Source organism: Natrix helvetica (assembly GCF_964273705.1).
Source record: "Natrix helvetica genome assembly, chromosome: 1".
Lineage (NCBI taxonomy): Eukaryota > Metazoa > Chordata > Lepidosauria > Squamata > Natricidae > Natrix > Natrix helvetica.
In genome coordinates, this window is record NC_138548.1 from 363,874,995 (window position 1) to 363,933,569 (window position 58,575).

A 58,575-nucleotide genomic window follows, 5' to 3' on the forward strand; every position below is an offset into this window, starting at 1 on the left:
GATTTCTGCAAGGATTGATAAAATTTACAGAGTTAATTCACGTCATTGCATCACAAACAACTCCAAGGGATGTTGTGATATACTTTACTCTGCAAATTCTTATCCATCCTCTGCATATTCCCCTCCATTTCAACAAATTTCAAATCTGTTTCCTTCGTTTTAGTTTCCAAATCCAAAGCCAGATGATCAACTTTCCTGTCCACCTTAAGAACAACTTCTGACAGACCTGTGGCTAAAGTGTGTAATTTTTTGTCAAGCTGATCATGTTTTTTAATGGTATCCTGAACCATTTCTTTAACCTCCTTAATTTCTTTGCGTAAAAAAGCATTTTCTTCCCTTATAAAGTCCTTGAAATCCTGATAATTTATTGTAGGACCTGGTGAAGCTTTTTGTTCCGTTGCCATAATTAATAATTCTTACAGCCGCCTCTAGCTGTCACCATTCAATTAACTTTCGTTTTCCTTAGGTATTCAGCTGTAAATTAATACTTGCAAATGTTTCTTTCTAAGTTGCTCGAAATTAAAACTTTGACATTTAAGTAGTTCAGGTTATGTAAACTGGCTTAAAGATTGTTAATAGTTAGGGTTGTTTCAGCCGTTCCGCCTTTACTGCCCCGGCTATCAGCAGGTAATTAGCTTTTGTTTTCTGTAGGTTTTCAGCTATAAATCAACGCCATTTTGAATCCTTTGTTCTAAGCCCACGCCTCTCGAACTCAGCAGTAGCGTTCTTTTTAAAGAGATTTCCCCCCCCCCAATTAAGACTTAAAATACTTGCAAAAGTCTTGCTTCCTTCTTGGGATGTTGAGATGTTAAGGCTGTTCCCGGCGACTGGCTCTGCTAATTAGCAGAGGTTATCAAAAAGGCAGGAGAATACAACAACTGCGAAGGGGGGCAAACCTCGTCGGACTCCAGAGGCTATAAATCCTCCTGGAGGGTACACGAGGGCTCAACCCAGCAGCTGAATCTCTCCCTCATAAATTCCAAGAATTTAAGAGTGTCCGAGGTGTTAAAGATCGTAAAAAAACACCTCTAACTGTCTCTTGATCTGACAGGCTCAAAAAAAGCCTGCCATCGGCACCAGGAACAACCGGAAGTCCCAAATTTGCCTTTTGAAGCACAGATATTTTAGTAACCCTTTTTCCTTCCAAAAAATCATCTACTGACTTGTTCTGTATATTATCCTGTACATATAGCTTAGCATAATAGTCCACAAATGGACCTGCAACAAGGTTAAGGCTTTTTGGATAAAAATATGGTGGGTCATGCAAAATGTACTGAAAAAAAGAATACAATTTACTCCGCAAATGTTTTTATTGGGTATAGCTAAGGATCTTACTAAAGGGGAATTAAAATTGGTTCTGTATATGGTCACAGCAGCTAGGCTGCTGATTGCGCAACATTGGAAGAAAGATTTTTTACCGACAATTGGTCAATGGACTCAGAAAGTGGCGGGGTTCGCCGAAATGGCAAAAATTTCAGCTTTTTTAAAAGATCAGAAGCAGGAGAATTATACACAGGAATGGGCAAAATGGATTGATTATATACAGAATAAATCCCAGACTAGGAGGTATTATGTAGCCTTTAGGTAAGACTGTTTAGACTGATAGTTGATCAGAGTAAATAATACATGGGATGCTTGGAATCATTAGAGTGGTGTATAGTGGAAGTCAGGGGGTGGGTGGGTTAGGGTGGAGGGTGGGGCAATATATATGTATAAATATACTAGAAGATGGGATTAATGAAATATTGTTATTTTAAGAGAAATTTATATTATGATTTATATATGTTAAATTAGCTTAGAAGAAGGGATTGATGGGCTATTATTATTCTAAGAGAAATTTATATTGTGATTGCTGGGAAGAGAGGGGGTACAATATGTGAATGAGTAATTTACTTTTAGACGGGGGGAGGGGAGGGGGTAAAATAATTGGTATAATATTTGAATTCTTTTTTTTTAGGGGGGGCTGGGGGGAGGGGAGGGGGTATAGTATCTGTATGGGATTTATACTGTATGGTGGGGGGGTTAAAAGGGGAAAATTTGTTTGTATAAAACGTTTTCAATTAAAAAAAAAAGTCCACAAATGATTTTTTAATCAAATCTTGTTGATATACCGTCTTCCCTCCATACTCAATTCTGTCAATAATTCTGTCATTCGTATTCTTTCTCAAAGTATAAGCCAACCACCTACCAGGTTTATTAGCGTTAGCAAAAGTGTTATGTTTAGCAAATTGTAAGTTAGTTGCTGTTTGTTCTGCTATAAGCATTTGAAATTGATCTTTCAACAACTTTATCGCCATCTGGAGCGCCTCATTTTTCGGGGTTGCTATAAGTGACTGTTCCTTACTTTTTATTTCATCTTCCAGTTCCATTCTCCTTTTCTGTCTAATTTGTTTATGTTTGAAATTCATATGTATCAGGACCCCACGCATGTAAGCTTTACTTGCATCCCAAACTGTTTCAATAGGAGTAAAACTTAAAATACTTGCAAGAGTCTTCCTTCTTGGGATGTTGTTTGGAGTTAAGGCTGTTCCCGGCATCTAGCTCCACTAAAACATTAGCGGAGGATATCAAAAGACCAGAGAATGCAACTGCAAAGGGGGGCTCTCCTTGCCGCACTCCAGAGGCTATAAATCCTTCTGGAGGGCTACACAAGTGGCTCAACCCGACAGCTGAATCTCTCCCTCATAAATTCCAAGAATTTAAGAGTGTCCAAAGGGTTAAAGATCTTTAAAAAACACCTCTACAGCCTATTGATTCAACAAGCTCAGAAAAAGCCTGCCGACGACGTTCGTGGAACAACCGGAAGTCAAAGTGGTGTAGGGTTTTCCTGCCTGCGCAGCGGGTTGGACTAGAAGACCTTCAAGGTCCCTTCCAACTCTGTTATTCTATTCTATTCTAAAATCCCAACCTCACCAGTGGTTCCACTCTGGCACAAACGGGCCTCCAGGATTACGCAAGGCGGCATCCTGCCAGGCTGCTACAACCTCCACCCAAAATTTAGCATCAATCTCCAAAATTCAGTTTCCCCACTTCGGTGCCTTTCATGCACAGACTTCCCCCACCCCCCACCTCCACTGAAAGGGATGTGGGGGCAGCATTCCAGGACTTAGAGCCCCATGTAAAATTCAAATTATTGACAGCAAAAGGAAAGTTATATCCAGGCAAGCTTTAGAAGAAGTGGGATTTACGGCTTCTGATCAACCCATCAAGGGTGATATCTCTCTCTCTCTCTCTCTCTCTCTCTCTCTCTCTCTCTCTCTCTCTCCCCACTCTCCTCTCTCCTCTCTCCTCTCTCTGTCTCTCTCCTCTCTCTCTCTGTCTCCCTGTCAGCATTCTAAATATCATGCATGAAATCAGTGACGTGCAGTGACGTTTATGACTGGTGAGGCTGGTGACGTCATCAAACCACGTGGTTGCTCCGATCGCAGGGGCGCAGCCCAAACGGAGAAGTTTCTTCAGCTCCAGCCTCAATCAGCGCAGCCGCGGTCCCCTTCATCTTGCCTCAGGAAGGAGGGGAATGGGACCATGTGTGCAGGGGAAGGGGATCGCGGCTCTGCTAATCTGAGGCTGTGCGCTGAGGAGCCGCCTGCACACGTAGTCCCATTCCCCTTGCAAGGATCCCGGGCTCGCCCGATGTAAAAAATGCCTAGGTACCGTGTTTCCCCGAAAATACAACCTGTCCCGCGCTCACTGACCTAGTGTTATCCTGAAAGCGCCAAGTTACAGGAGCCGGGGGTGGGGGGAGCGCTCACGTTGCTTGCCGCCTTCGGTATACCGCTAGGTTGGGGAGTGCCTGCTGCCGCCGCCCGCTGCCACCCCGCGCCGCCGCCGCCCGCTGCCGCCCCGCGCCGCCGCCGCCCGCTGCCGCCCCGCGCCGCCGCCGCCCGCCGCCACCCCGCGCCACCACCCCACCCCGCCCCGCCGCCGCTGCCCCGCTCCGCTCCGCGCATAACATCCAAACTCCAAAACTTCCAGCATCGGCCGCTCTAGGAGTGCTCTCTATGGTGGGCCGGCTGCCGGACAGAGAGTTTTCCGGACAGAGTCTTCCAGCAACCGGCCCACCATAGAGAGCACTCCTAGAGCGGCCGATGCTGAAAGTTTTGGAAGTTATGCGCGGAGCGGTGCGGAGCGGTGCGGGGCGGCAGTGGGCGGCGGCGGCAGCGGGCGGCGGCGGCGCGGGGCCGCAGCGGGCGGCGGTGCGGGGCGGCAGCGGGCGGCGGCGGGGTGGCAGCGGGCGGCGGCGGGGCGGCAGCGGGCGGCGGCGGCGTGGGGCGGCAGCGGGCGGCGGCAGCAGGCACTCCCCAACCTAGCGGTATACCGAAGGCGGCAAGCAACGTGAGCGCTCCCCCCACCCCCGGCTCCTGTAACTTGGCGCTTTCAGGATAACGCTAGGTCAGTGAGTGCGGGACAGGTTGTATTTTCGGGGAAACACGGTACCTAGGCATTTTTTGCATCGGGCGAGCCCGGGATCCTTGCAAGGGGAATGGGACCACGTGTGCAGGAGGCTCCTCAGCGCACAGCCTCAGATTAGCAGAGCCGCGATCCCCTTCCCCTGCACATGTGGTCCCATTCCCCTCCTTCCTGAGGCAAGATGAAGGGGACCGCGGCTGCGCTGATTGAGGCTGGAGCTGAGGAGCCTCCTGCACACGTCCCATTCCCCTTGCAAGGATCCTGGGCTCGCCCGATGTAAAAAATGGCGAAATCGGCACACTTCGGGCTGCTGCTGAGATGTCCAGGGAGGCTAAACCAAGCCGCGCGCCTCTCCCAGCCACTTTCACGGCTTCCTGGAGTAATTCTTTTTTATTTTCATGATGAGAGTGGTGAGGCTCCGCTTCCCCTGCCTCCACTGACTGCACGTCACTGCATGAAATCAATCAGAGACCAAGGCAGAATCATCCTTAAAGTTCCAATTTAATCATACAGGCATGTTGGCACGTCTATGGAATTCCAACTCTGATTCTCTTCCTGGAATTCCACCCAGTTGAAAGTTCATGATCTTATCCCCACACCACATAATCCCATCACATGTTCCAATCATCATCTTCCACGTTGGCATCTACACCCCTCTGCTTCCGGTCAGATGTCGAGGTGCAGAGACAAAAGATGACCTTGAGCTTCTAGAAAAGAATGACAACAATACATTCCACAATCCTACTCCTTTCTATTCCTCCCTCCCAACTACTACACTAATGAAACACATAGGAAATTATAAGAAAGTGTGGCAGGCCAAAGATCCTAAAAGGAACATAACTACAGGCCTGACAGGCGGCCTCTCCTCAGAAGAAAAATGTTTCCTGAAAAGAAAATAACATAACTTAATAAAATTTACCACCTCTTCCCCCCCCCCTCCAGGGGGACCCTTTGACCTATCGGGAAACTTCTCATTTAATTGCTTTACTAACTTCTCCACTTTTAGGTTCCCACTGTTCACCCAAGTAGCTTCAGACCAAGGGTAACCCTTCCAGTGCACTAAGTACTGTAAGCGACCCCTATTCAGCCTGGAGCCTACAATTTTTTCCACCTCAGATTGTGTTTCCCCTTCTATCACTACAGGAGGAGAGAGAGCTTGGTTGGATGCTCTTCTGTTAGACCCAATTGCTGGTTTCAACAAGCTACAATGAAATTCTGGGTCAATTTTCCCTAGACTTCTGGGTAGACTGAGTCGACTGTAACTGGGTTAACTATCTTCACTATTGGGAATGGACCTACAAATTTTGTATTTGGTAGATACAAAAACTTTGTCCCCCACACGGAAGGGGTTTTGGAGCGAACGATGTTGATCAGCTTGCTTCTTTTAGGCTTCTGCCGCCTCTGCTAGAGCCTTCTTCGTATTCTCCCATCCTTTCTTTAGCGTGTCCATCCATTCATTCAAAGACATGAAGGAAGGAGGTTCTCTAGGCAACTCAGGCATGGCAACAAATTCCATGCTGCTGTTAATCCGGAAAGGAGTAAATCCAGTGCTGCTGTGGACCGCATCGTTGTACGCCACTTCGGCGAAGGGTAGCAAGTCCGACTAGTTGTCTTGCTGATAGTCCACAAAACACCGGATGTATTGCTCCACCACCGCATTGGCTCCCCCTGCTGTGCCGTTCATGCTGGGATGAATCTCTGAGCTCAGTTCTTGTGTGGACCCAATGGATCTCAGGACCTCTCTCCAGAACTTGGCTGTGAACTGGACTCCGCGGTCTGAAATGATCCACTTGGGTACTCCGTGCAGGCGATAAATGTGCTTCACAAACATTTTCACTAATTCGTTTGCGGACGGCAACCCTGAGCAAGCAATGAAGTGTGCCTGCTTAGAAACCAAATCAATAACTGTCCAGATTACTCTGTTCCCACTGCTGTCTGGGAGTTCCACGATGAAGTCCATTGCGACCTCTTCCCATGGTCGGTTAGGGCTCTGCTGCAGGTTCTGGGCTCTTGGATTCAATCATTCCTGGTTGGCCCTTTTCCTCCTCTGAGGCCTCCCCTTTGGTAGGACTCTTTGTCACCTTAAGTTGGGGATCCTCTTCCAGAGGTTGTTTGCCCTTTTCCTCCTCCGAGGCCTCCCCCTTGGTAGGACACTTCGGCACCTTAAGTTGGGGATCCTCTTCCAGAGGTTGTTTGCCCTTTTCCTCCTCCGAGGCCTCCCCCTTGGTAGGACACTTCGGCACCTTAAGTTGGGGATCCTCTTCCAGAGGTTGTTGGCCCAGATAACTCTTTTCTGGTGGCATCTGGGGTCCTCTCTTTACCACCGTGGCGATTGATACACACATCTGTTCTTCGGCAACTCCCTCCTCCGAGGCCTCCCCCTTGGTAGGACTTTTTGTCACTTTAAGATGGGGATCCTCTTCCAGAGGTCATTTGGGCTTTTCCCCCTCCGAGGCCTCCCCCTTAGTTGGACTCTTTGTCACCTTAAGTTGGGGATCCTCCTCTGGAGATTGTTTGCCCTTTTCCTCCTCCGAGGCCTCCCGCTTGGTAGGACACTTCGTCACCTTAAGTTGGGGATCCTCTTCCAGAGGTTGTTTATTTATTTTTATTTCTTAGATTTTTAGACCGCCCCTCTCCCAGAAAGAGACTCGGGGCGGTGTACAGTCAATACAAATAAAATCAGTCATAATAATAAAATGCATTTAAGATACATTTGGAGGGGGAGATAGGCTGTACTAAGAAATAAATATATTCTAATCCTAAAAACATCACAATTAAAACCCCAAACCCAATTAAAATAAAGTAAATCCCCGGGAGGTAAAACTAAGAAAGTGCCAGGCCAGCTGATTGAAATAGGTGAGTCTTTAACTTTTGCCGGAAGGAACGGAGGTCGGTGGTAGTTCGAATGTCTGGGGGGAGGTCATTCCAGAGGGTTGGGCCCATCACAGAGAAGGATCTACTCCTAGGTGTCGCCCAGATGACTCTTCTGTGGTGGCATCTGGGACCGTCTCTTTACCGCCGTGGTGGTTGGTGCACACGTTTGTGGCATTGGGGCTGGAGCCAAGCACTCCGACGCTCTGTGGCCAAGTTGACAACAATGGTGGCATTTAATTGGCCCCCACGAGGAATGGAACCTAGTTACATCTCTAAACTTAGGAACTGTTTCATCACATTGCCTTGCTCTCCAACTTGCAGCTTCCCCCTTGGTAAACCCTTCTTCCCTTGTGGAGATTGCTTCTCTGTAGGAAGGTGGGGTAAGAACCTTTTGGGGCATTGCAGATGCACCTTGTCCCACTTCCCATCCTGCAGGCCTCTCTTTGGTAATCCCTTTCCATGGTGGAGATTGCTTCTCTGTAGGAAGGTGGGGTAAGAACCAGTTGGGGCATTGCAGATGCACCTTGTCCCGCTTCCCATCCTGCAGGCCTCCCTTTGGTAATCCCTTCTTCCATGGTGGAGATTGCTTCTCTGTAGGAAGGTGGGGTAAGAACCAGTTGGGGCATTGCAGATGCACCTTGTCCCACTTCCCATCCTGCAAGCCTCCCTTACTTTACTTTACTTTTATTTAGATTTTTATACCGCCCCCTCTCCCCAAAGGGACTCGGGGCGGTGTACAGTCAAATAAAAACACATCAATAAATAGAAAATACAAACACAAAGAGGAGGCAATAAGAAAACTGTACATATCTAAAGTAAAGTAATTAAAAGCAATATTTAAATACCCTAAAAATACCCAATTAAAAATATCTGCCAGGAGGTAGAATAAGACTATGAATGGGCCAAGCCGGCTAAACGGAACAGGTGAGTCTTCAGTTTTTGTCGAAAGGAGCGGAAGTCGGTGGTGGTTCTGATATCGGGGGGGAGGTCATTCCAGAGGGTTGGGCCCATCACAGAGAAGGCTCTACTCCCTTTGGTAATCCCTTCTTCCCTTTTGGAGATTGCTTCTCTGTAGGAAGGTGGGGTAAGAACCTGTTGGGGCATTGCAGGGGAGACTGGAACCGGTGGGGAGGTCAATCCCTTGGTTGGCCACTGCCCAGTTTTCTGCCATGGTGCCATCTGCTGAGGGAGGGCAGGTGCCCACTGGCATCCCTCCCATCCATGACCTGGGGTTAAGACCCATCCCGGGGTTGCCTGCTTCACAGGTTTCAGTTCAACCAATGATGGCTGGCTAGGGGGGTTTATGTGCCAAGGACCCTCCTGCTGGCTTGGAGGAGTTATGGGCCAAGTAGGTGCCCTCTGCTGGCTTGGAGCATTTTCCCATGTTGATGGCAAAGGAGGTGCCCAGTGGCATCTTATCCATCCATACTCTGGGAAGAAAACCCAATCTGGTGGTGCTTCCTTCACAAGCTGCAGCCCAATTTCCGGTGGCTGGCAAGTGAAAGATGCTGGCCAAATCCCTTCTTGCTGTCTGGGTTGAAATTCCCATTTTGATAGGAAATCTGTCTTCAGCTCAGTTGCAGTAAGATGGAATATGGAATAATATGGGATAATAGGAATCTTAATATACGTGACTTACTTTATAATGGTGCATGTTAAGGTGGGGGTGGGTTAGGGTGGAGGGTGAGGTAATATATACGTATAATTAAACTAGAAGATGGGATTAATGAAATATTGTTATTTTAAGAGAAATTTATATATGTTTAATTAACTTAGAAGATGGGATTAATGGGCTATTGTTACTTTAAGAGAAACTTATATTATGATTGTTGGGAGGTGAGGGGAGGGGGTGCAATATGTGAATGAGTAATCTACTTTAAGACGGGGGGAGGGGAGGGGGTAAAATATTTGGTATAATATTTGAATGAGAAATTCTTTTTGGGTTGGGGGGAGGGGAGGGGGCATAATATCTGTATGTGATTTACATTGTATGGTGGGGGGGTTAAAAGGGGGGAAATTTGTTTGTATAAAACGTTTTCAATAAAAAAAAAGTTTAAGCATAATTAGTAAAACAGGAAGTCACTTATTTAGGTTATAATTTGAGAAAGGGAGTGCGACAATTAGGAACAGCTAGAAAACAAGCAATTGCCCAGATCCCCACACCAACAACAAAACAGGAGGTGCGGGGATTCCTCGGAGCAGCAGGGTTCTGCAGAATTTGGATTCCAAATTTTGCATTAATAGCAAAGCCCTTGTACCAAAGTATAAAAGGACCAGAAAATGAACCTCCCCTTTGGGAAGGAGAGCAAAGAAAGGCATTCCAAACACTGAAAGATGAACTCATGAAGGCTCCAGCACTAGGCTGTGGGTTAAACATTGGAAAGAGGACCCACTACAACCCAGGTGGAAAGGGCCCTATACTGTTGTCATGTGTTCTCCACTAGCAGTTAAAACCTTAGAAGGGAAGAGTTGGATCCATTGGACCAGATTCAAGGCAGCAAGAGACTCTGACCCAGTACAATATCAAGGGCTATAGACAGATAAACCCCTAGTACTGAAATTCACTAAAAGGCATCCTACTGGACCTGGCCGGGAAAAAGGTTCTCAACGTAGACTCTGCTGAATCCTCTACGGATTCTCTACGCATGGTTTAAGACGTCAAGCCTTGCTGAACCACTCCTTGGAAGCTGGTTCCCTGTGCACGGCGGAAGAAGGGAGTGGAGGAGAAACAGTATTCCATTTGTTAAGATGTAAAATGAATTAGAGACCTAGCCATTTGTCAGGGAATGGAAAGCCGCTCATAAGTGGAGTAGGTCTGGCTTTAGTAAGTTTGATTGCCTTGATTGTGATTTGTTGTGTAGGACACTAATTCTTTTGGAATCGGCCCCAATCCGAAGGGACTGGGGTTGAGTCAAAAGCCATTGACTGTGCTAGAGACCAGTACGAAACTCCTGCAGATACTTATGTTTGAGGAAACCTGGGAGTGGGGACTCTGTGCTGCTGTCCTACTCCTAGGACTGTGGACATTATATTTAACAAATAAGGACTGGTTATGTGGGACACCTAAGACTGATATTCCCCAACAAGTCATATATACTCCCAAACCCCTTCCTGACGTGGTGAGTCTGTAGACTAAGGGCACTGGGATTGAATAAGGGCCTGTGTGTGTAGGGAGGAGGCTATGATGACCTTCCTGTTGCTTTGGGTGATGTTGGCAAAGGGTCTATTAAGCGATAATATCCTGAGTGGTAGTTCCCAGTGTTGTAAGGATGCCCGAGAAATCCCCCTTGTCATTGAGGGAGGATCTGGGGAGGTTGGGAACCCCACGGAACTGGACAAGAACAAGTCACAGAGTGGGGCTACCCTGGGTCAGGTCCGTTCTCGCCAATGACGTGTCATCGATAGGTGGAGTCGATACCCTGGACCTAGGCCACCCCCAAGGCCTAAGGACAAGCGTCCGACAATCCCGGTATTAGGAGGAGTAGGAAAAAGGGATAACGGGCCTTTAAATCAATTGAAAAAAGGGAACTACATGTTGAGGATACTGGAATTAGGATGAAGCCTTGTTAATCAGTCTGACCCTGCCCTAGGTCAAAAATGCTGGTTATGTTTGTCTGCTGGTCCTTCATCTTATAATGCTATTCTGGTTGAGTCAGATCTCTGGGAGAGAACCAAAGCTTGAGAAAAATATTAGATGAAGAACCAAAACAGCAGCAGCCAAATTGCAGAAAGACTTTTATAATGCATTTTGCGCACTCTGTAAAGCCTCAATATGTTCTCTAGCATGTTACTTGGGGGTGATGGGGGGTGGGGAAAAGACAAAAGAAAGACCTGTTGCTATACCTGGGTAGCATCTAGCTGGAGTTTTCATGATTTATGAGAGCCAGTTGGTAAAGTATGCCCCTCCACGCCATGCTCACCCTCATAACCTTTTCTGCACTGACTCTGCCAAGGTGACTAAGCACCAATATGCTATCTGATTTTTTTTTAAAAAAAAAGTCCCATTGCCCCATCCTATTCTGTACCCATGCACTGTCAAATATTATATGCTTATTATATGCTTGCTTGCTTATTAAGAAGTATTGAATGTTACCTATTTACTGAACAGAAAGAGACAGATAAGAAGCAGTGGAAGTTTCTGCATGGAAAAACTTCCAAAGGGGGGAATAAGATGGAATATGGAATAATATGGGATAATAGGAATCTTAATATACGTGACTTACTTTATAATGGTGCATGTTAAGAGTTTTGTAAGAGGAAACTTCATTGAGCATGTTAAGAGTTTTTGTAAGAGGAAGCATCATAAGCAGGAAGTCACACATAGCCAAGCAAATGTAACCGCAGACTTGAAGACAGGAAACTTAGGCAGGAAACGTAGATAGATGCAAGAATCCTGTGACCTACTTAGAAAGTTTATCTTCTATAGCATAGCAGCAGAAGGGGGGGGGGGGTTGAGATAAGTGGGCTGTCAGAAATGTAACCAATCATCAGATGTCAAAAGTATGTACAAAAGTACCTGGATTAGAATCCTTCGGGGTTCAGTCTTTGCTACTGGTGTTGCACTGAACCTTGCGCAATAAACCTTTTCTGTTTGATCCCGGAATTCCGTGTCAGTTCCTAGAATTCCATAATAGCAGGGTAATAAGTCATTTCATTTATCACTGTCTGGAAGGAGTCAAAATCTCCACTCCAGGTTTTTTTCCAAGCCTTGCTTCCAAGCTGGGGGGAAGGAGGGGGAGCATGCACTCACATTTAGTTGTCCGAAATGGTCCAGGAAGCCCATCAGAGATGACTGCGTGGGGATGGCTGGGATCTCCTTTCATCAGAACTTCTGGCCATCCTCTAACCGGGTGTAGAAAAAGTCTTTTCCAGCCCCCTCTGTCCTCTTGCCAGATGCAATAAATCTTGAAGCAGATTCCTTTGCCTTTGAAGATAGCAGAGAAGCGTCGGCTCTCAGCTTCTTATCACCAAAAGCTTACTCATAATTGTTCGCTGATATTTTACGCTGTCCCGGTCAGTGTTGGGAATTCAGCACCACTCACCAGCCCCCTCCGCCCCTGCGAGGGGGGATGCTGGTGCTTTATTTGAAAGGGAGAGTTGGAATAATGTCAGCGTTCTAAATACCATGCATGAAATCAATCAGGGACCAAGGCAGAATCATCCTTAAAGTTCCAATTTAATCATACAGGCATGTTAGCACTTCTGTGGAATTCCAACTCTGATTCTCTTCCTGGAATTCCACCCAGTTGAAAGTTCATGATCTTATCCCCACACCCCATAATCTCATCACATGTTCCAATCATCATCTTCCACGCTGGCATCTACACCCCTCTGCTTCCGGTCAGATGTCGAGGTGCAGAGACAAAAGATGACCTTGAGCTTCTAGAAAAGAATGACAACAATACATTCCACAATCCCACTCCTTTCTATTCCCCCCTCCCAACTACTACACCAATGAAATAGCATAAGAAATTATAAGAAAGTGTGGCAGGCCAAAGATCCTAAAAGGAACATAACTACAGGCCTGACACTCCTTCTGTTTCTGTCTCTCCTCTCTCTGTGTCTGTCTCTCTCCTCTCTCTGTCTCTCCTCTCTCTGTCTGTCTCTTTCTCTGTCTCTCTCCCCCCTCTCCCTCTCATCTGTCTCTGTCTCTCCTCGCCTCTCTCTCTCCCGTTCTCTCTCCCTCTCTCCCTCTCATCTGTCTGTGTGTGTGTGTCTCCCCCTCTCCTCTCTGTCTCTCTCCTCTCTGTTCTCTCTCTCCTCTCTGTGTCTCTCCCCCGTCTCTCTCCCCCTCTCTGTCTCTGTATCTCTCTCCCCCTCTCCCGCTCTCTGTCTCTCCTCTCTCTCTCCTCTCTCTGTATGTGTGTGTGTGTGCCTCCCCCCTCTCCCTATCTCTCTATCTCTCTCTGTCTCCCTGTCTCTCTCCTCTGTCTGTCTCTGTCTCTCTCCCACTCTCCATCTCTATCTCTGTATCTCTCTCTCCCTCTGTCTCTCTCCCTCTCATCTCTGTCTGTGTGTGTCTCCCCCCTCTCTCCCTATCTCTCCCTCTCTCCTCTCTGCCTGTCTCTCTCTCCCCTCTCCCCCTCTCCCTCTCTGTCTCTCTCTCCCACTCTCTGTCTGTCTCTCCTCTCACCTCTCTCTCTCCTCTCTCTCTCCCTATGTGTGTGTGTCCCCCTCTCCCTATCTCTCTATCCCCCCCCCCTCTCTCTCTGCCTCTGCTTTCAGCTTGAACCCACTCTGTCTGTGTGTGATGGGTGCAGACCGTAAGCGTGGCACCTCTAGTTTCCCCTTGTCCTCCTTCTAGGTCAGGGGTCTCCAAACGTGGCTCCTTTAAGACTGGTGGGCTTCCACTGGCTGGGGAATTTGGGGAGTTGAAGTCCATCAGTCTTCAAGTTGCCCAGTCGGGAGACCCCTGCTCTAGAGATAGGGATGGTTGGGGCTATTTGCAAGATGGCCTCCCAGAATTTTGCGTCCTTTCTGACAATTCAGCCGCTGCATCTGCCATTTGCAATGGGTCAAGCAGGGCTGTGTCTTCTCTCTGTTCTTCGCTGGCACCATCCCATGTGTGGCCAGGGCTCTGAAGGATGTCTGTACACTGGACAATGAGTGGACAGTTCTCTCTTTGAGCTTCGCTGGTGGAAGGCATCGGGAGGGATTTCCTCCACGGACCGTCAGGCCACGGACCCTCTTTGCTGACGACTGGATGCTCCTGGCCCACAGGGACAATGGCCCACCGATGACATTCAACAGATGTCACCACGCCAAAGACTGAAATACATGACCCTCCCGTGCCAAACTCCCACCCCGTAGAATAGGGGTCTTTCTTTTTTTTTATTATTAAAAGTTTTAATAAATTTTAGAAATATTGCCCCCTCAACTTCCCTCCCTCCCCCCTCCCTCCCCCCAACCTCCCAGAGCAAAATGCAGGGTATAAACATTTAACAATCATATGCTAACATAAGCTAACTGAATTTGACATCCTACCTCCTCTTGTGCCTTAATTCCCCTTTTGTTATGCTAACTTTAGGTAAATTGTAACATTCCATGTGCCTTCACTCATAAGCTAATTGAAATTTCCTAGTCCAATATTTATTTTGAATATAGTCAATCCATCTTTTCCATTCGAACTTGTATTTCTCATCTGAGTGGTCCTTCAAATATGCTGTAATTTTGGCCATCTCTGCTAGATTTACCACTTTTAGCGTCCATTCTTGAATAGTAGGCAATTCTTCCCTCTTCCAGTACTGTGCCACCAACAATCTTGCTGCCGTCGTTAAGTTCAAAATCAAATTAGTCTCTATAACTGTACAGTCTGTAATTATACCTAACAAAAATAACTGGGGCGTGAACTTTATCCTTTTTTTAAGTATATTTTGAATAACCCACCATATTTCTATCCAAAATGCTTTGACTTTTTTGCAAGTCCACCATATATGGTAATACGTAGCATCAGCACAATCACATCTCCAACATTTAGGTTGTAAATTCGGATACATACAAGTTAATTTTTTGGGATCTAAATGCCATCTATACATCATCTTATAAAAATTCTCTCTCAAGTTCTGAGCTTGCGTAAATTTTACATTTGTTACCCAAATCTTTTCCCATGTTTCCATCATTATTGGCTCTTCGAAATTTTGTGCCCATTTTATCATACAGTCTTTAACTAACTCTGTTTCAGAATTTATTTCTATCAGTATATTGTACAACCTTTTTATGTGCATTTGACTCTGGTCCCTAATTTGTTTTACCAGACTATCCTCATTTTGCGTGATACCAATTGTCTGATCTTTTTTGCATCTAGCTTGTAACTGTCCATACTGGAACCAGGTTTGAATTACCCTTTCCTCTCTTAATACGTTCAAAGGCTTTAACTGTAGTACACCTCTCTCTATATTAAGAAATTCTCTGTATGTAATTACATCCTGTTTTTGTTCTATACTTATATTCTCTATCGCGTGTCTGGGTACTACGCATGTAGGTATCTTATCATTTAACCTATATTGGTATTTTTTCCAGACACGCAATAGAGCATTCCTTAATATATGGCTTTTAAAAGTCTTATCCACCTTCTTATCATATATTAAATAAGCATGCCAACCATATACCAAATCATATCCCTCAATATTCAATATTCTATCCACTGTTAGATTAATCCAATCACTAATTGTTGATAAAACTACTGCTTCATAGTATAATTTTAAATTGGGCATTTTCAAACCTCCTCTTTCCCGTATGTCTTGCATTATTTTAAGTTTTACTCTTGGTTTCTTCCCTGCCCAGACAAAGTTATCAATACCTTTCTGCCATTCTTCCAAATTTGCATCTTTTTAAAGAATTGGTATCATTTTAAAGAGAAAGAGAAACTTAGGCAAAACATTCATTTTTACTGCTGCTATCCTTCCCAACAATGACAATTGTAATTTTTTCCATTTATTCATCTCTAACTGTATTTTATGCCATAATGGTTCATAATTATATAATTTCCCATTTGAGGTTGTAATGTAGACTCCTAAATATTTAACCTTTTCTACTATCTCACATCCTGTTACTCTTTGTAGTTCTTCTTTTTGATTTGTGGTCATATTTTTAACTATCATCTTTGTTTTTCCTAGATTTATTTTGAACCCAGATACTTGACCATATTGATTAATTATGTTCATTAGACCTATAGCTGATTTACCTGGTTGGGTTAAAGTTACAACCAAGTCATCTGCAAATGCTCGTACTCTATATTCATAATGCCTAATCTTAATTCCCTGTAGGTCATCTGACCTATGTATTCTATTCAACAATATCTCCAAGGTTAAGATAAACAATAATGGAGACAGGGGACACCCGTCTTGTTCCTTTTTCAATTTTGAAAGGTTCTGTTAAATTGCCATTAACTATAATTCGTGCTGTCTGTTTCTGGTATATTGCCTTGAGAGATTGTGTGAAGTACTCTCCAAAATGCATCTTTTGTATTATTTTTATTAGAAATTGCCAATTCACTCGATCAAATGCTTTCTCTGCATCTAAAAATAAAAGCACTGAGGGGACTTGGTTGTTCTTCCCCAGATATTCCAATATATAAACAATTTGTCTTACATTACTTTTCATTTGTCTCCCCTGTATAAAACCGGATTGATCATTATGAATCGTTTGTTGTACAATTGACATCAACCTATTTGCTAATATTTTAGCAAAGATTTTATAATCGGTATTAAGTAATGAAATAGGTCTATAGTTTTTTGGCTGAGTGTGGTCCTGATCTTCTTTTGGAATCAGGGAAATAAAGGCTGTTCTCCAAGATGGCGGTACCCTTCCTTCCATTTGAATTTTATTAAATAATTCCTTAAGAGGATCTAGCATTTCTAATTGTAATTTTTTATAATAAACCGCTGTCAATCCATCTGTACCTGGGGTCTTCCCAATTTTTAATTGCTTAATTACTTGGAGAATTTCCTCTGTAGTTACAAGTTGTCTGTAACTATAGGTATTTTCTCTTTCTCCAGATATCTATCTATATCTAAACCTTGTATTTTATCACCAGCGTACAATCTAGTATAATATTCTGAGAAGGCCTTTTTAATCATATCCTGTTGATAAACTTCTTTACCTTTGTATTCTACTTTCTCTATAGTACGAGATTTTTGTTTTTTCCTTAATATGTATGCTAGCCATCTACCTGGTTTATTTGCATTGCAAAAAGTATTATGTTTAGCGTATATCAGATTTGTGGCTACTTGGTCTGACATCAACATATTGAACTGTCCTCGCAGTAAAGTAATTGCTTCTCTTATCTTCTTATCGTCTGGATTAGATATTAACGCCTGCTCCTTCTTTTTTATTTCTTCTTCTAATTCCCTTTGTTTTTCCCCCTGTCTACACCTATATAAATTATTCAGATTTATTAAGACACCTCTCATGTAAGTTTTGCTTGCATCCCAAACCATTTCCATCGATGTCCCCTTATGCATGTTAAAAGCAAAATATTCTTTCAATAGTTTTTTACATTCTATAACGTTTCTCTCATATCTAAATAAATTTTCATTTAACCTCCAAGATCTCCTAGATCCCTCTCTATATTCCAATTCCATCCAAACCGGATTATGATCTGTTAGAGTTCTCGAGCATATCTTCGTCTTCTTCACCCTAGAAAGTAAATCATTTGTAATTAGTATAAAGTCAATTCTGGAAAAGGATTGATGCCTATCGGAGAAGAATATAAAGTCCTATTCTTTAACATTCCGTTCTCTCCAAATGTCTCTCAGTTCCATATCATCCATCAACTCAAAAAAAAGATTTAGGTAGTCTTGTTCATGTTTGAGTATTTTGCTATAGTCTCTTCTTATCTTTGGTAGTGTCCATTACTCCGTTCCAATCACCCAATAGTATGCACGATCTATAATCCCATTGTGTTAATTTAGTATGAAGCAACTTATAAAAATTTTCTTGTTGTTGGTTGGGAGCATATACTCCTGTTAAGAGTATTTTCTTTCCTTCTATTAATAATTCAATTGCAATATATCTTCCTTGAGGGTCTGCTTCGATTAATTCAGCCTTTAAATATTTTCTTAAATATATAACTATACCATTTTTCTTCTCGGGAGCAGATGCCACAAAGTATGATCCCAATCTTTCATTCATCAAGTATTTCTGATCCTGTATTCTAATATGAGTTTCTTGCAAGCAAATTATATCATTTTTAAATTGTTTCAAGTAGTGAAATATTTTTCCCTTTTTTGTGGTGAATTTAAACCATTAATATTCCAGGTTAGAAATTTAATTGTCATCTGCAGCTCCCTGAAGCTTTCTAAGAGCTGCCTGGAAATCTTGCTGGGATTTCACCTTCGGTCTTGCTCCCCCACAGCTTCTGTGTTTGTGTTTGTAATTTCTTGGATTATTGTCTGGGTTTGCTGCATTTTTAATTCTTGCGCTTTGCGTTTAGTGCCTGCTTGAGTTTGTCTTTGTTCCATAATTTCTTCTGTCTCCTCAGGTAAATCCAGAGCTTGAGCAGCTCCCCCTTGTACCTGAATATCTTGTTGTCTGTTCTCGCCTGCTTCTTTTCTTCCTTTAGGTCCTGGGGATGGGAGGCATCCAGCCTTTAATACATTGCTATAAAAATCTCTTGCTTTCCAAACTGTGTTAAGACGATATCTTTGTCCTTGATAATTCACCACCAATCCGACTGGGGCCTCCCATCTAAATTGAATCTGGCGACTTTTAAGTTCATCCACTAAAAATGCATAATCCTTTCTGGATCTCAACATTTTTGGGGGGATTTCCTTCAATACTACCACATCTTGTCCTGCCACTTGTAACTTATTTTTGTAAGTTGCTTGCAGTATTTCATTCCTGGTTTTCCTGGTGACAAAATAAATTACAATATCTCTTGGTAGTTGTCTCTGTCTGGCAATCCATGAATTAACACGGTAAATTTTATCGATCTGCCAGGCACACTCCACCTTTGGTTCACCAGTTAATTGAGCGAAAGCTTCAGCAAAAATATCGCTCAAATCTTCCTGGCTCTGTTCTTTCAAACCCCTTATTCTTAAAGCAAATTCCATTGTTCTATATTGTATCATTGTAACTTCTGCCTCTGATTTATCAATGTTACTTTGTGCCTCCTCAACTTTATTCCCCAACTTGGTGTTAGACTGGTTAATTTCTTCCACCTTCTCATCCAGAGATGTTACATAACCAAGTAAACCCTTAAATGCATCAACAATGTCCCCCCTAATCTGTTGATTACGGGTTTGGATTAAATCTTTAATTCCAGACATTTCTTCAGAGACGTCTCTAAAAGCATTTGAAATCCTTTCCTGCAAGACAACGGCTTGATCCTTTAATGCCTTTTGGAGATCTTCAAGTGTCAGAGTTTTTGTTTCTACTGGGGGTAATAAAGATTGTAATGTTTGTTTCTGGGCTGGGGAACTGCCAGCACTCTTGGAAATGTTTAATTTTGCTTGTTTTGACACCATTTTGAAATATTCAAACAAACTTTTCAGCGGCCAGTTTATTAAGTCCAAAAAGTCCACCTATTCCCTCACGTTTGATAGCCAATACTCTTTTCTTTGATCTTAAACTCTTGAGTCTTTTAACATCGTTAACAGGCAGTTAACAAATGCTGCCCCTTTTAAGTTTCACTTTCGACACACCCTTTATTATTCAATCACCATCTTTAAATCCTTTTTGTCTTCACAGAGGGAAGTATATTACTCTGGAATTAAGGTTTGTACTTACAATTATCTTCACTCCTGTTTTGCTCTGCCTGCGTATCTTTCAAATATAAATCTAAACATTGGCAGCAAGGGTGGTTGTGACGTTTCATTTCTGCAAAAGCAGAAGCGTCCCGGATGAGGAGCTATGTTGGGCTTCTGGGGAGCTCTGACCCTTTGTACCCCAGGTTCACTCCTGGGGGTCCCGGGGAGCTCTGCCCTCGCCTGTCTGCTCACCCACCTCTTTTCCCGAGGGGGGAGTTTTCAAACCACTAGACAGCTGATTTACGCTGTTCTAGCAGTTTATTACTCAATCACGGGGCTGGCGTTCCCTAGGGAGCATCTTCCAACGCCGATGGTGCCACCGGCAGAATAGGGGTCTTTCAACGGCCCACTACCAGGCCTTCAGGGGCAAATATTTTATCATCTGAATTTAGCAGGGAAATTGGTCTATAATTCTTAATTTGCTGTGGGTCAGTGTCCCATCCCTGGAGATTTTCAAGAAGATATTGAATGGTCTCTGTCTGAAACGATATAGGGGGCCATGATGGCGAATGTATGGCACCTGTGCCACAGGTGGTACATAGAGCCCTCTCTGCGGCCATGCCAGCCATCGCCCCAGCTCAGCTCCACTGCCCATGCACACGCCTCCCACCGGCCAGCTGATTTGGGGGTCTCTGTCGCACATGCGTGTGGTCACATACAGGAGAGGCACGTCCATGTGTGGGGGTAGGGGGAACATGGTGTGTGTGCCCCCCCCCTGGCCCATGTTTTGTCCCAGGAGGCTGCAGGGAGGCCTGCTAGGCCCAAAACGGGGGCATGGGGTCGTACATGCATGCACAGGAGCGGGGGGAACACGGTGGGGGGGGTCACGAGCACATGTGCAGGGGGCAGGGCATGCAGGGGGGTTGAGCACACATTGTATTATGGGTGCAGGCGCAGGCACTAGCGTGCATACACACACACTTTTGCCACACAACTACAAAAAGGTTAGCCATCCCTGGTAAAGGGTCTCCTGCTTAAGCAAGGGGTTGGGCTAGAAGACCTCCAAGGTCTCTTTCGACTCTGTGTTTCTGTCATTTAATTCAGACTTGGTCCCACCCATCTATCTCCAGGGATCACCCACTGTTGTTGGATCTGACTGGGGTGGCCCTTCCTTGTGCAGACTGATTAATGATCGATGCCTCCTTTGCCACCCACAATTCCCCTCCTCCCCAAAAGAGTAGCTGGCTTCTGCAAGGTTCCTCTGGATGAAGAGATCCTCTCATGCCTTTGTCACTTCCCACTTGGGTTGTTGCAGTGGGCCGTGTCAGGGGCCGCCCCTGAAGACTATTTGGAAGTTTCAGTCTCTATAGGTCACCCAGCCAGCCAGATGTTCAGGCTGGATTTAGCATTTTTGTCTTCCTATTCACTCCTCCCCAAGGACCTGGGATAGGCAGATGTGGGTGTTTGATGCTGCTCTTCTCTGCACTCGTTCTAGAGTCTCCACATCTTTTCTACATCGTGGCGACCAAAACTGAATGCAGCATATTCCAAGTGTGGCCTTCCCTATTATAAAGTGGTATCGACCCTTCACGTGATCTCGATTCTTCTGTCCCTCTGTTGATGCAGCCCTAGGACTGACATTTACAATACAATAGTAGAGTTGGAAGGGACCTTGGAGGTCTTCTAGTCCAACCCCCTGCCTAGGCAGGAAACCCTATACCGTTTCAGACAAATAGCTATCCAACATCTTCTTAAAGACTTCCAGTGTTGGGGCATTCACAACTTCTGGAGGCAAGCTGTTCCACTGATTAATTGTTCTCACTGTTCTCATTTCTTGCAGGTCTTCCAACGTACCATTGTTGCCTGTCATGCTGTTGCTTGCAGTCGCTCTGGGTGATCTTCTTGCAGCAGCTTACCAGTCAATCCCGTTTCTGTAGCTGCCTTGCAGAGACGGCACTGTCTGTCTGTTGCTGGCTCTGGCTTTGTATGCATTTTTCTCTCTCTCGAGGCTTGGTCTTGGGTAGCCAGAATTGGCCACTCCGCCTCCAACTTTCCTGCACTTGGTCATCGGCCGGCCTTGCTATTATCTGTTTTGCCTGCTATTTTTTTTAAATGTGCTGGCCATGCAGTGCTTTCTATTCCCCTGCCTTTTCTTTTTGTTCTTCACTTTCTCGTAGGCCAGTTTGGTCTCTCCAGTACTCAACAGGCCTTCCTACCATACTAGCTTGATTGCTTCTTCTTCGCCTTTCCTTCAGATATTCTTCCAAAGAACTTTCTTCTTCTTCAACCATCTGATGCACTTGCAACAGAGAGTCCGTTAGTGTCTCTGCGAGGATGAAGGACGTGATTTGTTGTCATCATTTTTCAGGTCTTCCTATCTGTGGCTCTTTAGTTCTGCTCAAGTCCAGTCTACTATTCCAGCTGTGTATCTAATGACTGGAATTGCCCAGGTGTTGTTTGCCTTGATGGCACTTCCTCCATCGCGTTTGGACAGTAGGCATCCTTCAAGCTCACAACATCAAGCACATTGAAGTCAGGAAAAAGGTTGGAGGTGAATACATCAAAAGACCGAAGAAGATCCTTGAATCTTTTGATGTATTCGCCTCCAATCTCTTTCCTGACTTCAATGTGCTTGATGTTGTGAGCTTGAAGGGTGCCTGTTTGTAGTAATCATCTTCATCCAGACTCTTGATGTTATTGTCGTGGGGCATCTTGATTGCTTCCGTTTTTAGAACCTTTCCCTGTGTGACCCATTTGCCCCGTCCAAACTCCATTGCAATATCTTGCCTGTATGTGTGTATATATATATATATATACGGACAGCGTTGAGCTGTGATTCTATTTCAGATGGTGTTTTTCTATACATCTTCAGATCATCATCCGTATAAAGGAGGTTGGATAGCCTGGCGGATTTTTTTGAGAGCCATGCCCTGATTATCCAGTCATGTGGCAGGGAGTCGAATGCCCTCCTGTATTCAATCCAAATTGGCCTTCCTTCCCTTGCAGTTTTCCAGAATCATCTTAACAGAATAGCAGCACAACAGACTTGGAAAGGAACTTGTAGGTTATCAAGACATTCAATTTAGTAGCCGGAAGACAAAAGTGTACAACGAGCCAGAGCACACAGCTGTGGCCGAGTGGTTGGAGGGAGCTGCTGGCTCTTGCATGAGGCGATCTGCGCTCTGATAGTGTTGTAAAAGGGGAGTTTCCCTCCCCCCCCCACCTTTTTTCTTCTGTATGCTGTCTGATTTAGCTCATGATATACCGTATTTTTCGGACTATAAGACGCACTGGTGTATAAGACGCACTAAGATTTCAAAGAGGTAAGTAAGGAAAAAAAAAATTTTTTGTCCTCCTCAGCCCCCAGGAGCACTCTGCAGGCTTCAACAGGGCTGAGGGAAGGCAAAAACGCCCCCATTTTTGCAAAAAGTGGATGAAAAATTTCACAAACATGGCATTTTCTCCTTCCCCCAGCCCTGGTGAAGCCTGCAACAACAGGACAAGACCAGCATAGATAGATAGATAGATGGATGGATGGATGGATGGATAGATAGATAGATAGATAGATAGATAGATAGATAGATAGATAGATAGATAGATAGATAGATAGATTGATGATAGTCTTGTTGTATTCAGGTCTTTTCCCGTGTAAGATTGAGATTGTCTTGGCAATGTTTCGGCGAGGTTTCACTCCCCATCCTCAGGCTGGTGTTTTCGGCTTAAAGTGTGATCGGAGCTGCCGTCTTTCTATAAATCTTGGTGGGGGTGTGTGGAGTGCCGGCTTTGTTTCAGTAAGTGGATTGATTGGATGTGTAGCTGTATCATGATTGGTAGATTGGTGCTGATTGCTGCTGGCTGTGTGTCAGTGTTGTTTCGTGTTGTAATGGTCTGGGTGGTGGGTGGGGCTCGTTTGTTGACTAGGGCTGGTTTCCAGATGTCTGGTAGGCGGAAGGTATCATCACATTTATTCATGTTGTGGGGGTGTTACTCTATTTTGATAGCTTTGATAGAGAAACACCTCCACAACATGAATAAATATGGCTGGGGAATTCTGGGAGTTGAAGTCCAAAAGTCTTAACGTTCCCAGGTTTGGACACTCTTGCCCTAGACCATTTCAGCCAAGTGGCTGTCTAGTCTCTTCTTAAAAAACTCCAGTGATGGAGTACCTGCAACCTCTGGAAGGAAGCCATTCCACTGCTTACTTGTCCTTCCTGTCAGGAGGTTACTCCTTGGTTCCAAGTTGCTTCTCTCCTTGATTCGTTTCCATCCGTTTGCTTCTCATCTTGCCTTCTGGTGCCTTGGTGAATCGGTTGACACCCCCCCCTTCTTCTTTGGGGCTGCCCCTCAAATACCCTGGAATACTGCTATAGTGTCCCCTCTACTCCTTCTTTTCTCTAGCCATACCCAATTTCTGCAACCGTTCTATGTTTCTGTCTCCAGGCATTTAATCCTCTTAGTTGTTCTTCTCGGTAGTTTTTCCAAACTCTCAACCTCTTTTTAACATTGGATGCCGCGCTCCAGGTGTGGCCTTACCAAAGTGGTATTAACTCTTCGCGGGATCTTGATTCTGTCCCTCGGTTAACACAACAACCAAGGATTGCCAACTAGGAACTGGCTTTTTGTTTGGGTGACTTCTTTGCTGCTCAGGTAGAAGGTTGTCCCTGAGCAGGGCCGGATTTAGATAAAGAGAGGCCCTTAGGCTATTCCACTTACGGGGGGCCCTTTCACCTCCCATTTTTAAGTTTGCAAATTACATGAGAGATAATAAAATACATCATTACTGTGATATATATATCAATATATTAAATGAAACATGTTGTAATTGGTACTAACCTTTATAAAAAATGTGGCACGGATAATAAATAAAAATAAAAGGCCCCTCTTGATCTTGAGGCCTAGTTAGCCTATAGGAAAATCTGTCCCTGAGTTACGGCTGTAATGGAGCTTGCCCATCATTTCATAACTCATGACAGTCATGAAGTGGGTCAGACGCACAACATCAGCACCCCGATTTCATGACCATGGTGGTGAATCCCCACTGCTGTGGTGGTTACGTGAACTTGGGGTTCTTTGCGCTCTCTGTGTTATGTCATTGCATATATTTTTTTTGTGATCTTGCGCAAGAGGAACGTATGAGCTACTTGTTTCTTCTGCTTTTCTGATGATATTTTCCTTTTTTCTTTTCCTCGTAAGATGCCTTGGCTCACCATGTGCAAGTAGGTGGCAACATAAATTTTATAAATAAATAAACATGCACTTTGAATCATCTGATAATTTTTTTCAATTCAGGCCTTGATTGTATTCAAACAGCTTCCTCTTGAGCAGTAAGTGAGATAATAATAATAACAACAACAACATGGGCAAGGCTTAAGATGGGAACTATCAAGAAAGAAACGGAAGGCTTAATACTGGCTGCTCAAGAACAAGCACACTACAAACTAAGGCCATGAAAGCGAAGACACAAAAATCCACTGACAACCCAAACTGCCGACTTTGCAATAAACACAGTCGAAACTCTTTCACATTTAATATCTGAATGCAGCAAAATCGCACAAACTGATTACAAAGCTAGACATGACCAAGTTGCTAAATTAATCCACTGGTCATTATGTAAAAAATGTGATTTACCTGTATCCAGAAAGTCATGGGAACATAAAGTGGAAAAAGTTATCGAAAATGAGAAGGTGAAGATCTTGTGCGACTTTCGAATACAAACAGATCATCATTTGGAGCACAACACACCAGATATCACGGTTGTAGAGGGCCAAAGTGTACAGTTTATTGATATCGCTGTTCCTGGAGATGCCAGAGTCGAAGAAAAAGAATTAGAAAAAATCATGAAATATCGTGACCTGGCCATCGAAACTACATGGCTATGGATGAAGCATGTAACAGAGGAGTGCCGTTGATATAGTTTACTTGGACTTCAGTAAGGCTTTTGATAAGGTAGACCATAACCTACTACTAGATAAAGTAGAAAAAAGTGGGTTAGACAGCATCACCACCAGATGGATTCGTAACTGGCTGACCAACCGCACTCAACATGTAGTCCTCAATGGAACTGCATCTACATGGAGGGAAGTATGCAGTGGAGTACCCCAAGGCACTGTTTTAGGCCCAGTACTCTTCAACATCTTCATCAATGATTTGGATGAGGGAATAAATGGGGAACTCATCAAATTTGCAGATGACACCAAGCTGGCAGGAATAGCCAACACTCCAGAAGATAGGCTTAAGATACAGAAGGATCTTGACAAACTTGAACATTGGGCACTATCTAATAAAATGAAATTCAATGGTGAAAAGAGTAAGGTTCTACATTTAGGCAACAAAAACGGAATGCACAGGTACAGTATAGGTGATACCTTCCTCAACAGTAGTAACTGTGAAAGGGATCTTGGAGTCCTAGTGGACAACCATTTAAATATGAGCCAGCAGTGTGCAGCAGCTGCCAAAAAAGCAAACACAGTCCTAGGCTGCATCAACATTTTTCCGCTCTTATCGCGTCCGCAGATAACCGTCCAGCCGCCCTGTTTAGGGTGACCCGCTCTTTACTTAACCAAGGAACTGGGGAAGACCCCTTGCAGGGTAGGGCTGAAGAATTTGTTCAGTATCTGCAGGATAAAATCGCTCAGATCCGGACAGGCTTGGACTCTGACTGGGTAGATTCGGGCGAGCCGACGGGGATGAATCTTGAGGAGACTATCTGGATGGGTTTGACCCTGTGACCCCCGAAGGCATGGACAGGATTATGGGGAGACTCAGTGCTGCCACTTGTGTGCTGGACCCGTGTCCCTCTTGGTTAGTTTCGGCTTCCCGGGAGGTGACACGAGGCTGGCTCCAGGCGATTACCAACGCTTCATTGAGAGAGGGGTTCTTTCCCACCGCCTTGAAGGAGGCGGTGGTGAGGTCCCTCCTTAAGAAGCCTTCCCTGGACCCAGCTTCTTTAGCCAACTATCGTCCGGTCTCCAACCTTCGCTTTGTAGCGAAAATTGTCGCGAGTGTGGTAGCACGTCAGCTTCCCCAGTACCTGGATGAAGCTGTCTACCTGGATCCGTTTCAGTCGGGTTTCAGGCCCGGGTACAGCATGGAGACGGCAGTGATTGCGTTGGTCGATGATCTCTGGCGGCCCCGGGACAGGGGCTGTTCCTCTGTCCTGGTCCTATTAGACCTCTCGGCAGCTTTCGATACCATCGACCATGGTATCCTACTGCGATGACTCGGGGGGTTGGGAGTGGGGGGCACCGTTTTACGGTGGTTCTCCTCCTACCTGTCGGATCGGTCGCAGTTTGTGTTGACTGGAGGGCAGAGATCAACCCCCAGGTGTGTCACTTGTGGGGTGCCCCAGGGGTCGGTTCTCTCACCCCTCCTGTTCAACATATACATGAAACCGCTGGGCGAGATCATCCGTGGTTTTGGGGTACGGTATCATCAATATGCTGATGATACCCAACTTTTCATCTCTACCCCAAACCACCCAAACGATGCCCTCGACGTAATGTCCCGATGCTTGGAGGCTGTGCGGATCTGGATGGGGAGGAACAGGCTCAAGCTCAATCCCTCCAAGACTGAGTGGCTGTGGTTTCCGTCATCCCGATTTGTACATCTTGTTCCATCTTTGACGATAGGGGGAGAAATTTTAGCCCCCTCAGAGAAGGCTCGCAATCTGGGAGTCCTCCTGGATACGCGGCTTAGTTTAGAAGAACACCTGACGGCTGTGACCAGGGGGGCCTTTTACCAGGTTCGCCTGGTACGCCAGTTGCGCCCCTTCCTGGATCGGGATGCTCTGTGCACAGTCACTCATGCCCTCGTCCTTTCTCGCCTGGACTACTGCAACGCTCTCTACATGGGGCTGCCCTTGAAGAGCACCCGGAGGCTTCAGCTGGTCCAGAATGCGGCCGCGCGGGTTGTCATGGGGGTACCTAGGTGCTCCCATGTCACACCCCTTTTAGACGGCCTGCACTGGTTGCCAGTTGTTTTCCGGGTGCGATTCAAGGTATTAATTATGACCTTTAAAGCGCTCCATGGCTTAGGCCCAGGGTACCTGCGAGACCACTTACTGCCACCAGTAGCCTCCCACCGTCCAGTACGATCCCACAGAGTTGGCCTCCTCAGGGTGCCGTCGGCCAAGCAGTGTTGGCTGGTGACCCCCAGGGGGAGAGCCTTCTCTGTGGGAGCGCCTTCCCTCTGGAATGAGCTGCCCCCAGAGCTCCGCATAATCCCTGACCTCCGGTCCTTCCGACGCGCCCTAAAAAGTTGGCTTTTCCAGCAAGCCGGCCTGGCCTGTTAATTTTAATTTTAATTTATTTTAAATGTATTGTTTCTTTTTAAAAAAATCGGTTTGGTCTTTTTGGAAATGGGTTTAATCTTTTTTTTTAACTTTTGTGATGTGTGTTTTTAATGTTGTACGCCGCCCTGAGTCCTTTTGGAGAAGGGCGGCATATAAATCCAAATAAACCTAAACCTAAACCTAAACCCCACCGACACAGCCCAACTAGGACAATCTATGGCAGGGGTGTCCAAACTAGGGAACTTTAAGACTCGTGGACTTCAACTCCCAGAATTCCCCAGCTGGTCCACAAGTCTTAAAGTTCCAAAGTTTGGACACCCCTAATCTAAGATAGCACGAAAAAGACAAAGCAGAGCCAACAAACGGTAATATGTTAAGACTGGACCTGAGACCCAGTTGCACAACCTCTCTAGGAATGAAGGGGGGGGTTATCCAGGCCCTCCCAGGAGACCCCCCCCCCCCAACCTCTGCAGAGGGAGAGCTGTCTTACTGTTTCCAATGCCCAGGATCACCTTCCTGAGGTTGGTGGCCGTATATCAATTTCCTAGATAGAGAGAAAAAAAGGTACATTTTGCTCCCCAAGGGAGGGAGTGGGGGGGTCTCTTCAGGGAGGGAAAAGCCCCCCCCCTCAAGGCAATCTCCAGCAGCCACTCCTGAGGAGCACGGGGGGGGGGGGAACACAAGGTCTGGCCCAGAGGTTTGGGGAGGGGTGGGGTGTGTGTAGCCAAGGAGATGGGGGCACCCCCAAGGCCAGAGGCCGAAAGGTCTGGGGAGACCCCCACCCAACCATGCCTTTGGAGGGACAACCCCCCTCCCTCCAAACCCACGACCCAGAGGAGAGCCGGGAAAGAGGGAAACGGGGGGGGGGCTTTCCCCATTCCCAAACGGGGAGGGGTCCCTCTGAGCCCCCGTTAACAGCCCCATCCACACTAGCGGGAGCCGCCCCCAACAGCCCCTGCGGGCGGCATTGACCGGGAGGAGCCAAGGGGGCTGCGTCGGTAGGGCGAGTCTGGTGGGGCAGGGTCTCATTCAGGACCCCCCCAAACGGAGGGCCCGCTTCAGCCTCCAGGGCAGCCGGGGGAGCAAAGGGGTGGGCGGAAAGAGGAGGAGGAGGAGGGGGGCGCCGGAGCCACCCGGGGTCCATGGGAGAGGATAGGAGGGGGGGTCCTGCTTCGCCCCCTCCCCATCCATAGGGGGAGGGGGCAGGGCGGCCGTAGGGCTTATGTTTGGGGTGGGGGGCTTCATCCCACAAAGGTTACGATGGCTTTATTTCAACGCTGCACCGGACGACCAAAGCAGGCAGCTCTCCAACCGAGGCAGCTTCCGCGGGAGGGGAGGGGGAGGGGCCTAAAGAAGGGGAGGGGCTTCCTCCTGGCCGGGTAACCTCGTGGCGGGGGAGGGGCCCCGTCGGGTCGAGCGGCGGACGCGACAGGAAGCAGGTAGCGGAGCCTCCGAGGCGGCCCCGGCCGGTGCAGCGAGGTGGGGTCTTCTGCGGGGCGGGGGTCTCCATGCTCGGGCAGAGGGGCGCATGCGGGGTAAGGGCCGCGCCAGGGGGGGGGGAGAGTCTGGATGAGTGTGGGGAGGTGCGGGGGGGGGGTGCTGCTCCTCCGCGACCCCCACAAGCCTCCCTCCCTCCCGCGCAGGTGGCGGCGCTGCTGCTGGCGCTGCTGATGGTTCCGGCGCTGCAGCGGCTCTCCGGACGCTTCTTCTCCGCTTCTCCTTCCTCCGCCTCCTCCATGGCGGCCGAGCCTCCTTCTCCGGCGGCCCCGGGGCTCCTCTCGGCCGCCTTCGTCACCTGCCCCAACGAGACGGTGGCCAAGGACATCGCCAGGTGGGCGGGGGGAGCGCCGGGGGGGGGGCGCTCGGTCTGCTGGCTGGGAGGCCGAGGGAGGGTTTGAGGGAGGGGGCGGAGTCTGCTGGGGGTCCCCGGGGGTCGAGGGGGGGGGCTGGATTTGCTTAACTGGGGGGGGCTGCCAGGGGTCGAGGGGGGTCCCTGAGGGTCAAGGGGGGCTGGGTCTGCTGGCTGGAGGGGCTGCCAGGGGTCGAGGGGGTCCCTGAGGGTCAAGGCGGGCTGGGTCTGCTGGCTGGGGGGGCTACCAGGGGTCGAGGGGGTCCCTGAGGGTCAAGGGGGGCTGGGTCTGCTGGCTGGGGGGGCTGCCAGGGGTCGAGGGGGTCCCTGAGGGTCAAAGGGGGCTGGGTCTGCTGGCTGGGGGGGGCTACCAGGGGTCGAGGGGGTCCCTGAGGGTCAAGGGGGGCTGGGTCTGCTGGCTGGGGGGGCTGCCAGGGGTCGAGGGGGTCCCTGAGGGTCAAAGGGGGCTGGGTCTGCTGGCTGGGGGGGCTGCCAGGGGTCGAGGGGGTCCCTGAGGGTCAAGGGGGGCTGGGTCTGCTGGCTGGGGGGGCTGCCAGGGGTCGAGGGGGTCCCTGAGGGTCAAGGGGGGCTGGGTCTGTTAGCTGGGGGGGCTGCCAGGGGTCGAGGGGGTCCCTGAGGGTCAAGGGGGGCTGGGTCTGCTGGCCGGGGGGGCTGCCAGGGGTCGAGGGGGTCCCTGAGGGTCAAGGGGGGCTGGGTCTGCTAGCTGGGGGGGCTGCCAGGGGTCGAGGGGGTCCCTGAGGGTCAAGGGGGGGCTGGGTCTGCTGGCTGGGGGGGCTACCAGGGGTCGAGGGGGTCCCTGAGGGTCAAGGGGGGCTGGGTCTGCTGGCCGGGGGGGCTGCCAGGGGTCGAGGGGGTCCCTGAGGGTCAAGGGGGGCTGGATCTGCTGGCTGGGGGGGCTGCCAGGGGTCGAGGGGGTCCCTGAGGGTCAAGGGGGGCTGGGTCTGCTGGCTGGGGGGGGCTGCCAGGGGTCGAGGGGGGGTCTGCTGGGGGGCGCTGGTCCTGATGGTTGGTGTCTGCAGGGCCCTGGTGGAGCGGCGGCTGGCGGCCTGCGTGAACGTCCTGCCCCAGGTCACCTCCATGTGAGTCTCCCGGGGGGCCTGCTGGGAGGGGAGAGGGCAGGGGGGGTGTATCCCGGGCTCAGCTCCCCCCTTCGCGTCTCTTGCAGCTACCGGTGGAAAGGCGCCATTGAGGAGGACGCCGAGGTGTTGCTGGTGAGTGAGGGGCTGGGGTGGGGGGGCAAAGAAGGCAATTCCTTTCCTGGCTCCCCCAAGGGAGAAAAGCCCGCCTTCACCCCAGTCTCTTGCTGGTGGGGTGGTGGTGGAAGCCCTGCATCCCCATTCCTGTGGGGGTTGCAACCCTCGACCTCCTGCGTGGAGAGTGGAAGGTGCCCGAGTGGATCTGTGTCCTGGATCCCCTCCCCCAACCCATTGGCCCACCCTTCACCCACCCAAGGGGGCTTGAAACCCCAACTGGGTGAACCCAAGCTGTGCTAGGCTTTGTGTGTGGCACCCGTAGGGGCAGGGGTAGCTTGGCTGAGGAATTGGGGAGGGGGCTCCGGGTTTTCCCCTCCTGCCAGCTTCACAGAGCCCTGGCTACGGATTCCATCATGGCTGCTCTCTACCCCCCTCCTCCCCCCCACAGATGATCAAAACCCGCAGCTCCCGGGTCTCGGCTCTGGCGGAGTTCGTTCGGTAAGGCAGAGGAACCTCCCCTCGGGCAGATACGGGGGGGGGGGGGGCGGGTGATGGGGGGCAACACTCGGTGACTACCTCTCCCCTCCGTCCCTTGGTTTGCAGGTCGGTGCACCCCTACGAAGTGGCCGAGGTGATCGCTGTCCCCATCCAGCAGGGAAACCCCCCCTACCTGCGATGGGTGGAAGAGGCCGTGGCCCCCGAGTGAGGGGCCCTTGACCAGCCTGTGCCCACAATAAAGCCCCAGGGGGGATTTCAGGCTCTGGCTTCTTTCTGCAATTGTTCTGGGGGCCTCCGGGGGGGCCTCCTCGCATCTTGGGGGTTGTGTGGGATGGGGGGGGGCTGGCCGTACCCCCCTTGGCAGCTGCTGTCCCTCGGCTGGGGCCCCACCCTGGAAGAAACTGCCGCAGCCGAGTCTCACTGAAGCTCTTTATTCAGCCTCTGGCTGTGAACGGGAGGGGGGGGCGTGGGGAGGGGCAGCGGCATCTTGAAAGAAGTCAACAGTGGGGGAGGGGAGGCAGGCAGACCCCTCCGCCCAGGGAAGCCATGCCCCGCCCCTCTCAGCGGTCTCCCTAAAAACTTTACTCATAAACAGTACAAAAATAAACAAACTCGGGCTTCGCTCCGCAGGGCGGTGAGGAGGGGATGGGGGAGCGCAGGTGGCAGGGTCCTCCAGCCAGGCTTCCTTTCCCGGGGTCCCCAGGTACCCTTCCTTCTGTGGAAATCAGGGGTGGGGGGTCCTTGTGGCTGCAGGTAGGGCCTCGCACTCCGCCAGCAGGCAGCCTAGAACATGCCTCGCCCGTCCCACTCCACCAGGTACTGGACGGTGCCATCCGTGGCGATGCGCCGGGCCAGGATGCGGACGGCCTCACCCCGCGCCAGCTGGCCCATCGCCCCAAAGTAGCTGCTGCTGGCTGGGGCACAGAGGGCGGAGGGCATGGCGGGGGGAAGGGGCACGGCTCGGTGTTTGAGGGGAGGCATCGGACAGGGCAGGAAGGCGGGGGCAGGGCACTCCGGACTCTGCTGCTCTGCGGCGGGGGTAGCTGCCACGCAAGGGTCAAGGGGGGGCTCACCGCCTCTGCTGCAAGAGAAGGGGGAGTGGTTACTACGGCCCTTCCCGCCACAGAGGGCCAGTGGCTTCACCCACTGACAGACAGGCCCCCTCTGCGGAGGCTTCCCAGCCCCGGCGAGAAGGGGAAGGGGGAGAGGGGTCTGGCCAATCCCTATCCTGGGTGTACCTCGGAGCCCCGTCAGCCGTTGGGTGCGTCCCATCCAGAACACGGGCAGCCCAGCTCCACAGACATCCTGTGGCAGTTTCAGTACCCTGCGTGGTGGCATGGCCAGGACCGGAGCAAGTGGCGGTGGGCACCCCGGTTGTTTTGGGGACCTTCCTGCCCACGTGGGGTTCGGGTCCTGTGCCCGGACTCGGGGAAGAAGCCGGTGGAAAGGGACCGCCAGCGTGCCGGGACTTCTCTTTCGGGACGGACCCCAACTCCCGGTGACCTTTCTGCAGAAGCACTGATCCCGGGTAGGGTCTCCTGGCCGCTCAGCCGAGGGACCCTTCGAGGGCCTCTCCAGAGAGGGAGCTGGTGTGGGGATTGGCTCCTCGCAAAGGGGGCCTGCAAGGGGACCTCGGGCCCTGTGCTCACTGGTGCCAAGGAAGGGCTTGCACCCTGGGGGGAAAGCCACTCCTTCTGCACACCCCCTTTCTGCATAGAGGGGGGACCCCTGCTTTGAGGGCAAAGGTGGCTCCACGTCAGGCCCAGAGGCTTCCAAGGGTTCCCCCACACAACCCTGGCCCGTTAAGGTTCCTGCCCAGCCTCTCGAGTTTCTGTCAATGGGCAGGTCTCTGCCCCCATGATGCCCCTTGACCGCAGCCCTTGGGGAAGGAGGCCAGCTGCCGGCCATCAGTAGGACCAGCCTGTGAGGAATCATTGGGGGGGGGGCGTTGCTTGAATGGGGAGGGGGCCTGGCCAGACCACGTCCTGCCACTGCAGCAGAGGCCCAACGCAGAACCTCAGTCGTGGCTTGACCATGGGAAGGAGGCACACCGGATGCCCCCTGTAGGCCAGAGGCCCCCCTCCCCATTGGGATCCACCATCTTGGCCCCAGGGGGTTGCTGTGGGGACCCACACGCCCCTCTGTGTGGCCCTGCTCACCTCAAGGTCCCTGCGGTGTTGGCCGAGGGATGGAAGGAGGCGAACATCCGAATCGGAGTGCTGGGTGGGGGGAGGAGAGCAGAGCATCAAGAGGGAGCCACCCTGGTGAACCGTCCCTGCCCTCTGTGCCCCCTGGCCACAGCCTCACCTGTCCTGGCAGCGGGCATCGGTGCGGCGGAAGTTGTATGTGCTGCAGCTGCCGCCGTAGCCGCTGTAGTTCTGGTTAGGGCTGACCGGGCTCTGCACCAGCTCCTGTGCAAAAGCAGCATTGAAGGGCCGCTCGGGGGTGGGGGGCAGCATGAACCCCACCTCCCTGGCAGCCCTACCGCCACCCCACCCTCCACTTACCTGAGTGAGGGCCCTGGTCAGCCGCTCCCTCTCCCTGGTGCTGCGCTGCTCCATGCTCAAGGCTGCCCCCGGGGCCTTTGGGTGATGGCGCCTGTCCCTCCTGGGCTGCGGCCCCGACCCACGCCTGCCCTGCCCTGAAAGCAAGCTGTAAGGGGCCCTCCTTATCTGTGCAGCACGGAGGGGGGGGGCGGGGGGGAAGGAGCTGGGAGGGGGGCAGCTTCCTTCTCTCCCCAGGCCCACAGCTGGGGAGGCCAGTGGGGCAGAGAGGGCTCCTTCTCACCTGCTCTCGGAGAGGAGGGGTGGCCCCGGGGGCTCGGGGGCGGGGGGTGGGACTCGCAGATGCAGGCCAAAGAGCCCCTTCCGCTTCTTGATTTCCTTCCCGGAGATGAATCTGTGGGGCAGAGGAGAGAAGGGATTTGGGGGGGGGGTGCACCAGCACAGCTCCCTCCTGTGACCCAGGCTGCCCTCGGGGCTGCAGCCCCCTCCCCCATTTCAGTCAGTGGCAAAAGACTGTTGATGCACTTTGATTGACAGGACAGAGCATACTGTAGCAACGACAGGGGCTCTGAAGCTAGACCCAGGAGCTCCTGCGGGGAGGGGCCTTTTGCACCTGAGGGGTTGGAAACACTCCCCCCCAGCTGCCCTCACCCTCCGCCCTCCTGGACCACCTTCAGTGGAACAGCCTCACTGTCTGACTTCCCCGCCCCCACTCGGTTACGGAATGGGCTAGAACTAGAACTGAGGCTCCCGCAAGACCCCCCCAAAGTCCATAAACTCCCCCAACTTCAGTAAGCAGCTGTTTCTCTTAAGCCCCCTAAATTTAGACCAAATATGACCGGACGCAGAAATGGATTCGCACAGATGAGCTGTCCACTTTGGGGCCCAAATGAATCCAAACGGGCTGAGCGTGTGACATCAGGCTGAACCCCCAAAGAGGAGCTGTCTTAGGACGCTGTGCAAATGCGGGACCTTCGCCTGACCCAGGAGAGTCATCCCAGTCAGGAGGAGGGGGGGGGTGTCAAACAGGGAACTAGCCTATGCAAACCCAAGATCCGATTCCCTTCAAAGGCCTTGGAGCCTCCTCTGGGCTCTCCCAGGCGATTGTACTCGTCTGGAAGATTCCTGTGGGCAGGCAGCGAGCGACAAAGTGCAGCAGCTCAACCCTTGTGGGACTGGTTGTTTGCGCCGACCACCCCGAGTGAGGCCTACCTGTCCTTGTGGCTGGTCAGGGCGCTCAGCAGCTGGTTGTACCGTTCCCCTTTGGGTGTCTCGGAGAGCTGAAGGTGGCCGAGGAGAACAAGGACAATGAGCAGCAGCGCTGCACAGCCGCTGGCGTAAAACACAGCCTCTCCCTCCCCAAAGGGGCCCATTGCCTCCCCAAAGAACAGGGCCCAGTTTAGCCAAAGGGCCCAGACGGCGATGGCCTCCCCAGGGTGGACGCCTTGTGGAAGCAGCTGGAAGAGCACGGCCAGTCAAGGGCAGCAACCTTGGCTTTTAGGCTACGCTCTTCCCACACCCGCCTGTGGTCCCTCGGGTGGATCTATAGGAAATCCCTCCTTCCAAGGCAGTGGCCGCTGGGGTCAAAGATCATTGGGGTTTGAAGGGGGCCCCTCGAAGCAGCTGTGCTTATGCCCCGATCGCCCACTCCCCAGCCTGTTGTTGGCCGCCTCCAGCCCTGCACGCAGATTCCCACAGGGTTTTGGAGGCAAAGGGCCAGAGCCTGGGACCTCATTTGTGGCAGGGGTACAATCGGCTTCTCAGGGGCCCCAAGCGCCCCCCCCCCATCCAGCCCCTCATAGAAGGCCCACCAGCAGACGGGAAGGGGCCACCCCGGGTTCTTCAAAAGAGGCACCGGCTATGTGTCCACCCCACCACGACACAAAGTAGGCAGGAAGCGGAGGGAATCCCCCCTTGTGCCCCCTCCGCCCATCACTCTCCCCCCCAATGGCCAGGCCCTGCTCTGACCTCTCCCAGCAGGAGGCTGTCCCAGTTCTCGCTGGCGAACGGCAGGATTTCTCGGTCAAAGTCGAAATATTTCTTCTTGCAGCAAATGCTCAGGTGATACAGGATGAGGTGGGCCACGTCCACCCTTGGAGGCATCAACACCGGAGTAAGAAGACGCCCACCAGCCCATGGCCGGGCCCAGGCCATGCCCACACCACCCAGGCCACGCCCACACCACCCAGGCCACGCCCACACCAGGAACCCTGGCAAGGGCTTCTTGTGGGAGTGACCTTTGCCCTGTGACACCCCCATCTTGGCCGAAGAATTCCCCCCCCCCCCCGATTTAAAACCTGGGTCAGTGCCCAGCCTCAATTTCTCTCCCAAGACCCCAGGATTTCCCACTGAGGTTGCTCGGGCTCCCTTCAAACACGGCACCTGCAAACTGGCAGCCTCCATCAGACCCCAAAACCAGACAAGCAGCCCCCACCCCAGCCATTGTGAGCCTGACAGAGGGAGGCGCCCTCTGTTGGCCAGGGAGGACGACAGCTGCCATCAGAGCCTGGGGCTCCGGACCCTGAAAAACCAGGCCCTGCACAGGTGGTGTTTGACAGCGAAGGAGGCAACCGAGGGCAACAAAAGGCTCAGCTGGGCAGCGGCATCTCGGCAGCGTCTACATGAACGCAAACCCTGAAGCCCCAGAGCCCCCCAAACACCCCTGGGACAGGCCCAGAAACGGCTCGCCCCTCCCCGCCAGCCGCCCCACCCAGACTCACCAGCGCAGGGCCAGGCGCCGGACGCTCTCGGGGCCCAGAGTGCAGACGCAGCATTCAAAGACATAGAACCTGCCAAGGGTTAAAGAGGTTAGCGGTGCCTGGTCAGCCCCCCCCCCCGTTCCCCTCCCTCACATCTCCTGGGTGGGGGGCTCACCTGTCCCCGTAGAGGAGGGGCTTGCTGAGACACTGGGTGCAGGCCTCGTGGAACCACTGCCCACAGCGGCAACACTGCAGCATTTTCAGGTTCCACCTGGGAGGGAAAGGGAGGATCAGACTACGGCATGGGGGCCTTAGCCCACCCCCCAAGGCTTTGAGACTAGACCCCCCTCCCAAACTCCAGCTCAGGGCACTCCCCCACCTGAGCTCCCCCCCCTCTCCAGTCCCACTCCCGCTGAGCCTTCTTGGATGGACCAGGCTGTTTGCTCCCCCCTTTCAGGTAGGGCAGCCATCCTGCCCCCGTTGCTCTCCCCCACCCCCAGGCCGGGCACGCACTCACTCGCCGGGGCCTCCGCAGTAGCAGTAGCACTGCTGCCGGTTGGTCAGGTGCTCGGCGTCCCAGTCGAGAGACTTCAGCTGGTAGGGCAGCACCAGCTTCATGCCCAGCATGGCCTTGGCGTAGGGCCCCTTCTTCAGGGCCCCCCCACGCTGCAGGGCAAGAGGGAGAAGCGGGAGGTGCCTGGGGGGAGGCCGGGCTCTGGTGGGGGGGGGCAGAGAGGACTGATGTTGAGCCCCCCCCCCGCCCCGCCCCCCCCCAAGAGCGGGCAGGAGTCTGTGGGGCCAGGGAGGACGGAGACCCCGAGGCCAGCCAGTCAGCAGGGCCAAGGAAGGCCGTTGCTTGGGAGGGGCACGAGGGGACCCAGCAGACCCCCCCCTCACCTTGGTGGCCACGGCGAAGACACATTGCCGGCAGGTCCAGGCAGCGTCGCTGAGCATGCGGGGCAGGTGGCATTCCTGGTGGTAGGCTGCAGGAGGGTGAGGGGGTTAAAGGGGGGTCTGCAGGACGGGCACCCCACCCACCCACCCCACTGCTCCCCCGACCCGCCTGGGGCTCACCGTGGCTGCACTTGTCGCACCGGACCAGGCGGTTCTCAGGGCTGGAGGCCTCGGAGCGGCAGACGCTGCAGGAGGGCTGCTCGCCCGGGAGGGCCGCTGCGGGGGGGAGGGGGGGGAAAGGGGGTCATGGTGGGCACCCTTCTCCCCCCCCTTTTCCCCAGCCGGGGGAGGGAGACCCTTGGAGGGGGGGAGCAGCACCCACCGGGGTTAATGTCCTTCCACAGGACCAGGAACTGCGAGTCGTCCTCGAACTGCACCAGGCAAACCTGCCGGGCGGCGTCCACCTGCGGGAAGACGGCGGGGGGGGGGGAGGTCAGGGGGCCCGGGCAGGTCCGGAGGGCGGAGGGGCGGGGCGGGGGCGGGGCTGACCTTCTTGATGGTGCCCAGGTAGAGCAGCCCGTCGGTCCAGCGGGCCAGCACGTCCTGCCCTTCCCAGAAGCGGGGCCAGGGGGCGGCGGGGCCGGGCGGGGGGGAGGCGGCGGCGGGCCGGGCCGGGCGCTTCCAGGGTCCGGAGGTCAGACGGGTGCTGCTGCGGGTGCCGCGCGGGGCGGCGGAGGCGGCGGCGGAGGGGGGCTCGCTCGCCATCTCATCGCCTCCTGCCGCTGCCGGGAGGCCCCCGCGCCAGTGACGCAGCCGACGGAGCCCCGATGGAGCGACCTCCGGGCGGGGCGGGCGCGGCCTCGGGCTTCCCCGGAGGGGCAGAGGAGGGAGACCAGTGGCGGGGGGGGGAGGTCGAGGGGGCTGCACCGGTGGGGCTGCTGCCTGCGGGGAGATCAAACGGAACCGGCCCCGCCCCTTTCGGTCGGGGGAGGGGCGGAGCCCTGGGTGAGCCCTCCGCCCCCGCCCCCGGGGGTGGCCCCGCCCCTCCGTCCCGGCCTGCCTGGCGTCCGTGCGGAGAGGGCGGGGCTTCCTTCCAGGCGGGGCGGGAGGCGCGCGCGCGCACAGGAGCCCTCAGGCCCCACCTTCCAAAGGGCGGGGGGGTAGAGGACGGGAACACGAAGCGGCCGACGACGTCCTCACGCGATTGGTCGCCTGCCTGGGCGGGACGAGCGCGCCGGCGGCCGCCCATTGGCTCGGGCGCGCTTGTCCCGACGGGAGCTGGTTCGAATCCTTCAGACGTTGCCGGGGCGGGGTGAGCGGCGAGCGGCGTCCTGGGTACCTCTGAGCGTATGCAGAGTGCGGCGTCGATCGCGCCCGCGCGGGATGCGCCAGTGAAGCCGGAGCCTCGGGCGATGGACCGGACAGCTTCCCGAAAGCAACTGGCCGTAAATGCGGCCCCCCCAGACTCCCGGCTGCCCCGGCCGGGCTTGCGGGGGAAGCGCTCCGCCGCGGCGGCGGACGAGAACGCGCCCCCGGATCCCCCGGTGAGGCTCGGTCCGTGCGGGGGGTGGGGTCTCCCAGAGAGGGGTCTCACAGGGGGCGCGCGGGCGAGGGGAGGGGTCTCCATCGGGAGGGGCTGGGTTTCTGTGGGGGCACAAAAGGGAGAGGAGGGATCTCACGGGGAGGGGTCTCAGGGGGACCCACGGGAGATGAGAGATCTCAGGGGGAAGGGGAGGGGTCTCGGGGGGGCACACAGTTGAGAGGAGGGGTCTCACAGGGGTGCATAGGGGAGGTGTACCCTGGGGAGAGGTCTCAGAGAGGAGGGGTCTCACATGGGGGGCACATAGGGGAGGGGAAGGGTCTTCCCAGGGCCCACCTGATACCCCTCTTCTCCCCCGCAGAAACGGGCGCGCACCGGGCCAGCCCTAGGAGCAGCAGGTGCGGCCCCTGGAGGGTCCCGGCCCCGGGTGGCTCCCACAGCGCCCCGTGGCCTCCTGCGTGTCTCCGGTAAGCGGCCGAGTGCCTGGGTCCCTCTGCTCTGTTGAGGGGGAAGGGGGTGGCTGCGTCTCCTTCTGAGCGCCACTCCTCTCTCCCCGTCTCTCTCTCCCCGTCTCTCTCTCTCTCTCTCTCCCCCCCCCCTGTGCAGGACGACGCCGGTCCTCGGCCAGGGCGACCATCGCGGCCCTCCCAGCCGCCTCTTCTGCAGGTGGGCATTGGGGGGAGCTAGGGGGAAGGAAGAATTGAGCCCCTTGGGAGAGTTGGGGGGCTTCAGACTTGCGGCTCCTCTCAATCTCTCCCTCTGCTTGCAGGGCTGAACTGCCGGGTGGCTCTTGGGGCGCCTCCCAAGCCAGGTAAGGCAGCTCTGAGCGAGACCACCCCCAACCTCTCCCACCCCTTAAGCTCCCCCTCTTCCTCACCTGGGCTTCTCTTCCACCTCCCCCCAGGACCCCCGGCGGCCCCTGCGGGGGGAATGGGGCGAAGGCGAGCCCCCTGGGACCTGAAGGGGCAGATCAGCGACCTCCAGGCCAAGGTGGGGGCCTACAAGGAGAGGGTCCAGGGCCTGGCAGGGGAGAACGAGGCCCTGAAGAGCCAGCTGGGGGGGCTGCAACAGGAGCTGACAGAGGCCACCAGCCAGAAGGGAGAGCTGAGCGGCCGGGCCAGGTGAGGAGGGGGGGGGAGGCGCCTGCGTCCGAGGGCTGTGGGCGGAGGGCCAGGCGCTGGTCTTGACCCCTTCCTCCGATGGCCGCCTGCAGCCGGCTGGCTTCGGAACTGGAGCTCTTGCGAGAGGAGGCCAGGGAGAGCGGCCAGAAAGTGTCGGAGCTGCTGGAGAAGGAAGAGTGGCTGGAAGGAAGGTGCCAGAGCCAAGCCGAGAGGATCGGGCAGCTGGAGGCCCTCAATCGGGAGCTCACGGAGGGCAGCCGGGAACAGTCCACCCGGCTGAAGGCCAGAGAGGTGAGAGGGAGGGCCCTGGCTCACTTCCTGTCCACAGCTTCCCCTTTGGCCCCCACCCAGGCGCCAGAACAGCCGCTTGGGGTGTGTGTGTGTGTGTGTGTGTGTGTGTGGCAAAGTCTGGGCACCTGGGGATTGTGGAGGGGAGCCTTGGCCCTTTCGGTGACATAATAAAGAATTCTGTTGGTTTGCCATCCTACCTTTATTGAGCACAACATGGGCAAATGTTGCACAAGCCCTTTCTCTCTCCCCTCTCCCCCCCCCCTCTCTCTCTCACTCACACACACATACACACACACACACAGAGAGAGCTCTCTGAATCCTTTGCCAGTCAGCAGCCATGACTGGAGAGGTGGGGGGGGGGGGAATTGGACGTGGGAGCAGAGGCTGCGTGTGGGGCTGCCCTTCCCCAAACTGGCTCCCTGTCCAGCCTCCCGTCCTCCTTTGGCCCCCCTCAGCTGCCTCTTCAGCCTTTCCTGGGCCAAGGAAACCTTGGGGGGAAATGGGGGGTTTGACCCATTCACACCCGGAAGGTGGTGACTCCCGGACTGGCCAGGGCTACTGTGACTGTGGCCACCTTAAGGGGCTGCTTTCAGGCATTTGTAACACTGTAAACTAGCCCAGGTTGGCTCGGGTGTGCCTGTGTGTGTGTGTGTGTGTGTGCGCGTGTGTGTGAAACCTCTGGGGAAGAGGGGCACCGAAGGAGGCTCAAGGCCCCTCCACTCCTTGCCGCACAGGAGAAGCTCCTGCTGTCCGAAGAGAGCCTGGTGGGGCAACGGCAGCTGAATGAGGGGCTGAGGGCCCGGCTGGAGGTGCTGGAGGAGCAGCTGCACCAGGGGGAGATGGAGCGACGCTGCCTGCACAACGCACTGCAGGAGCTGAAGGTGGGGACGCGGCCGTCTGTTTGGGTGGGTGGGTGGGGGGGAGACGCCCCTGTCCTGAGGGGCTGCCTGACACCCCCCCCCCTCTCCTTTGCTCTGGCCTTCTAGGGGAACATCCGTGTCTTCTGCCGAGTGCGGCCCTTGCTGGCCAGCGAGAGGCAGGCCCAGAAAGCCGCCAGCCACCTACGCTTCCCGGCTGACAACAACAAGGGCCTTGTGCTCTCCAGGGCAGAGGAGGTACACTCGCCTCCCCTTACACGGACGGACACGGACACAGAGGGAGGACGGGGAGAGACCGGTGGCCCACCTGTGGAGAGGAAGGGGGTTGAGATGAGCCCAGGCGGAGGAATAAGTAGCTTTGCCGGAAGGTGTGTGTGTGTAAATCTCACAAAGCGACCTCTTTCTCCACCCCCCAACAGTCCCACGTGGGCCGTGAGCGCAAGGACGACATCAACTACGACTTCAGCTTTGACCGGGTGTTTCCTCCCTCCAGTTCCCAGGAGAGCGTCTTTGAGGAGATCTCCTTGCTTGTTCAGGTGGGGGCCGGAGTGTTAGGGAGTACAGCCCCCCCCCCGCCCCGCCCCCCCGCTTGCCAGGCATTCACCCTCCTGGGCATTTTTTTTTTTTTTTAAATTAAAAGAGTTTTGTACAAACAGATTTTCCCCCTTTTCACACACCCCCGCCATACAATGTAAATCTCATACAAATGTTGTGCCCCCCCAACCCCCCGCAAAAATTCACATTCAAATATTATACCAAATACTTTGCCCCCTCCCCTCCCCCCGTCTTAAAGTATTATAGCCCCTCTCCTCCCAACAAACACAATATAAATTTCTCTTAGATTAATAATAACACATTGATCCCATTTTCTAAGCTAATTTAACATCTATAACTTAATATAAATTTCTCCTAAAATAACAATGTTTCGTTAATCCCATCTTCTAATTTATTCATACATATATATTGCCCCGCCCTCCACCCTAACCCTCCCCCACCTCCCACTCAAACCCACCCCCCTGACTTCCGCTGTATACCACTCTAATAATTCCAAGCATCCCATATATTATTTACTCTGATCATCTATCAGTCTAAACATTCTTACCTAAAGGCTACATAGTACTTCCTAGTCTGGTATTTATTCTGTATGTAATCAATCCATTTTATTATTATTATTATTATTATTATTATTATTATTATTATTTATTCACATTTCTAAACCGCCCCCTCTCCCAAAAAGGGACTCGGGGCGGTGTACAGTCCACAATAAATCACAGATAAAATACAAATATAAATAGGGCTATAAATATATGTATGTATGTGGAGGAGGTTAAAATTAAGAGTTCTGTACAGAAGAATAAATAAATATGAGGCTAAAAGCCCTAAAAACAATTAAAACTAAAACATTACCCTTAAAATAACCAGATGAGAATATACTACCAGGAGTTCATAGATGTAACATTTATAATCATGCCAGGCCAGCTAGTCGGAACAGGTGAGTCTTCAATTTTTGACGGAAGGAGCGGAAGTCCGAGGTGGTTCTAATGTTGGGGGGGGGAGGTCATTCCAGAGGGTTGGGCCCATCACAGAGAAGGCTCTACTCCTCGGTGCCGCCCGCTGGCATTGCCTAGTGGACGGCACTTGGAGAAGGCCCTCTCTGTGAGAGCGGATTGGCCGCAGGGATGTATGTGGGAGGATGCGATCCCGCATTTTACCCATTCCTGTGTATAATCCTCCTGTTTCTGAGCTTTTAAGAAAGCTGAAATTCTTTCTTAAAATTCTTCTTTTCCTTCTTCCCTGCCAGTCAGCCTTGGACGGGTATCATGTCTGCATTTTTGCCTACGGGCAAACGGGCAGCGGCAAGACGTACACCATGGAGGGCCCCGAGGACCAGGACCCCGAAACGGCAGGCATGATCCCTCGGGCCGTGCAGCAGATCTTTGAAGCCTCCCACGCGATGGAGGCCAAGGGGTGGAAGGTGAGGCAGGGGCCCTGGGGGAGGGGGTCCGCTCTGAGCTATGCGGGTCCCTTGTGAATGGCATCCTCCCGCCAGCAAAGTCAGAAAGGGACGCAGGGTTTTATGGGCCTGGCTCAACCCGCATTGCCAGGAACCGACCTGCCTCCCCTGGGAGGGCTAACTCCTCCACCCCACCCCACCCCCCAGTACCAATTCACAGCCAGCTTCCTGGAGATCTACAATGAGTCACTGCGGGATCTTCTGGTGCTGCGGCCAGAGCAGAACGGGGAGCTGGAGATCCGCCGTGTCAGCCAGCTGACGGAGGAGCTGCACGTCCCCAACCTCTCCTGCGTCTCCGTCTCTTCCCAGGAGGAGGTAGGGCCCTCCTCCCTCCCTCCCTCCCTCCGAAGGAGGCTCCCTGGGGCTCTTCCCCCTCCCCCCCCCCGCAAGGCTTCTGGGACCGGTCCAGCAGCCCCCTCACCGCCCCCCCTGTTCCCTTGCCAGGTCCAGAGGCTGCTGCACACGGCCAGGGCCCATCGCTCCGTGGCCAGGACCAGCCTGAACGAGCGTTCCTCCCGCAGCCACAGCCTCTTCCAGCTCCGCCTGGAGGGCACCAACGCCAAGCGGGGGCTCCACACCTCCTGTGAGTGGGGGTGGAGGTCATAGGGGGGCGGGCCTGCCCATTCCTCTGGGGCCCTTGTGGAGCCCCCCCAAGGCTGCCCCACTTATTTATTTTATTTTTTATTTTATTTATTATTCGTATTTATAGACCGCCCCTTCTCCCGAAAGGGACTCGGGGCGGTGTACAGTCACTAAAATGCGTTATAAAATACATACATAAAACAGTTAAATAATTAAATACGTAGGTGGAGGAGGTTGCAAGACTGTATATAGAATAATAAATATAGTACATTAAAAGCTTATTAAAACCCCAAACCCAATTAAAATGAATAAATCCCCGGGAGGTAAAACTAAGAAAGTGCCAGGCCAGCTGATTGAAATAGGTGAGTCTTTAACTTTTGCCGGAAGGAACGGAGGTCGGTGGTAGTTCGAATGTCTGGGGGGAGGTCATTCCAGAGGGTTGGGCCCATCACAGAGAAGGATCTACTCCTAGGTGTCGCCCGCTGGCATTGCCTAGCAGACGGCACCAGGAGGAGCCCCTCTCTGTGTGAGCGGATAGGTCGCAGGGACGTATGTGGAAGGATGCGATCCTGCAGATAACTAGGTCCTCTGCCATGGAGCGCTTTAAAGATGGTGATCAATACCTTGAAACGCACCCGAAAGGCCACAGGTAGCCAGTGCAGCTCGCGCAGGAGAGGTGTTACGTGGGAGTAACGAGTACTTCCCATAATAACCCGCGCGGCTGCGTTCTGAACTAGCTGCAGTCTCCGGATGCGCCCCAAGGGAAGCCCCATGTAGAGAGCATTGCAGTAGTCCAGGCGAGACGTCACCAGCGCATGAGTGACCGTGCGCAGGGCACTCCGGTCCAGTAGGGGGCGCAATTGGCGCACCAGGCGAACCTGGTGGAACGCCCCCCTTGCCACGGCTGCCACATGGTCCTCCATTGACAGCCGGGCATCGAGGAGGACGCCCAAATTGCACGCCCGCTCCACAGGGGACAGCTGTTCGCCCCCTATGGCCAGCGATGGGGTCAGCTGGCTGAACCGAGGTGCCGGTACCCACAGCCACTCAGTCTTGGAGGGGTTGAGTTTGAGTCTGTTGGGAGGGAGAGGCCCTTACCTGCCCTCCTTGGCCTGCAGCCGTGCTGAGCTTGGTGGACCTGGCGGGCAGCGAGCGGCTGGACAAGTCCCTGTCCACAGGGGATCGGCTGAAGGAGACGCAGGCCATCAACACCAGCCTCTCCACCCTGGGCCTGGTCATCACCGCCCTCAGCAACAAGGTAGGTGGGGGCCCTCCCTGACACAGGGGGGGAGGAAGAGGTGGGGGGGATCCTCTCTGCCTTGCCCTCCTCCAACACCTGGAAACCCCCCCCCCGTTCTGCAGGAGGCCCACGTCCCCTACCGCAACAGCAAGCTGACCTACCTGCTCCAGAACTCCCTGGGGGGCAGCTCCAAAATGTGAGTGGCTTTTGGGGTGGGGGCTGGAGAGAAGGGAGGGGGCTCTGCCTGGGACCCGCCCCCCAACTCACAGGGACCCCCTTTGCCCTCTTTCCCCCCTCCCCCCCAGGCTGATGTTTGTGAACATCTCCCCCCTGGAGGAGAACTTGGCGGAGTCCCTCAACTCCCTCCGCTTCGCTAGGAAAGTAAGTCTGTTTGGAGGGGGGGCGATGTGGGAGGGGGTGGAGGGGGCGTGGGGGGAGGGGCAGATGGGTTTACATCACCCCCTCCTCCTTTTCCCTTGCAGGTGAACGAGTGCGTCATCGGCACAGCCTCCAGCAACCGGAAGTGAGGGGGGTCTCCCCCCGCCGCCAACCCCCCCCCCCGCCAGTTGTCTTCGTGGTTTTTTTAATTGTTTTACTGCTTGTGTGTGTTTGTCTGTCTCTTTGAAAGTTTTTTTCTGAATAAAAAGAGGCCGATCCTCAAGCCACGCCAGCCGCTTCCTCTCTTCCCGGGCCCAGCGAGAAGCCGGGGAAGGTCTTAAGGGGGGGTGGATCAGCTGGCGGGGGGGGCGATGGAGGGAAGCCCGGAGTGACAGGCGTGGAGGAAAGCGCATGCGCAGTAGTTGCATGCGCGTTTGACAGGCGGCTGCGTTGTTTCCCGCCTCCTGAATCCACACTCCCCCCTCCCTCACCCGTGCTTGAAGGGAACCGAGAGCGCAGCCGCAAGGGGAAAAAAAACAGCTCGCCTCACTGGGGGCGTGGCCTCCAAGCTTCAGTCTGATATCCGGTCACGTGCCGGGAAACGTCGGCAGGGCTTCCCCCGTACGGAAAGATGGCGACGCCCCCATCGCGGCGGGGACTGAGAGGGAGGAGGGGCCCACCCGCCTACCTGCGCGCCCGGTCCTCGGCGGGGAGACAGCCGCGCCGCCGCCGGACGAGAGGCAAAGCGACAAGGTCGCCACCGCCTCCTCTCCCCCCTCCCCGGTCCGTACAAGAACATGGCGGCGGGGAGCCTCCGCTTCCGGTCCTGCGCAGTGGGCGCGGAGGCAGGCGGGTAGTCGGAGGCGAGGCGAGCGGAATTGAAACTTGAAAGCCGTCGTCGCTGGGAGGAGCGGCCGCCTCGCCAGCCTGGACGCCGCCGCTGCCGCCGCCGCGCTCGCCCCCCGGAGGAGGTGGCTGATCGGCGATCCCCCCCCCGGAGTCCGGTTCCCGCGTGGCCGCCCCTCCCCGGCAATGCCCGACGGCCCCCCTACGGCCATGAGTTCCCCGCCCGCCGCCGCCGCTTCCTCCTCCGACTGCATCATCGTCCTGGACGACGACGAGGACAGCCGCCCGTCCCCGCCGCCGCCCCTGGACGCCCCCGGCTCCCTCCGCCCGCGCTGCCCCCCCGCGCCCCGCGCCCCGCCGACGACGACCACCCCCCCACTGAACGGCAGCAGCAGCAGCAGCCCCGAGGAGAAGGGGCTCCGCGCAGGGAACGAGCGGCTCTTCCAGGAGGTGAGCGGGGAAAGGCGCGGGTCCGTCTTCCTTCCCCGGGGAAGTCCCGTCGGGGGGGGGGGTAAGCGAGCGGAAGGGAGGGCGGCTCCCGTGGCCGGTGTAAATCTCGAAGGGGTCCTCAAAGACCATCCATTCCACTCTCGGCTGCCCCCTCCGCTCGCAGACGCCCCCCCCCCTGGACCCCGCTCAGGAATTTCCCCTTTTTCCCCGTGGGGGGTGTAGGAGGGGGCTTCCCTGAGTTCCCCCAGCCCCCTCCCGGCTTCTCCCCATTTCCCAGAATCCTCTAGGACGGCTCAGCTCTTTTCCTGGGAAATATTAACAGTAACAGAGTGGGAAGGGACCTTGGGGGTCATCTAGTCCAACCCCCTGCTCAGGCAGGATACCTATACTAGGGATTCGAACCACCTACCTTTCTGATTGCCAAGCTCAGCATTTTAGCCATCTAGTTAGATGGAATTGGGCGGCAGGCAGCTGTGGTCCAGGTGGAAGTCAGAGACGCCAAACCTGGAGTTTTATATAAATACATTTCACATTAATGGTTACAGCAGGCCAGCTACAGGTAGTCCTCGACTTACAACAGGTTGCTTGGTGACTGTTCAAAGTTACAACGGCCCTGAAAAAAAGAGGCTTATGGCCGTTTTTCACGCTTGCCAACCGTTCCGTTGCTCCCATGGTCGCATGGGATTAAGATGCTCAGTAACTGGTTCACATTTATGACTGTTGCTGCGTCCCGACGTCGCACGGTTCCCTTTTGGCCACCTGACCGCAAAGTGGATGGGGGAGCCGGATTCATTTAACAACCGGGTTACTCATTTAACAAATGCAAGGATCTGATTAACAACCGTGGGAAGAATAATTGTAAAGTGGGGCAAAACTCACTTAACAAAATGTTTCGCTTAATCACAGAAATTTTGGGCTCGGTTGTGGTCGTAACTTGAGGACTACCTGTAGGTTCAGGAACATCACGAGGAGGCAAATCTCTGGCAGCGTATACAGAAGCCGCAGGGGAGGAAGGGAACCTCCCCCTTTAACACCCGCAGCAGCCAATTGTAGCGTAGATCAGGCTCCCCAACACCTCCCCCCCCACCACCACCCCCGTGTCCACAGGAAAGCTCTCCGTGGAATCGGTCCCTGGTGCCCAAAGGGCGGGGGGAGGGGGGCTGACCAAGGAAGCGCAATGGCGCACTCGGGTCTGTTGTGTCTCTTATGCCCCTCCAGCTACTAAATTGGGCGTCCTCGGGGGTCTTCTCTCTGGCCAGAATTACGCTCCCCTGCCCCCCCATCTCCCCCTCTTGGCCCGACTGGTCCGCCTCCACCTTCCCGCCTCCTTTCTCTCTTGGCGCCTCTTCCAAATTTCTCCCCATGGATTTTGACCCCTGCCACCCCACCCAGCCACTGTCCTTTTCTAGAAGGGGCCGGAAGGCTTCTTGGCCCATTAACTCCGGTCAGGGAATTGCGCAGCGATTGTCCAAATGAAGTCGGAGACGCTGAAGGGGAAGTTGTCTTGCATAAATTCATCTATTCTGACATTTCCATCGTGAGGTAAATCTGGCCGCATTCAGAGCGCACAGAACAAAAAGGCGGGAAAATTAGAAATGCCCCCTTTGCACCCATAGCAACCAATCATAGTGCAGATTGCCTCATGCAGGAGCCAGCACTCCCCAACCAATCAACTATAACTCTGCGTTCGGGCGCGTTGTACCCTCTACACTGTACCCAGCTACTCAATGTAGTATCCTGGCAAACTGAGGCCCCGTGAAGGCTTCTCCTCCCGGGCCTTATGGACTACGGGGCCCATCCCGTAGCCTTCCGGGAGGGGGAAGGGGGAAGAATGTCACCTCCCAGCCCAGCTGCTGTTTTGTTCCTGGCAGGAAGCCGCGGAGTAGGCGACGCCGGCCTGGGTCTCCCCTTGAGCAATGCCTGTCCTGCCCCTTTTCCCCTGCAGTTTGTGGCCTTCTGCTCCAAGCACACCGAGGACCACCCCGAGGTCATCTCCTACCTGTCCAGCCGCCACCAGAAGACCAGTCCGGAGTACCTGGCCTCCGTGGAGTTCCACAACGTCCTGAGCCGCTGCCTGACGCGGGTGCAAGCCAGGAGAAACAAAGTCTACGTTTACATTAATGAACTCTGCACCACTTTCCGTGCCCATTCACAGAGGAAAAGGGCTGCGGCCCCCGGCCCCGCAGACGCCCAGGATGCCCCGGCTGCCCTCGCCCCCTTGACGCCCTCCGAGCCCGCCAAGCCCTGCGTGGGCTCCAAGCGGCAGATCCGCTACCTGGAGAACCTGCTGCGGGTTTACGCCACCGAGATCCAACGGCTGCAGGAGCAGGAGCTGGACTTGGAGGAGCTGGATAATCAGGATTCGGCCTACCTGCAGGAAAGCCGCCTGAAGCGCCGGCTGATGCACGTCTTCAAGCGCCTCTGCCAGCTGAAGGACTGCAACAGCCTGACCGGCCGCGTCATAGAGCAGCGCATCCCCTACCGCGGGACCCGCTACCCAGAGGTCAACCGGCGCATCGAGCGGCTGATCAACCAGCCGGAGGCCTTCCCAGACTTTGCCGACATCCTCAAGGTGGTGCAAAAGGCCAACGCCCGTCACAGCCTGGGGCTGCCCAAGCGCCAGATGGAGGTCATGGCAGCCGACGCCTTCCGTGATGTGGGCGCCCGGCTGCAAGAGCGGCGTCGCCTCGACCTGGTGTACAACTTTGGCAGCCATCTCACCGATCAGTATCGGCCTAGTGAGTGCTGTCCGGGGCCCCAGGGGACTCTGTGGCCCTTGCTTCCACCTGGGGGCGGTGCTGGCTTGGAATAACCCCACTGTCACCCCCAAGTACAACCCAAGAAGTCCTGTTTTGGTGCCAGTTCCAATCTTCCTTAGGGCAGTCCTGGGGGCCACCAGTTGGGGGCGCAAAGGAGGCACCCGACCCTTCCTATTTGCTTCTAGTTTCTTTGGCTGTTGGGCAGGGGGGAAAAGGCGGGTCCTGCCTAAACCTGTTTTCCGGGCTTGCCTGCCCAGCCAAAACAAGGCCTGCATCCAAGGGCTGGATGAGCAGCACAGATTCATTCGGGGGAAGGCAAGCCAGGTAGGGCTGCCTGCCCTCGGCTGACAGTCCCAGGCAGGGGGCCCCACCACGCCTGCTCCACAGAGCGTGGGGCCAGGGAATCCACACCCCCTCCTCTCTCTCTCTCAGAACTGCCCCATCTTGTCCTGGGGGCGGTGGGGGGGGCATGTCTTTCAGTGCCCGTGTTTTTTCCACTGCTGCCTTCCCTGCTCACGGCTGCCTTGCTGGACGGATTCTTGCACCGAGGAGCCGGCCAGAGAAAGGAGGCTCCGGGCAAATGTTGTCCCCCAGCAGGAAAGGGAGGGCCGGGGTGGGTGGGAGTACGGTGCTCTGTCGTCTGGGGGAAAGAATCCCAGGTAGAAAGTTTGAGGGTATCTAAACTTTGGGGGTGGGGGGGGTGGGGGAAGGTAGCCAGCTGTGCTTTACCAGAGTACCCAGGCTATGGGGCGGCTGGGCTGAAGCTGGGATGAAAATCCGTGGCTGAGGGTTGGGCAGGTGAGGGGAGCCACTCTTCCGGCCTTGCACTCCGGTGAGGGCAGCTGCAAGGCCCTTGCTCTGTGCTGCTTGGGCAAAGCCCCTCGGAGGGAAACGCCTCCAGCGCCCAGTCTTCCTGGGGGGGCTTTGACCCTCCCCCCACTTTTCCAAGGGCATCACCCCTGTCCACAGAGGGGGAAGCACGTTGTCCCAGGCAGTGGGGGCAGGCGGACTCCCCTCAGCTCCTGCCCTTCTCCTGCCCGGCAGATACGGACCCAGCCCTGGCGGATGTGGAGTTAGCCCGGCACCTGCAACGCAACCAGGCGCTGGGTGTGCAGCGCCTGGAGGAGGTGATCACTCAGTTCGCTCAGCTGCAGGACAAGAGCGAGGAGCAGCAGCAGCAGCAGGGGGGGGGCAGAGGGACCCAGTCCAGCAGAGCCGCGGAGGGGGAGCCGGCCTCCCCGAAGGAGTCCGTCTCGGGCACAGCCGCCAGAGAGGTAAGAGGCGTGGGCACCTGGAGTTGGGGGCATCCAGAGGGTCAGGCAGCTCAGTGTGGGGGTTGTGGGGTGGGTGGGTGGGGGGTCCCAGCCCCCTGCCTTTGAGCGGCCAGCAGAGCTTGCCCGAGGGCTGACCGCCAGCCGGGCTTTCCATCTCTGAAGTTCTGCCGGGGTCGAATCAGGGGAGCCACTGAGCTGAGGGAGGACAGTTGGGTCCGGCCCAGTATCCCTTGAGCTACGGGCACAATCACAAAATGGCTGCAAAGGCCAGACCCACTCCAAAGAGAGCAGAGAAATGGTACTGTGTCAGGCCTGCTCCTGGCAGGTTCCTTTGGAAAGAGAGACCCTCGACTCCCTTGGATGATGGGCCAAAGGGATGATGGGCTTTTCCCATCTGGTGCAGCAGAACCAGACGGGAACTTCCCTCCCCATGCCACCACCCCCCCACGACCAGTCCGGCTTCAGCCCATGAAGATCCTCCCGGGGGGGGGAGGTGTCTTGAGAACACTGAGATGTTTGGGGCAATCCACCTTCTTTCTTGGGCACAAGCGGTCTCTGAGCTTCTCCCTCAGGCTCATTTCCCATCACATCCCCTGGCAGGCTTCTTGCCCCCCGACCCCCCCCCCCCCCGGCAGCCTCTGCTCTTCCCAGGGCCCCTGGCTTCCCTGTCCAACTCTTGTGGGGGGGGAAGGGGGGGTTTCCTCTGGCCATGGTGGGGGGGTGGATGTCCAGGGTCAGTGGGACCCCACCCACACCCCCGGCCTCTGCACTAGGACAGCGGCGCAGGCCCCAAGGAGAGCAGTAAAAAGAGGGGAGCGTGGGAAGAAGAGGAGGAGGAGGAGGAAGAGGAAGAGGAAGAAGAGGAGGAGGAAGAAGAGGAAGACTCAGACTCGGAGTCCGACCTTGACGCAGAGCTGGCCCACTGCCTGGATGGTGGAGAGGAGGAAGAGGAAGAGGAGGCAGCGGCAGGTACCCTGGGTGAGTGGCACCATTAGGCCTCTCTTCTCTGGCAGGCACCAGACTTTTCCCCAGAACATGCTCATTCTTGTGGTAATGAGTTCCGCAGGTTAAATCTGCCTTAATAGCCAGGAGGGGTCTCCTGGGGTGGGTGGACTTCTGATGGCCTGTGAGCCTCCTCTGCCCACACTAGGAATCCCCTGCTCCCCCCAAAGTCTCCTCTTTGTCTTGTTGGTGGGGGAAGGGGGCCGATGTCAGGGACTTGAACTCTGCTGACTTCCCCCCCCCCCCCAGGTAAGGATCCCCCTGCTCTGGACGCAGACGCTGACCAGCAGATGCAGCTGGAGGTGCCCGAGGTGGTCCTGTTCTCAGAGGAGGAGGAGGAGGAGGAGGAGGGGGGTCTCCTGGCCACCAGGGACTCTCCTGCCCAGCAGCTGCTCTTGCAGATGAAACAGGAGGAGGAGGAGGAGGAAGGGGGGGAGGCCAGCCCAGCCCCCTCCCCCTCGCCCCAGGAGGAGCTGGAGCCGGCCCTCAGGGCCCCCAAGCGCAGCCAGTCCCTGGAGAACGGGGAGCTCAACGGGCAGCCGCCCAGCAAGAGGAGCCGTGCTTGGGGGCAGCCCCCCATTTGCAGCAGGTAGGGGGTGGAGGAGGTGGGGAGGGGCTGAGGGGGGGATGCCATCCCCCCCCCTCATCTGACCCTGCCCCCCCTCTCTCCCTGCAGCATCAGCAGCACCACCACCTCCTCAGCCGCCGCCAGGGAGGGAGGCTGCATCAAGGTGCCCAGCTCTGGCTCGGAGGAGGAGGAGTGGCCGGCCCCTCAGAGCCCGGCCCCCGTGGCCGACTCCACCCGCCCGGACTCCCCCGGATTCGGCCTGGTCTCCAGCAGCCAGGGCAGCCCCAGGGCCCCGGCCCCACAGCAGCAGCGGCCCAAGCAGCCGCCGGAGGACCTCCTGGCCAGGGTGGGTGCTGGGGACAGGTGGCCCCCCTCCCCGGGCCCTGAGAGGGGCGGGCTGAAGCGCCCGGGAGGCTCCCCTGACGTCTCTCTCTCCTTCCAGACCAGCGTGGCCACCCAGTGCGACCCGGAGGAGATCATCGTCCTCTCCGACTCGGAGTAGCCGCCGCCGCGGACTTCTCTTCGCGGGGGGAGGGAGGGGAGGGGCGGGAAAGGGATTCGGAATAAAAAGGACTATTTTTCTGCACGGAGCCCGCCTGGCCTCTTCTTCCCCGAGGGGAGGGGGGAAAGGGGGCGGGGGGAGGAGCGAGGGCTCGGGCCCCTCCTGTGCGGGCGGGGCGGCGCGTGCGCAGAGGGCGCGTGGGGGGAGGCGGGCAGGCGGCGCGGACCCCCGTGGGCGGCATGGCGGAGGCGGCGGTGCAGGTGTCCTTCCCGGAGGCGACGCGGGCGCTGCTGGAGGCGCTGAACCGGCAGCGGGTGGAGGGGCAGCTGTGCGACCTGGCCATCCACGTGCAGGGCCGGGTCTTCCGGGCGCACCGGGCGGTGCTGGCCGCCTGCTCGCCCTACTTCCACGACCAGGTGCTGCTGAAGGACCTGAGCGCCGTGGAGCTGCCCAGCGTCATGGACCCGGCCGCCTTCGAGCTGGTGCTGGGCTCGGCCTACACGGGGCGGCTCCGCATGGCCCGCGACGACCTGGTCAACTTCCTGACGGTGGGCAGCGTCCTCCAGATGTGGCACATCGTCGACAAGTGCACGGAGCTGCTCAAGGAGCGCCAGCGCCGCCCCGACCGAGCCCAGGACGCCGACGACGCCTCCTCCTCCTCCGCGGGGCCCGGCGGCGGCGGCGGCGGCGGCGAGAGCCAGTCGCCCAGCAGCAGCAGCTACTTCAGCCCCCGCCGCGACGGCCCCGAGCAGCCCCGCGTGGGAGGCGGCGGCGATCGGGACGGCGAGGGGCCCCGCCGGGCCGGCCCCCGGCGCCTCCGCCCGCCCGCCCCCTTCGCCCGCAAGAGCGCGCCCGACCCGGACGACGAGGCGGCCGGCGAGGGCGGCGGGGAGCCCGGCAGCAGCGAGGCCCTCCGGCCAGCCTACGTGCGGCCCAGCATCGTCCCGCAGCAGCAGTGGGCGCCGGTGAAGGAGGAGCGGGGCGGGCGGGGCGGCCCGGAGGAGGAGGAGGAAGGGCTGGTGCTCACTTGCGAGGAAGACGAGGAGCCGGCCGAGCCTGCCGCCCTGAGCATCAGCGACGTTCGGACGCTAAGCGAGGCGCCCCTGCCGGAGGAGCAGGTCAACTTCTGCGAGTCCTCCCAGGACGTGGGCTTCCCACCTGCGCCTCCCCCTGCGCCTCCCACGCGGGCCCTCCTGCCCCTGGACCTGCAGGGGAGCCCGCTGCTGCTCTTCCCGGCGGGGGCTGCGGGGACATCCGGGCCGCCATCGGTGGAGCACGGGGCGGTGCAGCTGTCGGGGGCCTCCGGGGAGGGCAACAAGATCTTCCTGTGCCACTGCGGGAAGGCCTTCTCCCACAAGAGCATGCGCGACAGGCACGTCAACATGCACCTCAACCTGCGGCCCTTCGACTGCCCCGTCTGCAACAAGAAGTTCAAGATGAAGCACCACCTGACGGAGCACATGAAGACCCACACGGGTCTCAAGCCCTACCAGTGCCACGTCTGCGCCAAGAAGTTCATGTGGAGGGACAGCTTCATGCGCCACAAGGGCCACTGCGAGAGGCGCCACCGCCTCGGAGGAGGAGGAGGAGGAGGAGGGACCCTTTCTGGGGGGCCTGCCCCACCCACCAAGAAGGAGGCCTCGCCCTCCCGCCTCCCTGGGGAGGCCGAGTGGGCCGTGGGAAGGTCCCCCCGCAGCGAACTGGGCTTTGCCGGCAGCAGCAAGATGTGAGCGAGCTCCCTGTGAGGAAGGCCCTTCTGGTCCTCCTTCCTTCCCCCTCGCTGACACTGCCGTGGGCTGCCCTTCCCTGGATGGGCCCTGCGGCTTCCCCTCCGGGTCTGGTTTCTGTGAGGGGGGGACTCCCATCTCCCCTGTGAGGGGGGACTCCCCCTTTGGCCTGCCTTCCCATCGTGCAAAGGAGGGGGGTCTCGTTAGAGCCAGGTGGGGGCTGCCCCAGACCCTCTTTTGCAGCCTTTGCCTAAAATCATCTTTGGGGGGGGAAGGAGGGGGATGCTCAATGCCCCTCTGGCCCATTTGCAGGGGGGGGGGAGTGTCTTCTTCTTGTAAAAGCCTCCTCTACCCCCCCCCCCCGTGTGTCTGTCTCGGGGTGCAGACTTCTAGGGAACAGCCCCTCCTTTCCCCAGGAAGGGGTCTTGCAGGGGACAGTTCTGAGGTGGCCGGATGCCCAACTGTGTGTCCAGAGAAGTGGCCGGTCACTCTAGAAACATCCCCCCCCCCAAAAAAAAGCTGGACTTTGCTCTGGTCCCAGCCTGGAAGACAAGGAGAAGCCCCCCCCCCTTCCCACACAGGATTCAGAGGTCCCCCCCCCCCTTCTCCACCCCCCCCTCACCCGGTTCCTTCTATCGCGATGATAAACGTCCTTCAATTTGGTTTTGGCCTTTTCTAGATGAAAACCACAAATTCTCTATAAATATTTATTGCTGTTTAAGTCCCCGCCTGGCTTGGTTCTTTGTGGGGGCTGAGGAGAGGTGGGGTGGGGGGACTGCTGCCAGGTGAGCTTGTAGGGAGGAAACCGGGGTGGGGGACTCTCCTTGGCCCACTGTTGCTGCCACCCCCACTCCAATCTGTCTTAAATTGAAGCTGGGTCCAAGGAATTGGCTGGTTGCGTCTTCCCTTTAGGGGCCTGAGCCTGCCCCCCCCCCAAGCCCCCCTCCCCCTCTCTTCTTGGCTCTGGGCAACGCAGATCAGGAGGGGGAAAGGTCCCAGGTCCTGGGGGAGTCCTTGTATTGCGGGGTCCAGCTAGCCCTCCACAAGCAGCAGTTCAATTAACAAGCCCTTCGAAGTCACTAGGGCACTGAAAAAAGTGACAACCATTTTTCACACTTACGACCATTGCCGCATCCCCATGGTTACATGGTCAAAACTCAGGCGCTTGGCAACTGACCCATATTTGTGACGGTTGCCGCAACCTGTGGTCACGGGATCCCCTTTTCCTACCTTCTGATCCATGGGGAAGGTTCTTTTAACGGTTGTTGTGGCAAGGAAGGGACAAAATTCACGTGACTCACTCGGCCACAGGCATTTTGGGCTCTGTTGTGGTCGTCAGTCAGGCTCCCCGTATAGTATCCCCTGCCTTGAGCAGGGGGTTGGACTAGAAGACCTCCAAGGTCCCTTCCGGCCCTGGGACCCTGTGTGGCTCTTCTCCTCTGTAGGCCTTGCTCCCTCCAATCCCTGCAGTGCCCTGGGGATCTCCAGGCGACCCCAGTTCTAATCCTGCCTCTTGAGCCTCTGGCCAGAGGGAAAGGCAGGCGGGGGCGGGGGAGGCCGATCAAGAAGGGGAGAGCAAGGGACGGGGAGGATGGACGTGGAAGGGGTACCCCCCCACCCCAAGTGACAAATGGAGTTTGGCGTCTGGTTTGGGACGTGGCTGTTCCTGGCGCCTTTTGCCAGCTTTGCCCTGCTGGGACCCAGCCTTCGGAAGATCCCTTTGGCTGACATTATATTTGGGGCTCTGCTGGACACCAAACGGGCTTGCTGTGTGGGGAGAGGGCCCCCCCCCCCAGAGGGCCATTCCGGCAGATGCTCCCTTCGCTCTCTTCCCCCTTCGCCCTCAGTGGGGTCTTCCTTTTGGGCCCACCTCATCCTCGTGGTTGTGCTGAAGTCTTCGGGGGGAACGGAGCCGTATAGCCAGTGTGAAGGTGTAAATGCAGGCATGGAGCCAACAACGCTATTTTATTTGTGGGTCTAACACCCCTGGAAACTTTCACACACACACACACACACACACACCCCAACACAAGCTGCCTTGCACGGAAGCGAATTCCCATCGTCCACCCGCAGTTTGCCTCTGAACCTTCCAGAGTGCTTGGTTGACTTCCTAATAGTTCTCAGGATCTCCTGGTGGTCCCCCATCCCGGGACTAGCCCTGGCCTGGCTGCCCTTGTCTTGGGAGCAGCTGCAGTGCCACCTGGTGGTCCCTGTGAGCACGAGTGGGCAGAAGCCCCCCCCCCCCGCGCCAGTCTCCTTCCAGGGCTCTGTGGAAGCTCCAGCTGGCCCCAAACAGCAACAGAGAATTGGGGCTGGGTGCTGTTAACAAACGCCAGGTCCCCCGTCCCCACCACTTCCCTCTGCAAAGGAGGCTGCCTGGCGTTGTTCGCCTCCTACGGCCGGGGTCGCCGTTGCCTCGGCTGGAACAAGCGCCGACCGAGGCTCTTGGCAAACGCGTCCCGGGGCGGAGGCGGCCTCGGGAGCCTCCCCTTCCTCCTCCGCCGAAAGTGAAAGCGGCCCGAGCCTAAAGGACCGCGCCGCGTCTCTTTGCAGCTCTTCGCCCGCCCGCCCGTCCGAGATGTCCGCCGCCTCCTTCGCGCCCGCCCGCCGCCAGCGGAGACCCCTCCGCTTCCCTCTCCTCCTCCTGTTGCTGCTGCTGCTGGGTGAGCGCGGGCGGGGGTCCCGGGCCTGACGGGAAGCGGGGATCCTGCGCCACCCAGGGGACCCCAACCCCGGCCACCGCCCGGAGCGCCCCGGAGGAGGCTCTCAACGGCCCGAAGCCCCGGCGACCCCCGTTGGCCGTCGGACAGCGAGCCTAGCGAGACTCCGGGCCGGGGATTCCCGCTCGGGCGGGGCCGCTTCTGCTTGAGGGGGGCGGGGCGGGGGCGGGGCCGTCCGGCTCAGCGACTTCTTCTGCCCCGCAGGTGCGTCCCTGGGCGCCTCCTCGCCGCCGTCCGTGGCCAAGCTGGGCTGCTGGTTCGTGGAGGAGGCAGGCGGCGGGCGCGGCGGGGCCGGCTCGGTCATGCCCAGCGACCTGAGCCAGCGCCGCGCTCTGCTCGTCCTGCCGCCGCCCGGGCAGCGCCTCTCCGAAGCCGCCCTGGAGCCGGAGCTGCCCGCCGAGGTGGAGCCCGGCCTGGCCTTCCAGCTGCTGGGTAAGGAGGGGGCGAGGGTTGGGGAGGGGGCGGCGGGCCTCTTCCGCGGGCAGCTGAAGCTTCCTCGTCTCCCTCCGCACAGACCCCGCCGGGACCCTCTGGAGCGGTAAGGAGGCTGGCGCCCGTCCCCGCTGGGCGTCCTCAGCTCTGCCCGACCCCGGAGAGCCCGAGGTGGCCTGCGAGATCAACCCCTACCACCCGCGGGAGGCGCACGTGCCCTGGGCGGCGGGCCTGGTGGGGCAGAAGGGCTGCCCGCGCTCGCTAGAGGGCCGCTGGGTCATCGCCACCGTCCAGAACCCCCAGGTGGACTTCGGGGTCAGCAGCATTCTGCACCAGGAGGGGCCGTTGCCCGGGAAACCGGAGGCCAGCAGGGTCACCATGGCAACAGGTATGCCTCAAATGGGGGTGGGCGTGGTATTGATTGACAGTCCTGGATTGACTTGTAGGGTTTCTTCTTTTAAGTAGCAGCCCCAATATAACCACCCCCACCACCCCCGTGGGTGTTGCAGTCCAACATATCCCAAGGATTGTGGCTGGCAGGAAAGATTTCAGCAAGGGGAGGTATCTGGAGATCCCCAACAACAGAGCCCCAGTCCCAGGCTTTTCCTCAAAGCAATCTTTTTTCACCTTCAGTTTCGTTGCTGAGAATATGCTAAGGAAAACTCCCTCCCTCCTTCCCTTCTCTTCTACCCTCCCTCCTTCTCCTCCCTCCCTCCTTTCCCTTCCCTTCTTTTCCTCCCTCCCTCCCTCCCAGCAGGAAGTGTGCTTTATTTAAGATTGCAGATTAAAGGCAGAGGGCGTAAAGACAACAACATAGGCCAAGAAAGAGCA

The 58,575-nt window shown here is 55.0% G+C and overlaps 6 protein-coding genes across 12 annotated transcripts in view; 5 read left to right on the forward strand and 1 right to left on the reverse strand.

Moving 5' to 3' along the window:
• Positions 1 to 10,468: 10,468 nt before the first annotated feature.
• Positions 10,469 to 31,586, forward strand: CUTA (cutA divalent cation tolerance homolog; the record flags this gene model as incomplete). The annotated part of the gene is made up of 7 exons (XM_081934114.1): positions 10,469 to 10,652; positions 29,017 to 29,297; positions 29,406 to 29,593; positions 30,652 to 30,711; positions 30,798 to 30,843; positions 31,274 to 31,323; positions 31,429 to 31,586. The coding sequence occupies 7 exons, from the start codon at positions 10,469 to 10,471 to the stop codon at positions 31,529 to 31,531; spliced, it is 912 nt and encodes a 303-aa protein (XP_081790240.1). The 3' UTR covers positions 31,532 to 31,586.
• Positions 31,587 to 31,738: 152 nt separating this feature from the next.
• PHF1 (PHD finger protein 1) lies at positions 31,739 to 38,386 on the reverse strand. Of its 4 annotated transcripts, none has more exons than XR_014173711.1 (15): positions 37,970 to 38,385; positions 37,803 to 37,884; positions 37,601 to 37,696; positions 37,424 to 37,509; positions 37,044 to 37,192; positions 36,702 to 36,797; positions 36,548 to 36,616; positions 35,796 to 35,919; positions 35,040 to 35,107; positions 34,111 to 34,221; positions 33,831 to 33,975; positions 33,631 to 33,734; positions 33,483 to 33,542; positions 32,562 to 33,051; positions 32,266 to 32,404 (listed from the first exon to the last, which is right to left on the reverse strand). XR_014173711.1 is itself a non-coding variant. In XM_081934658.1 (14 exons), the coding sequence occupies exons 1-14, from the start codon at positions 38,183 to 38,185 to the stop codon at positions 32,107 to 32,109; spliced, it is 1,701 nt and encodes a 566-aa protein (XP_081790784.1). In that variant the 5' UTR covers positions 38,186 to 38,360; the 3' UTR covers positions 31,739 to 32,106. The 4 variants fall into 4 exon arrangements, 2 of the variants coding, with proteins under 2 accessions (XP_081790784.1, XP_081790783.1); XR_014173712.1 differs by having other exon boundaries at positions 32,270 to 32,401; positions 37,970 to 38,386; XM_081934658.1 differs by lacking the exon at positions 32,562 to 33,051 and having other exon boundaries at positions 31,739 to 32,401; positions 37,970 to 38,360.
• Positions 38,387 to 38,760: 374 nt separating this feature from the next.
• On the forward strand, positions 38,761 to 45,751 carry KIFC1 (kinesin family member C1). The gene is made up of 16 exons (XM_081934656.1): positions 38,761 to 38,964; positions 39,322 to 39,427; positions 39,567 to 39,626; positions 39,730 to 39,771; positions 39,865 to 40,081; positions 40,174 to 40,372; positions 41,107 to 41,253; positions 41,359 to 41,487; positions 41,670 to 41,786; positions 43,052 to 43,225; positions 43,412 to 43,579; positions 43,709 to 43,847; positions 44,965 to 45,104; positions 45,209 to 45,282; positions 45,392 to 45,467; positions 45,569 to 45,751. The coding sequence occupies exons 1-16, from the start codon at positions 38,770 to 38,772 to the stop codon at positions 45,611 to 45,613; spliced, it is 2,028 nt and encodes a 675-aa protein (XP_081790782.1). The 5' UTR covers positions 38,761 to 38,769; the 3' UTR covers positions 45,614 to 45,751.
• A 261-nt stretch (positions 45,752 to 46,012) lies between these two features.
• On the forward strand, positions 46,013 to 52,951 carry DAXX (death domain associated protein). 3 transcript variants are annotated; one of them, XM_081934655.1, is made up of 7 exons: positions 46,013 to 46,760; positions 48,706 to 49,498; positions 50,564 to 50,793; positions 51,567 to 51,771; positions 52,045 to 52,384; positions 52,481 to 52,709; positions 52,806 to 52,951. In XM_081934655.1, the coding sequence occupies exons 1-7, from the start codon at positions 46,497 to 46,499 to the stop codon at positions 52,863 to 52,865; spliced, it is 2,121 nt and encodes a 706-aa protein (XP_081790781.1). In that variant the 5' UTR covers positions 46,013 to 46,496; the 3' UTR covers positions 52,866 to 52,951. The 3 variants fall into 3 exon arrangements, with proteins under 3 accessions (XP_081790781.1, XP_081790779.1, XP_081790780.1); XM_081934653.1 differs by having other exon boundaries at positions 46,016 to 46,760; positions 52,472 to 52,709; XM_081934654.1 differs by having other exon boundaries at positions 46,020 to 46,760; positions 51,567 to 51,762; positions 52,472 to 52,709.
• A 120-nt stretch (positions 52,952 to 53,071) lies between these two features.
• ZBTB22 (zinc finger and BTB domain containing 22) lies at positions 53,072 to 55,089 on the forward strand. Its single transcript, XM_081938472.1, has one exon. It carries the CDS (start codon positions 53,105 to 53,107, stop codon positions 54,593 to 54,595), a length of 1,491 nt encoding a protein of 496 aa, XP_081794598.1. The 5' UTR covers positions 53,072 to 53,104; the 3' UTR covers positions 54,596 to 55,089.
• Positions 55,090 to 56,946: 1,857 nt separating this feature from the next.
• TAPBP (TAP binding protein) overlaps positions 56,947 to 58,575 on the forward strand; it is a 7,932-nt gene continuing 6,303 nt past the window's right edge. The window contains exons 1-3 of one of the 2 annotated variants that reach the window (XM_081932629.1): positions 56,947 to 57,255; positions 57,517 to 57,744; positions 57,827 to 58,132. In XM_081932629.1, the coding sequence (XP_081788755.1) occupies positions 57,171 to 57,255; positions 57,517 to 57,744; positions 57,827 to 58,132 (619 nt within the window). In that variant the 5' untranslated portion in view covers positions 56,947 to 57,170. Of the gene's footprint in view, positions 57,256 to 57,515; positions 57,745 to 57,826; positions 58,133 to 58,575 lie in introns of both variants that reach the window. The other variant, XM_081932628.1, reaches the window with a different exon arrangement.

Excerpts from the sequence above, each read along its gene's own strand:
- ZBTB22 (XM_081938472.1), top strand. The coding sequence starts at position 53,105 with ATGGCGGAGGCGGCGGTGCAGGTGTCCTTCCCGGAGGCGACGCGGGCG.
- DAXX (XM_081934653.1), top strand. The coding sequence starts at position 46,497 with ATGCCCGACGGCCCCCCTACGGCCATGAGTTCCCCGCCCGCCGCCGCC. Across the intron at positions 49,499-50,563 it reads CACCGATCAGTATCGGCCTA|ATACGGACCCAGCCCTGGCG; the intron begins GTGAGTGCTGTC and ends CCTGCCCGGCAG. Across the intron at positions 51,772-52,044 it reads GGCAGCGGCAGGTACCCTGG|GTAAGGATCCCCCTGCTCTG; the intron begins GTGAGTGGCACC and ends CCCCCCCCCCAG.
- KIFC1 (XM_081934656.1), top strand. The coding sequence starts at position 38,770 with ATGCAGAGTGCGGCGTCGATCGCGCCCGCGCGGGATGCGCCAGTGAAG. Across the intron at positions 41,488-41,669 it reads TGCTCTCCAGGGCAGAGGAG|TCCCACGTGGGCCGTGAGCG; the intron begins GTACACTCGCCT and ends ACCCCCCAACAG. Across the intron at positions 43,848-44,964 it reads GCGGGGGCTCCACACCTCCT|CCGTGCTGAGCTTGGTGGAC; the intron begins GTGAGTGGGGGT and ends CTTGGCCTGCAG.
- PHF1 (XM_081934657.1), bottom strand. The coding sequence starts at position 38,185 with ATGGCGAGCGAGCCCCCCTCCGCCGCCGCCTCCGCCGCCCCGCGCGGC. Across the intron at positions 37,510-37,600 it reads GTGCGACAAGTGCAGCCACG|CCTACCACCAGGAATGCCAC; the intron begins GTGAGCCCCAGG and ends ACCCTCCTGCAG. Across the intron at positions 36,617-36,701 it reads CCCCTCCTCTACGGGGACAG|GTTCTATGTCTTTGAATGCT; the intron begins GTGAGCCCCCCA and ends AACCCTTGGCAG.